The sequence below is a fragment of the Lotus japonicus genome, chromosome 2 (assembly GCF_012489685.1).
Source record: "Lotus japonicus ecotype B-129 chromosome 2, LjGifu_v1.2".
Classification (NCBI taxonomy): domain Eukaryota; kingdom Viridiplantae; phylum Streptophyta; class Magnoliopsida; order Fabales; family Fabaceae; genus Lotus; species Lotus japonicus.
The window spans coordinates 67,735,882-67,807,139 of NC_080042.1; the positions used below are offsets into that span (position 1 = coordinate 67,735,882).

Here is a 71,258-nt window from a genome sequence, read left to right on the forward strand (position 1 = left end):
CTCTCCAAATTAGAGTACAAGAAGCTTGTAATTGCATCCATGGTTTGAATCTCTTGAGAATTCAGTCAATTCACCCAAGAAGAGCCTACCTATTATCAAATTTAGTCAAATGGAAAATTTGTATCCCTATAACATATCAGATAATAAAGACCCATCTAGCTACTACAGAAAATGAACCACAACTCACAGAATTGAACAATGTAAGTAGTAGTACCTAATCATGATTGATCTCATCATCTCATGCACTCTCTCTGGAGATGGTGCCCTGTTCCTGATTCTTCTTCCTGTTACTGGAATCAGTTACAAAGAAGCAAAACTGGTTGTTGACAGCATCCCACACAGAAGCAAAATCCCCATCCACGAAGCCATGACTCTCGCAGAAAGTGTCCCACGCGCCACCCTTCTTCCAATCACGCACCACTCTGTAACTCTTACCATCTCTGTCGTACACCGTCACTACTGGAGGAGCCGCCGCATTCTCATCATCATCGTCAACGGGATTTGAATCTTTGTCTTCTTCTAGCATGAGGTTTTGGAGATTCTGAAGAATATCTGCTACTTCTTGTTCATTGGTAGTGGGGTTGTTCAGAGGTGATGATGGTGGTGGTGGTGGTGGTGGTGCGGCGAGTGATACCTGATCTTTGATGGCTTCGCTGCTGCAAGATTGATCATCCATTCGGCGGTGACTACTTGCAGCGTGGTGCTTTTTCTTTGCATGTGAGTTCTTCTTCACCATTGTGTTCTCTGCTAGGTAATGGCAAATCGGCAATATGTATGTATATTTTTTGGGTAATTTCTTTGGTATGATTTTAAAATAGAAGAGTTCCATACCCTTTCTTTTGATTTTCCATACTTGTAAAATTGCAACTTAATCTTTGATAAATTATTTGGGACACTTTTTTTCTCTTTGATTAAAAAAAAAAAAACTATTTGTCAAACTTCTAGACTTTGAGATATTTCTTCAACGTAATTAACAACTTAATCAATTGCCTTCAATCACTACCAACTATGCCAACCATGGTCGTCTGTATCATCGAGGTTGCCATCCTCAGCTAAGAAATTTTGACATTTATTTTGTGAACCTTGAAGAGGGATGTTGCTTGACTACTGACTGAGAGGATGATGGAAGACTCTAAAGGAAGGATGACCAAGAGTCCAAGACGGTGGTGCCATAGGTGGAAGGGGGTAGTTAAGTGAGCTAAATAGGCGTGAGGAGATGGTGGTGGGTAGGGTAGCTTGTAAACATTTCCTTCACTCAAACCACTAAGCAGGGACACCCCCGTGCTCTAACCCTTCACCTTGAGACAACAAGAAAAAAAATCGATAGACACATGATTAGTTTTGCACAATTGAGAAACATAAATTAAATTTTATGTAATACCATGAGCATATAAATTCTTGACATATAACAACCACACAAATTACTTTCAATAAGTCGTCACTGTCTAGTTCTAGTCCTTTAGAAATTGTGCCCTCGGATGTTTAGAGACCAGATCGTTTATTTCAATTGACAACTTTCATCACTATGTGCTTTTTATTTATCATTACTCGAAATATGTTTGATTGTTTTAAATAAAAGGCTTAATACATCAGAAGGCCCCTGAAATTGTAAAGGGAATCAATTCCAGGGCTTGAAAAATTTTCGCATCAAATTGGGTTCCTAAGAATTTTTTTTAATTCAATTAAGGACAAAGTGTGTCTGATGCTGAAGTGACTTCAATTTTAGCCTACTCAGCAATTCCACGTGGCATTTTGATTTTTTTTAAATTGAAAAATTCTAATACTTAATTTTTTAAATCCAACTCATTTATTAAAGCATAAATAAAAATAAAAAACTTTTTCAATCATCTTTTTTAATCTCCGTCAAAAAAATCTTCATAAATCAAAACTATTTTTTTATCCAACCAATCTAATCTTTCCACACCCTTCGGCCTTCACCACTAACTCAACAAACTAGATGAAGAATAAGAGAAAGAACAAGAGCACTTTCCCTCTCCGCAACGCCATCCACACCCACGTCCTCAGCGACTTCGTCTCCCTTCTTCATCCTTCTCGATTTTCCTTTTCCCTCCACCGAACTATTTCTAGGGTTTCGAGGTTTGCTTTAGCAGCGGCCTATTTCAGAAATGGGATCTCATGGACTGGGTTGTTGTGTTTTTCTGGTTTCGTCAAATTGAATTGGGGCAAATCTGCGACCACCGCCGGCGCTGCCATTGTCGTCTTCTCCGGCGAGTTCCAACCCTGTGATGATGATTTGAGACCAGATTCTTTGAAAATGAGGAAGAATAAGAAGCAGCAACAGTGTGTGCGAGAATAAGGGCAGAAAACACTCAGATTCATCACACCCATCTCTCTCTTTTTTCTTTCTTTCTTTCTCTAGCTTCTTCTCCTTCTTCATTCCCCACCGGCGGCCACCACCCATACCCTCTCCCTCCATAACTTCCCCTCCGCTGCCGTCGCCGCCTCTTCTTCTTCACCATGGCTTCCTGGTCAAAACCCCTAAATCCCCCCACCACACCTTCTCCTCCATCACCTCACACAGTCAAAACCTCTCCATCGCCCCTCCTCTTCTTCACCAAGGCCACCTTGCTTGAAATCCCTAAAACACCATCATCCACCTTCGCTTCTCTCCTTCACTATCGTTGTGTTTTTTCTAATATTCAGATTTAGGGCTCAATTTGGGGCTGAATAGGTTAATTAGGTTTTTAGATTAAATTAGGGATTATTAGTGATTAGTTTAGGTTTTGCATTAAGATTTTATTAAGTCTTTGTTTTTAATTTATGACTTGGAATTAAAAAAAATTAAGTATTAAAATTTTTCAATTTAAAAGAAAATCAAAATGACACGTGGAATTGCTGAGTAGGCTAAAATTGAAGCCACTTTAGCATTAGACACACTTTAGCCTTAATTGAATTAAAAAAAATTTCTAGGGACCCAATTTGATGCAAAAATTTTCTAGGCTCTGGATTTGATTCCCTTTACAATTACAGGGGCCTTCTGATGTATTAAGCCTAAATAAAATACAAATTGGATCGTTACTATGTGCATATGAGCAAAGGTTCATTAAAGGTGGAACGACCTACCACCATCTTCTTTATGCGCATTTCACACCCAAATGAGAGATGGCCAACTATCTCTTGCATATCTCTTTCCACACTCTCTTCGTCTTCCCTAAATATACTCTGATCGATAGAGTATAAGTGAACCCTAAGTGAGAGATATGCTTCTCTCTTCAAATTCTTTCTATAAATTTTGTTTTTCTAGTTGCGAGAATTTGTATAAAATGGAGAAAAAATAAATGAAGGGAATGACGACGGTTATTTGCTTATTGAAAATAATTTATTCATGAGAATCAAAGTTATCAACTTATAACATAGAACAACTTCTGTGTTCTCAGAAAGAATGTGTTTCCACGACTTAAAAATGACACCCACATAATTTTCTAAAAACACTTTTATAGATGTATATATTAATCTAATACACATGTGCGGAAGGAAAGCCATACTTATTAAAAATAAATTTTAAAAGAAAAATGATTCTTGAACCCCGCCACAATAACAATATTAAAGATATCCTCAGTTTGTGGGTTTTTATCGCGCTACAAGTTGCAAAATTTTAAGAAACAAATACAATTATTGTAGTCTGAAATCATCACAACTCCGGTACCTTACGCTATTTGTGGTGGTTAAAATCGCCTACACACAAATGTAATTAGACATCCAAGAGTTGAAGATCCAAATCTCTTTTAAGTGTAAATTCTCTCACAACCTCATTTTTTAAAGTGAACAACCAAAATGTAAAATAACTTTTTATATGCAAAAGGATACAAGTACATAAAACCAAATGTGTTGATTAAAGTGAGACTTCTTTGATCTTTCTCTATAAAGTTGTTTAGTTACTTTAATTAAATGCCCGAGATTAACAAACAAGACTCATGCACGAACTTGAAAAGACAAATGTTGACACATGCAAGAAATTATGGAGGAAAAATAGGACAATGACCCGGCAAATCTAAAAGCGGTAAAGAAAACCAATTGTTTAGGCAAGGACTTAGTCAATTTTTTTATAATATTTTTCAGTAATTTATGTCCTGTTAACTATTGCTACACTCAGGCCTTCTTTCTTGTACTTGAGCGGCTTGCACACCAGAATTGTTAATAACCTTCCAATTCCATTACCTAAATCAAGAAAATGTTAGGACTCAAAAAGAGAAAACATAGCACTTGGTATTAACTTTCTCATCTGCTGAATCCATGCAGATTAACTAACTGACATATTGTTTCTGAAAGAGTTGGCACTTGTAACTTTTCTCTTGTGTTCATACTCTAATTATATAACTCACCAAGACAGTGATCAATTTTCTCAGTAGATTGATTAATAGGGACATAACAAAAAGTGAGGCAAAAATGGCAGGTGGAGCATTTTCAGATGCTAGTACCCTCAAGAGGGCCCATCTTTACGAGCACAGGATTACTGGATTTTTCATCTTTTCTTGCATTGTTGGAGCTCTTGGTGGCTCTCTGTTTGGCTATGATCTTGGTGTTTCAGGTGAGTTCAATTCTAGCATCTTGACGCATCTCATGAAAATTCAACCATTGGTACGGTGTTGAGTAGTCCCATATTAATTAGGAGTGCAATCAAATAGCTGAATCCACTTATATGATGAGTTCCTTGATCACTTCTAAATTCTAATTATGAGGGTCTGAAAATATTTTGCTTGATAATTACAGGTGGAGTTACCTCCATGGATGATTTTCTCATAGAGTTCTTCCCACATGTGTATGAGAGGAAGCATGCACATCTTGCAGAAACAGATTATTGTAAATATGATGATCAGATATTGACACTCTTTACTTCATCTCTGTACTTTGCTGCCCTTATTTCCACATTTGGTGCTTCCAGTCTAACCAAAAACAAAGGTAGGAAAGCCAGTATCTTAGCTGGTTCTATAAGCTTCTTTGTAGGAGCTGTTCTCAATGCAGCTGCCAAGAACATTGCAATGCTGATCATTGGGCGTATCCTTCTAGGAGTAGGCATTGGATTTGGTAACCAAGTAAGTTCAACTTTAACCAGATCCTCAAAATGGAAAATGAAAACTCTTATTCAGCCTTTACCTCCACAAAAGACTAAAGGGTGTTACCAAATTTTGGTTAATAATGGTCACAACAAAATTAGAATGTATAACCTCATTCTAACTGTTAAATGTATAACATAAAATCATTCATGCTTCTTTATATAATAGCTTAGCTTAAGCTTTGTGATGGTTGATCCATGACTTATCAGAGAGCATCTATGACTAAGTGGTTAGAATTTGGATAACCTAAATTCACGCAGTCAAGAAATTTGAGTCGTGATCAAAGAATACATGGCTCAAGTTATAAGTCTATCTTCACAGTTCGATCTTGATGAAATGTATGAGCCGGCTAATCTCGATTGAATGGTTCAAATTCCTTGACTATGTGAATGTATAATTGACCTGACTAGAGGGAACTCAAATCCAAGTAATTTAGAGTTCGGCCTTTATTCCCCTATTATTCTAAAAAAGTTGAATTTCAGCAAAGAAACCTGGACAGATCCATTTTCCATGCCTCAAGCCCCATGGGCTCTTGTGTAAGGGGGCATGTTAGCATGTATCTTCACCCAACATATTAGACTTTGGGGATAATTAGTTCATGAGACTCACTACTCAATCTTTTCACCACTAGCTAAATCCTATTGAGAAGTGGCAAAGGGGGTATTACCAATTTTACTTACAACATGATTTTCTAATCCTCATGCAGGCTGTTCCTCTGTATCTTTCAGAAATGGCTCCTGCAAAAATCAGAGGAGCAGTGAACCAGCTCTTCCAATTAACAACATGTTTGGGAATCTTGATTGCTAACCTTGTGAACTATGGCACTGAGAGGCTTCATCCTTGGGGGTGGAGATTGTCCCTTGGTTTGGCTACAGTTCCTGCAACTCTAATGTTTATTGGAGGTTGTTTATGTCCTGAGACACCCAACAGTCTTGTGGAACAAGGAAGAATTCAGGAAGGAAGATTGGTGTTGGAGAAAGTTAGAGGAACCCGCAATGTTGATGCTGAATTTGATGATATGATTGAAGCAAGCAGAGAAGCAGAATCTATCAAGAACCCATTCCAGAACCTGTTCATTAGAAAGAACAGGCCACAGTTAATAATTGGTGCCTTGGCTATTCCAGCATTCCAGCAGCTAACTGGAAACAACTCCATCCTCTTTTATGCTCCTGTCATTTTCCAAACTTTGGGATTTGGTTCCGAGGCATCTCTTTATTCTTCTACTATTACCAGTGTAGCACTTGTTCTTGCCACACTGATCTCAATGGCTTTTGTTGACAAGTTTGGCAGGAGAGCTTTCTTTTTGGAAGCTGGTGCTGAAATGATATTCTGCATGGTAATTATAAATCTTCCTTTCATAACTTGAGTTTTGTCTGAAAGAGGAAATCTAAATCTATTAGTCTATCTCCTTGCACTAGATCTTTGAGTTCAGTAGTCTTCTGTGTGAAAAAAACATTTGCTAGAAGAGCTAGCCCCATAAAAATATTGATGTTCACTGCTTGAGTTGGCTTTATGTGGAGGATACTTATGTTAGACAAAAAAATTAAAAAGAGAAATCTATTTATGGAATAGGCTATAATACTTCAATGAGCACTAGTTTTCATTTGAAAAATTAGCCACTCACACCCTAATTTGAGCTGCACCTCCAGAGAAATAGGAAGAGAAATGAGAAATATGATAGACAATTAACAGGGAGTAGCTCATTATGAGTTACTTACTATCAGTGATCTGATAGGATAAAGAAAGAGACAAAAGAGAAAGTATGTGTGAAAATAATTTCATTTTACTCATATTCCTCACCTAATCGTCCTAATCTATTTTTATAAATGTGGAACTTGTTCACTGACATTTGAAATGAAAAACATAACATGATGTGCACTGCTAACTAATGTTGTAATTTGAGCATTTCTTTTTTTTTTTGAAAGTGCAGGTTGCTATGGCTATAGTTTTGGCTGTTGAATTTGGAAAAGGAAAACAGCTTTCAGTGGGAGTTAGTGTCTTCATGGTCATAGTGATTTTCTTATTTGTTTTGGCATATGGAAGATCTTGGGGTCCTTTAGGGTGGTTGGTTCCTAGTGAATTGTTCCCATTAGAGATGAGATCAGCAGGACAGAGTATTGTGGTGTGTGTCAACATGTTGTTCACTGCAATTGTAGCACAATTCTTCCTTGTCTCACTTTGCCACCTCAGATATGGAATCTTCTTGTTGTTTGGGGCCTTGATTGCACTCATGAGTTGCTTTGTCTATTACCTTCTGCCAGAAACCAAACAAGTCCCAATTGAGGAGATTTATCTTCTGTTTGAGAAGCACTGGTTTTGGAAGAAAGTGGTAGCACCAGAGAACAATGGGTCTGGGACACACGTATAATAATTAGTATAAGGCAAAATCTAGTCTTGTTTGTTGTGATTTAGGTACAATAATTTGATTGTTCTCACCTTGTAGTGATGCTCTTTTCATTGCCAAGGACATGAACAACTTTTATTTTTGTAGTAAAGCTAGAACATTAGCATAGATTACTTGTTCTTCATTATATTCTTTGCGTCTTGCAAATCTCATTGTAATGATTAATGATGGCATGTGATGATTTCATTTGCTATCTTCTGCGTTGTCCCAAGGTTGAAACGGATAAAAGAGGATAAAGTTCCATTCACACCCAAAACCCATCCCCTGACTCACACCAAAAAGTAATTTTATGAGAAAAGTTAATCATGAATGATTAAGATTAAAACAAATTAGCAGTTGAAATGACGTAGTTGGTTGTAAAAAATTGATTGATCTAGTTAAGTACATCTGCCCCATACTAAATCAAAATCACCTCACCTTCTATTTTGACCCCTTTAATAGTCTAAAATGAAATAATACTTAAGAATATTAATCATTCATTCCATCTCGGCATCAAAGTTGAAAATTCACATGGGATTTACTTCTCCGTTCAGAGAACATAACGCATTAGGTATTTACCTAAAAAATGATTATTTTTTTTCGTACACCGCCCCTTCTAATGAGATTCGAATAAAAACTATCAAGAAAGTGTGGTGCTAAAATACTCACTTGTTTAGGTAATAGCAATGAGATTTCCTAACAAAAATGGTAGTGATATAACTGTGTGAAAATAAAATGAAATAAAAAAAACATTTATAATTTAACCTCAAATACATAATGCTGCTATATAAAATTAGAGGTAAAAAACGAACTCCTCACTACCGCATCAACTTATTCTGTTGGAGTATTTGGTCATGCAACTTTTGAATTCTCTGGGTGATCTGCTGCTTCTTGGCATCATCTTCTGAGATATGTTCGAGTCATTTTTTTAAATCTGCTACAACTTTTTCCATATCACGCTCCACCTTTTCCAGCCTTCTTTCAAAATCTGCTTCTTTCAATTCACGTTTAGTGGCGAAAATTCCCGAAAATTCCATGAAACACCAAACCAAGACAGCAGCAGCGACCATTGTGATGAGGGACTGCAAAACAGCCCAGGCAGCAGCTGAGCATAGATCTCCGGCGGCGGAAGAGGATGAATCCCCACCCAAAACAGCCAGCAAATAAGCGCAGACTACCTTCATGTTTGCTGAATTTCAACCTTGGTATTCACGGTAGGGTTTTTGCGGAGTGAGTGTGTATTTAACTATTTATAATATCATAATTAATTAGTTGATAGAATATTTAAATCAGGAGTGCAATATTTATAAACTAGAACAAAATATAAATCATAAAATATTATCTTGTCATAATATATCATTGCAAAATAATATATTTTATCCTAAAAATATATCTTATTTTAATCTATCATGATAAAATAAAATATTATAAAATCATTTTTTTGAAAGTAAAAATATTAAAAAATCTAATCCTAACAAAGAAGAGTATAATTATAAATTATCTCAATAAACTTATCCTAAATCTCAAATGATACAATTAATTATATATACTATTAATAAACTAATACTTATAAGCACCCTAAAAAAACTTATATTTATAAGTGAGTCTATTTTACCGTTAATGGATAATTAGTCTAAGAAATAGCAGCAATTAGCCATCAATAAAAAATAAAGTTACCAACAGGTAGTTGGTTCAAGTGATACATGTTTGATTTCCCTTAAGCAAGGTATTGAGTTCGAGTCTTGTGGATGGAAAAAACATCCGCTGGGAGAGTTAGCCACATCATGATGTGATATTTCTTACTCGAACAGAATTGCATCTGAATGAGAACACATGTCTTAAACCAAAAAAATAAAAAATAAAGTCAACAAATTATTAATAGTAGCAATTATATATCCCCGTAAAAAAATAGTGGCAATTGGCAATCAATAAAAAATAAATTTAATATATTATTAAAATTAATATTTTTCATTTATAAATTAACATATTATAAATTATAAAAATATAAATATTAAAATAATTTTAATTTGGGGTGAGATGAAATGAGGAATATAACTTTTTTTATCATATTCGTGATTGGTTCTAATCCAACTCTCAATTTATGATAATTTTTACACGTGAAAGACATATAATTGCATCACAATAGGATGATTATGTTATCCTATCTTGTCTTTTTATCTTGCCCGCCAAACGATCTCAAAACAAAAACATGAATGAAGGGAGTATTTACTTGTAAATATTGATAATCTCTATCATTGATTTATGTAATTGTATGCTTAACGTTTTAGAAACACTTGAGAGACAATAGTGTCATTTTAATCCGTCTTGTTTTTAATATTTTTAGTTTTTCTTTTGATGTGATTACTAGTGTTTTTTTCCGTGCAAATCTATTGTATTTGATACATTAGTTAATCATGAACGCGATTATGCGAGTTCGTTTTCAATTATTATTTTTTAAATTCTAAGTTATCTATGTTTTAATTTGCTCCCAATATGTGCTCTCATCTTTCCCCATTAATTCCCCATTAATTGTCTTTTTTTCTCCCCCAATTTCGTTCCTCTCTCTTTTCTCTCATCTGACATTTTCAATTTTCAATTTCTCCATATTTTTTTCCTCTTTGTCCATTAATTGTCCTTCTCCCCCCTCCCCCCCTAATTCGCAAATTTGGGAAAATCTTAGATATGTAGTATATTAGATAATTAGGGAAAAAATTAAAATTTTAATGGATTATAATCTCAGCACTACAAATTTTATTTTTATATTGTAGATCATGAGAAAGAATAAAAGGTGAAATCAGGGAATGCTTGAAACTTTTCCTAATTTAAAGAGATAATGAAAACAGTTTCGAGATTTGTTTTGAAAATAAATTTAGTAAGGGGTAATCTAGGTAAATCTTAGATAATTAGGACAAATCTTTTAAAATTCGGTTTCAAGATAAAATAACACAACAGAAGAGAAGCTCTCTAACAAATTGACACGTTTAAACTCTTGTATCTGTTCATTATCTCCAGGTTCCCGTGCTCGAAACTGATTACATGGGAATGCTAGAAGTTCAAGACCTGAATAAAGAAGACCAAGGTTTTTAGATAGACAAAGAGACCCCACAGTTTGTGAGTTGTTTGAACCTTGAAAACATTTGAAGCTTATTGCTATGTGGTATATATAGGCAAAATCTCGAATCAATCCATAATTAATAATGGTCATTTACTAAGGATGTCAAAACTCAAACTAATGTTAAAAATTAGTAGCAGACATTGTGTCTTATTAGTGATATACAATTCAGAACTTGAGTTGTTAGAAAACTGAAGAAGAAGAAGAAGAAGATAACTCAGCAATGAAAGTGACACCAACAAAGCAACATATGAGAAGGAAAACAATGACAACACCATAAGGACACGAAACAGAAAACAAACCTTTTGATTTGTATTTCCATTACAACGACTCAATTCTGTGTAATTTGAATTAGTGAACCCACTGTAGAGACATCATCAGTTTTGAAACTTAGTGTAAGAGAATTGACCATCGCAAGTTTCAGGTAAATGAACAACGAAAGAAACTAAAAGAGCAAATTGACAACAAGAGAAAAGATGATTTAGGATGAGAGTTTGATGGGTATATATTTTTTTTTTAAGAACAGCGCAAGTAGGGATATATTTTCCTTAGCCATAGCTATAAGAATAGAAAATCATTCTAACAAATATATCAAAAGAGGATGAGGAAAATAATCTAATTACTCAACAACATTTCTGTCAAACACTTACACATTTATCAACTTACACAATTATCAGCACCACATGAAGCAAGTTGCATACTCGGGTGATCTTCCTCATTTTTCCTCCATGCCAACCGGTTCACAGTAGAGGCATATTGGAGAGGAGATGGCTGATGCAGTATTAGTAAGGAGTAATCTAGGTAAATCTCAGATAATTAAGGCAAATCTTTTAAAATTTTAATATTTTATGAAAAATGTTTCTCAGATTTAAAATTACCTTTAAAAAATCGGTTTCAAGATTTGTTATGGAAATAAATTTTAGGTGAAGAAAAATTTTATTTTTAGAGTATTAATTAAATTTTATGTTATTTTTATTGAATTTTCAGATTTTTATTTAATTAAGGATTTTATGAGTTTTTATTGTGATTTGGTAGTTTTTATTAATTATTTTTTATTGAATTTTTAGTTTTTTATTTAATCTAGGTAAATCTTAGATAATTAGGGCAAATCTTTTAAAATTTTATGAAAAAATTTCTCAGATTTAAAATTACCTTTAAAAAATCGGTTTCAAGATTTTTTATGGAAATAAATTTTAGGTGAAGAAAAAGTTTATTTTTAGAGTATTAATTAAATTTTATGTTATTTTTTTTTTGAATTTTCAGATTTTTATTTAATTAAGGATTTTATGAGTTTTTATTTTGATTTTGTAGTTTTTATTAATTAATTTTTATTAAATTTTTAGTTTTTTATTTAATCTAGGTAAATCTTAGATAATTAGGGAAAATCTTTTAAAACTGTAATATTTTATGAAAATATTTCTCAGATTTAAAATTACCTTTAAAATATCGGTTTCAAGATTTCTTATGAAAATAAATTTTAGGTGAAGAAAAAATTTATTTTTAGAGTATTAATTAAATATTATGGTATTTTTATTGAATTTTCAGATTTTTATTTAATTCAGAATTTTATGGGTTTTTATTGTGAGTTGGTAGATTTTGATAGTTTTTATTAATTAATTTTTATGATGTTTTTATTGAATTTTTTGGTTTTTTATTCAATCTAGGTAAATCTTAGATAATTAGGGCAAATCTTTTAATATTTTATGAAAAAGTTTATCAGATTTTAAACATCAAAAGTTATCTAACAAATTGAAAGCTATCTAACAAATTGACACCTGAAATTTGCTATTTAACAAATTGACATGTGAAATTATTTTTATGAGAATTAATCTGGTGCTGCCACGTCACTAAATGAGCCTGATAGAAGTTTTTCTTTTCTAATATACTAGTGTTTTTGACCTGCGCGTTACACGGGGAATATGTCTATTATATTTGATACATCAATTAATCATGAACGTGATTATGAAAGTTCGTTTTCCGTTATTATTTTTTAAATTCTAACTTATCTATGTTTTTTTTAAATTGTTCCCAATATGTGATCTCCTATTTCCCTATTAATTCTCCCTTAATTGTCTCTTTTTCTCCTGCAATTTCGTTCCTCTCTCTTTTCTCTCTTCTGACATGTTAAATTTTCGGTTTCCCTATATCTTTTTCCTATTTCCCTATTAATTGTCCTTCTCCCCCACCCTCTCTCCCCTCATCCCTTCTTTCAAATTCCCATTTCCCCCATTTATTTTTCTATAATAATTTCTTACTTCTGGAATGATTATTAAAACCTTTCATTTTCTTAAACATTTGAAAACCAATCAAATTAAATATTGTAATCTTCCATGTATCCATCAAATAATAACTGTTTTATTTCCCCAAAATAATTAAACAACCGAAATCAATAAATTTCCCTACCCCTATAATTCAACATATTTTCATTACAAAGAATGCCTCGAAAATTCAGTGAATCCATTTATTTTTCTTTAATAATTTCTTACTTCTGGAATGATTATTAAAACCTTTCATTTTCTTAAACATTTGGAAACCAATCAAATCAAATATTGTAATCTTCCCCATATCCATCAAATAATAACTGTTTTATTTCCCCAAAATAATTAAACAACCTAAATCAATAAATTTTTCTACGCCTATAATTCAACATATTTTCATTACAAAGAATGCCTCGAAAATCCAGTGAATCATAATTCTCCACAAATCCTGGCCAAGTCAATGTTTGTACATTTACCAAATCTACAGACAATGACAAACCAAAATATATCATCTGAGATGCTAAATTTTACTTCCACTTATATTAAAAAAAGAACTATTTCCCCACAACATTCTCACTTCTTGTCTCATCTCAATCATATCTCTACTTGCTCTCTTTCACCTCAACATGCTTCTTTACCGCCAGATGTAAGATAGAATGCAACATGGCCAACTCCTCGCTAGCATTGGGGAATGGTGTGCTTCTCCTTTGGTTAATGCAAGTTTTCTTTTATGCTTCTTCCACTTTGTCCTTTGACCTTCTTCAAAGAAATAAATATTCTTAGTGTTTGCTCTTAAGATGGGCAAGTTCTAAAAGATAGAAAATATGAGGAGATTTTAGATATCCGTAGAAGTAAAAAAAACTTGAACAAAGCAGATCCCACCAAATCTACAGAAACAAACAACTATTGCATTTGAGTTTCTACCACATCTAGCGGACATCTAGACCAGCTGATAGAGTCTTTGCAACAAAACCAGCATTGGAATCATCTCCCAAATAAACTAAGAATATTTCTTCAAGTCTGCAAATCCAGAGTAGTTGGACTAAACAAAAACTAAAATCAAATTTAGTTTTTAATATGCTTTTCTCAAACAAAATGTGAATCAAATTCATATGGTTCCATCCTATCTTTTCTTGTAAAAAAAAACCCGAGCAAACCCACTCAGAAAATACAAAAAAAATCCAACAAAATCTATTTTCTCATACAATTAGAAGAGGGAAGAATTGAATCTCTAAAGAACTTCTGCAAATCACAGCGAGTAGAGGTCATCAAAAGAGAAATACAGAGGGAGAACCACATATTGCATCCGTCCTCACTTTCTACAACTTGTTCAAAGATGCAAGACTTCTTCGTGAGAAAAATCACACATTACAAAACCACAGGTAAAGAGACCCCTTGTTTTAAAGTAAAAGAGACATACCAAAAAAACGTACTTCAGTCAGGTGTTCATGGCCAGCGCCACCACCCACATACTCAAATCCTTGTATCAAGCTCTTTAAACTGCAACAGAAAACAAATAGAAAATTCAGGCCTGGGCGCACTTTTCACAGTAGATTACAATAACAAAAAACTCAAAGCAAACTAACTAATATAGAAATAAAAAAAACATAACACTAAAGATTCGAATAATCAATTCACAAAAACCCTTAAATTAAGAAAAATTCACCGTTAGACAAAAACCTCAATCTCCAATTCATGAACTGTGTCTAATCTACGTAGTTTTCACCACTCCTGACATCAGCAACTGCATGGGTTGTATGAGAGTAGTTTCTCAAGCATTCCTTCTCACACTGTTCGAAGAAGTGTCTCTCGGAACTCGGAAGAGACTCTAATACAGAGATTTCTGATATGAACCCAGCATGAAACGCAAAAATAAGAAAATGCTCAAGCTTTTACTTAGCACATGTACAAGAATGATAAGAAATAAGAAGTAAGACTGCATTTGGCACCAAATTTTGACGGGGCCTATCAGCATAAAACACTTCTGATATTTGCTCTGATGTGTGATAATCAACACTGGAGTACAATTGTGCTACTAATCAAATCGAGTGAATCAGATTCACATCATAAGTTACAAAAATTAAAGGCACATTTCAGTCAAGTGAAACAAAAAAATGATGTAATGCCCCTCATGTGAACACCCCAAAAAATTATCCATATATGTGAGAAAAGAACAAAATAATTCTCCCAGCGAAACTCATAATTCCTCCATCGAAAATAATTCTATCCATAGGATCAACTATCAAGTATCAAGACAGGTTAATTCATAAGTTATGTAATGCCAAAAGTAATTGTGATTACTTCACCAATGAACTTATACTAAAATTAATTTAAATTGAACTTAAGAAAATATATAGAGCAAAGTAAGATATGTCACCCAATTGACATAGTAAAACATGATTGATTATATGTAAAGCTGATGAGATTCAGGGAACGATGAACCAACCTTAAGAATGGGCTAGACATGCTCATGAAGATTAAATATGAGCTCTTCATATGCTTTCATCGATTTGAGTGACATGTGCATCATAAAAAAAATCATCAACCTTGCTTCTTCGCAAGAATCAAAACTGGAACCGGATCAGGAATATTGGCTACGTTTCAGACCCTAAGGAAGTTTTAAAGAAAAAAAACTGAATCAATTTTTGAAATCAAAGAAACGTAATCACAATTTGCACAAAAATCTTGGATGAAGGAAGGCGCAATCTTAGATAATTAGGGCAAATCTTTTAAAATTTTAATATTTTATGAAAAAGTTTCTCAGATTTAAAATTACCTTTAAAAAATCGGTTTCAAGATTTGTTATGAAAATAAATTTAGGTTTTAATATTTTATGAAAAAAAATCTCAGATTTAAAATTACCTTTAAAAAATCGGTTTCAAGATTTGTTATGAAAATAAATTTTAGGTGAAGAAAAAGTTTATTTTTAGAGTATTAATTAAATTTTATGGTATTTTTATTGAATTTTCGGATTTTTATTTAATTCAGAATTTTATGAGTTTTTATTGTGATTTGGTAGATTTTGATAGTGTTTACTATTAATTAATTTTTATGGTATTTTTTTTGTTTTTTACTTTATCTAGGTAAATCTTAGATAATTAGGGAAAATCTTTAAAATTTTAATATTTTATGAAAAAGTTTCTCAGATTTAAATCAAAATAGGTCAAGATTGATTTGATTTCTAAATAAAAGAGAAGCTCAAATGAGAATTAATCTGGGAGTGACACCTCATTAGATTGATTTGATTTTGAAATAAAATATGTCAAGATTTTATTTAGTAATTAAGTGTGACATGTGTCAAAAGAAGAGAAGCTCAAATGAGAATTAATCTGTGAGTGACATCTCATTAAATTGGCTTGAGAATTAATCTGGGAGTGACACCTCATCAAATTTGCCTGATGGAAGTTCTTCTTTTCTAATATATATTGATATTGATATTGATTGATTGATATTGATATTGATATTGATTATTATTGTTGTTATTATTATTTTATCTTTATAAAAAAAATTAAAAAAGGGGTAAAAACAAAAGAAATGGTTTGGTTTGTTTCGGTTGTTTGCAAAAAGAATTTCAAAACCAAATCAAACAAAACTGATGCTGAACGGTTTGAATCGGTTCAGTTCATCGTTTTCACAACTTTTTTAAGACAACTTCAAATAATGGTTCAAAAAAAACTTTCAAATAAGCCTCAAAGTTAGTAACAAACTTACAGTTCAAACAAAATCACATTATGCAAACTGAATCAGATCAAACCGTGGATTCACTTACCAAACTAGTGAAATAGAAGAATGGGAACAAGCGATGTTGGATGATGAGTGAAGCTAGATTATCCTAAACTGGCAAATATGAAAATAAATGATGAAGTGAGACTGTAAGAGTAGAGACGACAAGAACGATGATAACAAACAATGAAAATGAACAATGATGTGGGTGGAGGACGGAGGTTATGACTTACCAGTTACAAGGAAACAACAACGATGTGGAGGTGTGGTGGTGGAACAACAATTGCAATGTGAAGGCGTGTGTGGTGGTCGAACCGCGAGGCGTAGTAGTGGACCATGGAATCGCGACGAAGGAAGATTGTGATCTGTGTTCTGTAGGAAGGAGACCGAGAGTAGAGAAAATGAACACGACTAGGATTTTTAGTTCGACTTAACATAAGTATTTATACATGTCATATTTTTTTTTTAATAAATATATCATCAGTTCTGTTCTTCAGTTTTTCAATTTTTAATTCTTCAAACCATGAATAGAACCAATCTTCATTAGTTTTCATCGGTTTTAAATTAAATACCAAAACAGCCGATCCAAGTTAATTGGTTTGATTTGATTCGTTGGTTTCATCAAATCGATCAAATCCGATTAGCACTCCTATCTCTTAGTCCTAGGGGTAGCTAAGCTCTCAAATGTCCCCTCCTAGCAAAGTAGATGCAAGGCTCTAGGGAAGGTGGAAGTGACATAAAATGATCGGTAATAAATGCAAAGGAAAGAAAAGAGAAAAAAATGAGGGATGTGTCAATAAAAGGGGGAATGAAAAGGAAGAAGAGGAGACTTCATTTGGTGGAGAGTGTTGTCTTATTGTGAAAAAAAAGATTGAGATAACAAACACTTACACTTGGTAGATAAGAGATAGATAGTGAAGAGAGAGTAGAGAATAGAGAAATTAATTAGAGCTAGAGATAAATGAGAGAGATGGGAATTAATGGGGTGGAAGAGAGAGAAAGCAACTAACTTTTGATTAAAGAAATATTTATTAAAACAAAAAAGTCAAGAATAGAGATATTGGCTCTAAACCGAATAATGTTATGTTCACACCTTTAATACGAGGTGGAGAGAGGTGGAGGAAGAGAGAGATAAAAATAAAAGAGAAAGTAAGAGAGAGAAAGTATGAGATGTGATAAATGATAAGAGGAGAGAGATATAAATAAAAATGAGTAAAAATTAAGTGTTTAAAAAATGAAGTGTGTATATATAATTGTTGCTCTAAACCGCCACTAACTTCCAAGAAAAGGTAAAAAAAAAGGGGGCAATTTATCATCGCCACTAGCTACACTTAAATAAAAAAAAGCACCATTGCCTGAATCTCTTCGCAAAACGCGAAGAGGTTAAGAAGTGAGATTTTTCCACCCTCTATCTCTCTCTCACCCACGGTAATTCACAACCAAATACTCATACACACTCTATCTCTCTCCTATTTTTCTCTCTTCCTTGAATCTCTTCTTCATCTCTACGCTACCAAACAAAGTGTTAAGCTTTGTGTGGTTTGGATGAGAATGAGTGAAGAGAGAGTGAGAGAAGAAAAAAGACAAATTGAGAAAAAGATGTGAAAAATATAGTAAATTTTATAAGTTGTTTATATAATAAAAAGAGAAAAAAATATAAAAGAAAGAATGACATGTACATTTTCACCTCTCAATTAGTTGAGTAGAGATCGAAAAGCGTGAAAAATACATTTATAGCAAAATGACATTTTTACCTAAAAATATACTATAAATTAATTGCATAATGATAAAGAGACAAAATAATAAAGTGAGAATTCACGATTTTCCAAGTGCAAAATGTGATCTTTTTTCACCTCTATCTCTCTCTCTCTCTCTCATGTCTCACCCTCCACCAAACACATTTGCAAACCCATCTTCCTTCTAACTCTCTCAATAAACTCTCTTCAAACCAACAATGTCTTAGTAAACCAACGTTTGAATCAGAGGCAAAGAAGGGGTCATCAAGTGAGCATTTTAAAGTGAATTATGGACTAGAATTTCAGCTTCTTCAATCAGGTAAGTTTTCTAACTCTCTGAATATTTGATTCCACTGCCATTTTCTTTGCAAATAATTCAATGAACAAAAAGGGATAAGGGTAGCTTAGACAGAGCTTGAAATCCTTCAGAGACTCAATACATGCAGAATCTCCCCAGAACCCACTCCCAGAACCACCATCACCTTGTCGGAAACCTCCCAGAACCACCACGGACACAAAACCCTTAGGTGTGTCTGTGTTTGTTGGGCTGAAAAGCCCAAATATGCATAATGTGGGTATTGCCTATTAGGTGTTTTGTGTCTTCTCTTTTATTCTGTTGATAATGAACCAGTTTGTTATTGTGATTAGTTGATAGATATATTATTTTGTATGATTTTGTTTAAAAGGTGTATGATTCTGTTTTAGACTCTCAGGTTCGTGTTATTAAAGGGAAAAAATCAATTTGATATTTCCTCTATTATTTATGCTAAATGTCAATATTTTCAAAAATCCAAAAAAAGAAAAAATCTCATAAAATACAAAAAATACCTTTCAGGAAAATTAAAAATATTATAATCAATTTCTCTCATTAATTGTTAGAACTACGTAGCCTTAACGCCTAGGCCGGGAATTAATTCCTGATATGCATCCTAAAATAAAAGAATCCTTTATGATTCCATTATAAATAATTCTTTTTCTTTCTCTTGTAAATATTTTAATCATAAAATATTTTCCTTGTGGGGTAAAATGATCCTTTTTTTTAAGTTATTAATTTTGAAATCGTAAGTTTTTTAATAAGGGTAATCTAGGATAGTAAATAATTATTTTCATAAATTTGTTGAAGAATTAGGTAAAGTTACTTATAAATAGAAACGGATTAAGTATCAAAGATTTTAATAGATTTTATAAAATCAAATACCAAATAAAATATATATTTGTTTTGATTCAACAATATAAAAGCCCAAGATTGCTTAGATTTTCCCCAAATCATGGACTCACATGGCTTCATAAAATAAAAATCTCCTTATTTCATATTGTGCCTTCTTCAAGTATAAGCTCAGATTCAAGAATCTTCTCCATTGTGCTTCAAATGTTACTGGTGAAGTGGTGAGTTCTCACTACTCCTTACCCATCTATACACAATCATTATTTCTTCTGAACTCTCTTTAACGCTTTTGTTTTTTATTTGCTATTATGGTTTCATCTCTTCAATATATTGTTTTGTTCAACATTGGTTATTGGAGAATTCAATCTGTTTTATCTCTTTATGATTTTTTCTCTTTCTCTTTTTTCTTTTTAGTTACAACATTATTCAGATCCTTGTAATCAAGAAATTGAAATTTATGTTAATTCAATTTTTATATGATTAGAATCTCATGAAATGTTAATCCAGGGTTGATTGGTGCCTAACAAAATTTTGAACAGGTCCAGGGAACAAGTCCTTTGCAACTTTTTACGCCTTCACTGCCTCAGTTCTCTAATTTTGCCCTAAATTAAATCTTCTCTGTTACCATTCCTCTTTCCTTCCTTCCTTCCCTCCCATGGCGCCAAGACGCAAGAAGGGAAACACGCGAATGGACGCTGCTCTCGACGCCATGTCCCCTCTCGGGTTCCCCAGAAAAGTCGTCCGTCGAACCGTTGATAAACTCCTCAAAGTTTATGGTGGCAATGAAGGCTGGAACTTCATCGAAGACTCCGCGTACCGTACTCTCATCGAGAAACTTGTCGAGCTGCCTCAGGCAACGGATCAGTCCGCTGAAACCATATCAGCATCCAGTGAAACTGGTAATAATCAAATTGCCATTGATGCTGTGGACATTTCATCGTTAACTAGTGAACCTGGTAATCAACTTCCCACCAAAACTACAGACATTGTATCAGCAGACAATGAATATGATTGTAAGCCTGCAGCACTATCTCCTTTGACAAAGTCCTCACAACCTGTGGGGAAGCTTTGTCACAAGAAGCGTAGACCTTGCTTTGGCTGGATTTCTGATGATAACGAGGAAGAGGAAGAGGAAGAGGACCTGGTAGAACAACCTCCAGTTCCAATGTCCAAGGTATTGTTTTATATGCAAGCAAGTAAATGATGGGTCAATTAGTATAAACAAGGGCAGGGTATTACTTTTTTTTTATAAGCCAAATATATTACATAGAAGTACCCTACAAGGGTACTTCAACCCAATACAAGCTAAGAATGAATAACACAGGATCCAAATCACAGTATAGTGCAAATAAACTAACAGCCCCTCATTTATATGCCAACACAGACATAACAATTCAGTACATTCCTAACAGGATCAAGAAATGCAATTTTCAATTGCCCTGTGTCGCAGTGCAGGCGAGATTTGCCTTGTGCATCCCCTGCATCGTGAGATACCACATATCTTTGGGTGAGAACCAATAGATTCTAGGGTATTACTTAAAAGCAGCGGAAGCTAGGGAACTATCAGATATTCAGATTAGCTCCAAGGGATGAAATTTGAGGAGGAAGTGATCAAATCCTGGTAATCAGCATGCATGTTACAATTTTGAAGAACACAACTTACAGAATTACCTCCAAAAAAATCATAACCCAGGCCACCACAATATCTGCAAACATCAACTTCTAGGTCTTTGTCCCTTGGATAGCTACCATTAAACCACCTTATCCCCATTGATCCATCACTAATCCCCTTGGAACCATAGAAGATAAAGAAATCTGACAGCGAGAGTAATTGTTTGAGCTTTTATCCATTAGATTTAAATAGAATGAATGAATATGACCATATAGTGTCAAATTTTATTTTAACACCTATGTCACTTGATCCGATCGTTATGGTGAAAAGGAGATAATTAGGAGGTTTCATCAACCTATATATTATGTAACATACATGTGTTCTACGTAGAATGTTGAGTTGGTAAAGTGTTGAGATTTTTTATTTTATTTTCTCCTTTATTTATCTTAGACCACCTTTCATTTTCTTTATCATAACCCCATGTGCTTCATGGTTTTATTATTATTATTATTTTTATAATATCCATATTGTTAAATTACTTTTCTTTGAATTAAAAGCAGGTGTCACTTTCTTCTATGACCAAAATGGAGATAATAAAGAGCTGCGAAAACGTGGTTGATGTACACCACAGTGAAGTTTTATCAAATGAAACAGAGAGTACCAACAAGCTTAAGAGGCCTTTTGATGGTAGTGACAAAAGAGAGTTAATGAGTGGTGGTGATGATGGAAACCACTCTATTAAGAAGAGGACCAGACACAACCTCATTATGCAACAACAAGCATGTGAGAAAGTAAATGAAAGATGTGTAAGCAACACACTCTCTCACTCAAGTGGTTGTGGAGTGACGTCAATGGCTGGCGGAGATAATGATGCTCCAACATTGATAGATACAAGTTTACTGAATTTTGATGAACTAGATTTCAGGGGAATCCTAACAATGAAAGAGTCATTGAGGCTTGCCAACATATCAAGACTTGAATCTTATGAGGTGAAAAACCTAACAATTACATTTTTGTTGTGAGATTATTTTCTCACTTACTTTTTCACACTTGCATAATGTAAAACAAGGGATCCATATTCTGTCTCAAGGTCATTGCACTTAAGCATCCAAAGCCATTTAGTAACATGAGTCATCTAGTACTTCCACATTCCAGGTTAATATATCAATTTCTTTTGATTTGGTTGAATATGAATTGAAAATTTATTTGAATTGTTGTTCGGAATGTTGGAACTTAGCATTTTGGTTGATGTTATTATTTTTCCCATTCTAGTAATGTCTATGTGTTTGTATTTTCACTTCTGCATTTTACTTATCTAGAAACAAGAAATTTTCTACACAAACACACGCTAACAAGTTCATTTCTAACGAGTTTTTCTAATACTTTCTCACAGGAAGAGCAGAATATATGCAAGCGAGGGAAAAGTAAAAATCGGAAAGCTGTCAAATCTTCAAGGACTAAAAAGGTGAGTCCTTACTTTAAAATTTTGAAATTTTGAAAAATTAAATTAATGTAGTTTAATTAATGTTACTGATAAAATATATTATTTTGATAAATTATGTAAACCCAAGGTTTAGTGAAAGCATTTTTTAGAGAAGAGAGTTTCATGAGGGTTTCAAAACTTGATGTAATAGGATTGATTTGAAATCATTTATGTTGTGTTAAAAAATAACCATATAAAAATGTCTTGTATATTTTTTAATTCTTTTCTTTGATTATTAAACTTCTATTTTCATGAGTATTAAGTAATAGTTTGATGTTGACATGGTGCTTGTTAAACTCTAATAAATAAAAACAGACTGTCTTATTACTTTGCTAATCCTTTGAAATGTACTTCCTTTGTTATTGCAATGAAAACATACCTAGAAAGAAAGTTCCTCATTTCATCACTAATTTTTATGATATAAAGGATATCGAAGCTTCAATTTTGGAGAGTGTATTTGGATTTATGCATATATCACCAAGGTTGAGCTCTGTCTCAAAGTGCTTGTGAAACTGAAAATGATAGGAAGATAGTTCAATAACCTCGTTGGGAAGACAAACCCCCTCCTCCATTCTCAATGTTTAAATTTTAAGCATTTGTATTTTTCCCCTTATTTTTGTCTTGCATGTCGAATCAAAACAGAGAGGGTAGAGGATTTTAAAAATTTCTAGTAACTTGCCACTAACCAAATCATCCTACATTTATTTCTAGCAATTCATTAATAATTTACTAAACTTATAGTAATCTTTAAACCTTTGCAAATAATGAAAATAGAGAAATTAAGATCTCCTAAAAAATCATAAAAAATATAACTATCGACTTCAATAAATCTTACTTGAATACAGAGTATATATACATCTTTTATAAAATTTTGATTATAGTCATATTTAATCTCTGTAAATGAAATATTTCAATGTTACATATAATGTTGTTTTCTTATAGATTCATTCATTTTTCATTTTCTACCAGGTCGATAAAAGTGTGGATGTTGAGAAACGTCCTCCTAGCATTACGTCATCGAAGTATTTCTTAAAGAAGCTACATAGACTAGCTGAATTGCGTACTGATAAGGTGCATATTCTTTTTTCAGTTTCATCTTAGTCTATACTAGTAGCAATTTTCACTCCAATGGTTGACAATTGTGCTTTTAATATGGTTTGACCTCTTATTTAGGTTCATTGTGCACTAGAGGAAATATCGATAGCTTCTTTTGATTCTCCAAGGTATGCTATCTTTGAACCTCTCAAGAAATACAGTTTGAACTATTTTATGTGCATTAAATTTGTAATTGAAGTCAAAAGGATATGTTTCTTTTATTAGTTTGGTTTGTATGGACCTCAGCGGTGGACAAGAAGCTATTCCCATTCCTGTTACCAATATGTATGATGATCCTCCCGTGGAACCAACTAGTAAGTTCAATAATTAACTTGTTGTACCAATGTTCAATAGCAACTAGGTTCTGCTTATAGGAGGAAATAAGTAATTAAATTATATTAAGAAAATAAAGGAAAACAAAGAATATTAACATAATCTACTGGGTGTAATCTTATCGTAATCCTAAGACTAATATATCATACTTTGACAATAAATTTTATCTGAATCTATCATACCATAATTGTAATAATATAAAATGTAATCCTTAATAATTTTATCCTAATAGAATTATCTTACCAAACTATATCCTAACAAATAGCTCATCAGGTACTTTGAGTTCAATATCTAAAATATGTAAATAATTTTCTGACTTGAGTAATTAGGAGTTCGTCTCTAATTAAATTTCGAAGATAATCTTTATAATTTTATGTGGCTTCATATTGTGTGTGGTTCTATTATTCCCATTTTTCTTTTATTCACTGTTTTATTTGGGGAAATTTTGTTAGTCTAGTTTGATTTGGGGAATTGGTGCTTGTGAATAATATTTGAAATTTGTAGGTTTCAAATATATCAAATCTATTCAAGTTGCAAGCAATGTGAAAGTCTCATCCCATACTGGTGGATGCAAGTGCAAAGGAAAAGGAAGTTGTAGGAGGTGTTCTTGTGCTCGCCTTAATGGCACCGAGTTTCCATATGCTCGTCATAATCATATTGATAGGTGAGTACTTTAGTTTTCAGTTTGATTTTCTTCTACGTAGTGTAGAGTTCTCCTACCTATGAAGACATAGAAGTTCAGAGACCTATTTGATGTAATTAATAATCATAACTAGATAATATGGCCAAGTAATTTTTAAATGATCTAAAGTTCATTTAACACACCATATTATCTTATTCATTCTTAGGTTGATTGAGCCTAGAGATATCGTGTTTGAATGTGGACCAAGTTGTGGTTGCGGACCTGATTGTGGCAATAGAGTTTCTCAGAAGGATTTACAGTACCGGCTTGAGGTTATACATCCAAACTTCTAAACATGCTTTCAATCAATAATGTGCGGATTTGTGTCAAGATCCTAAATACCATGTTGTTATGCACAGGTTTTTCGTACAGTCAATAAAGGATGGGCTGTTAAAACATGGGACTTCATTCCTTCTGGCGCACCCGTTTTGGAATATATCGGTGTGCTTCGCAAAAATGAAGAGTTGGATACTGTATCTGTAAATGAATATATTTTTGAAATTGATTGTTTGCAAACAATCAATGAGGTAGAGGGGCGAGAGGTAAGAATACAACTGTTTTTCAATTTGAACAAGTTTTTTGAATGATGCAAGGTTGAGATTGAAAGGGTGATATTAACAAAAAAAGTTCATTGATATTTTTCAGAGACGGTTGCATAATGTATCATTACCTGCAACCACTTGTGTTGAAAAAAGGAATGATGATGATGAGACAATGGAAAATGTTCCTGAGTTTTGCATAGATGCTCAGTCTTTGGGTAATGTTTCTAGGTTTATCAACCACAGTTGTGAGCCAAACCTTTTTGTGCAGTGTGTTCTGAGCTCCTACAATGATATCAGACTAGCTCGGGTGGTACTATTTGCTGGAGATGACATATACCCTTACCAGGTAACTAAAGGATCTTACTCTTCTATACAGTTTTGCGCATTTGGGGTTTTTCTTTGATAGGACTGTTGTGATCCTGGCATAGGTTACTTTTCGTTGTTTTCGCTGCTTTCATTGTTGGTGTTGTACTTCATCCTTTGTCAGGAGGACTTATTCTCGACATCATTGTTCGTTCAATAAAACTTCTGCTTTCGAAAAAAGAAAAGAAAAGGGGATCTTACTCTTGTGCCTTTTGTCATTTACAATTTCTCTCATTTACGTTATGATTTAGTGTAGTATATAGCATGACTCTTTTCATAATTGTTCTAGCTAACTTTTTTCAGGGAGGGTATATTTATTGGGATGATGATTAAAAGGTTATTTGTTTTGACAGGAACTCACATATGACTATAATTACAAACTTGATAGCGTTATTGGTCCAGATAAAAAAATCAAGCAGTTACCGTGTCATTGTGGTGAGACTACATGTCGTAAGCGCTTGTACTAATTTGGTGTACACAACAGAAGACATTTGCTTGATTTGAGAGTGAGCTTCTTCAAATTTTGGTTGCATGTCCTCCTTCTCGTTTGCTTGTTAAATATGTTGTATTGTCATTTTCATTGAGAATTTGGGGGGTTCTCCACCTTGTACAAATTGTGTACAATTATTTATTAATATGAAGATAACAGTGTTAATTGCATGAATTTGTATGATATTATATTCGCATATAGCTAGAATGGTCCTCACACAAGAATTCACCTATCCTTGCCAACTCATGTCACGGAAGGACACTATTGAGCCCAACACTTCAAGATACTCTTAACTCTTAAAGAGGCATTTCATATCTCCTGTGAGTACTGAAACTTACAAACTACCTCCACCATGCTTCGTGCCTACGACATTTTCGTCGGGCGGTATTTGCCAGTAGTGTCATCCGGTCATGGAATAGATGAAATAAACAATTTTTTTCAAGAATGACATCTTATTGGAACAATTTGTGGTACTTAACTTTATTCAATCAGAATTTTAGAAGTAGAATTCATTTCCCAATTAAGTTATTTGAATAGCTTTGGTACTTAACCTCTAAGTCATTTCCCAATTACTATCACGATGAATCCAAGACAAAGTAGTCCTCCAATTTTAACAAATAGCTCGCTCATGTCATTGAGCACACGAGCATGAACGTGAAATCTGGCTCTCTCGACATCTTTCAGAATATCTACGAGGTTTGTACCAAGACTTGCACAAATCATGTAGCTGTATAACTTGTGTTTTTTACAACTTGTTCAGCCTCAAAGGCCTCTTGTACAACGACACTTGCTACTTTTGTCAACAAAAAAATGACACTCACTACTGAATAATATCATCAGAGAATGAACTTCCCATATATTTTTCAGGCTGAGTGACTTCCATGGATGATTTCCTAAAGGCATTTAAGTTGTACAGAAGGAAGTGTATGCATCTATAGAGACAGACCACTGTAAACAACCAAGTGAATAACACTTCTACATCATCAGCACTGGTTATGACATTTCCTAATTCCTACTTAACAAGAAAGAAGGGCAGAAACACCATTTTCTTGTAGTTGGGAGCCCTTAGCTTCCTGGCAGGAGTAGCTCTCGATCCAAGTGCCAAGAACATTGCCATGTTAATCCTTGCCGAGACCTGCTGCGGATCTGGAAACCAAGTGAAAATTCTCCAATATAGAAAAGAAAGAATAACAAAATAAGCCAAGAAAAACAAAAAAAGAGAAAGGAAAGTACTTCGTTAAGTTGTGCAGGGTTGTTCCTTTGTATCTTACAGAAATGGCTCCAGCCAAAAAACAGAAATTGTTTGAGAGTCTTCAACAAAATATATTTAACTCATTAGATCTGCATTTCTCAAAATTATCATATTTCAATTATCAATTTGTATTATAAGCCTAACGTTTCTTTCAAATATTGTTGCTTAGTAATTTAAGTTCTTTCTTCTGAATGAGATTTTTCTTCGATAGAGAAGATAACCTAGAGCCAGAGGAGGACGCCAACAATTTAATAACGAAACCGTATTAAGATAACATGGGAATTATTAATGCAGAAAATAACATAAATAATGCAAAGGGCAGAGAGAGAAGAAGAAAACAAAAATAATTTTATTCCCTTCAATATGAAAACAATAATTCCATTGGTAAAAAGTAGAAACTGTACCAACTTTGAGTATGCCTGCTAGTATCATGTCAGAAGCCTTGCAAGTTTATCAACTCCTCTTACCACATTCCGACATCTCTCCCCAAAATCCTCTTTTCTCCTAATTTTAGAGCTGGTCTCCATTTTTTCACCTTTCATCATAACAGTGGTAATTCCTTTTGTCTCCAATGTTGAACCTTCTTGGTTGTCACATTTTTGCACCACAACCTTTCTAGGTAGCTTAAAAACAGGCTCGGGCGGAGCTGATTTTGCAAAAGCCATGGTGGTTTGATAAATATGGTCAGCATCCAAAGATTCTTCATCTAAAACAAGTGCAACGCCTTTCTTAACAGCTTGCTCCAACAGTAATAGAGTTGCAGAACTAGATGGCTGACTGACTTCTGCTGCTCTGAAACCATCTTGCAACTTATCAATATGAGGATCTCCCATCCCGTCAATAGAATTGCCACTAGTTACAGACACACTTGAACTGGTGCTACCGCAGGACTGCAGTGTACCAGAAGAGGTCAACACATCTTCTGTGGTATCAACTTCATGGGTTAACACAGGAATTAAAGTAGCGTCAGTAACCACAGAAACAGGTAGATTGCTATTTTCCGAGGGTGAGGGACAAGGCACCATAACCTTGCATATACTCGCATCATCTGAACTAGAGGGAATGCTAATGTCATGAGATTCATTTATTAGATGCTCTACTGAATTCAGTACTGACAGTTCTTGTTCATCTGAAGGGAGTGTATTGGAATGTTCACTGTCAACATTAATTTTGTTGACTTCTTCGCCATCATTGCTAAGAAATGTGGACCTCCAATTTAGCCCTCTCCATATAAGTATGTGCTTATTTTCAAAAGAAAGCAAAACACATGGAACAAGATCCTAAAGTAAAAAACAATATGGAAGAAAATATGTTACTAAACTTCATGTAGACATAAACAGATATACACACAAATGAATAAATAGATAAATCTCGTGTCATATAATATTATCTTCAATATTGGAATTTGGATGCAAAACTGAGGTGAAATAGTATATACCTTTAGTTTTGCTCCAATCCTTCGGTAGTCACTTGCAGTTAGTCCTTCACAATTTATTCGCACCAGATCACACACTTCAAATGCCTCTCTGACATTTTTCACAAGGTCACAGTAAACCCCATTTTTACCTGTTACCATGTACAGATACAAACATCAGTTTGCCAGAGGAAAGAACAATAGTTATCCTTTCTCGTTAAATTGTAAAGAACAATGCTATATAGCACGACACTCTTTGCATGAAAGTTTTTTCAGTCTTTAACAATAATACATCAGATATTTAAAGATTTAAAATAATAAGGATGTCTTTTTGGATTGCACTTATCGTGCGGTCGTGCCTCAAAATCTGTTGTGCATAGCATTATTGAATTGTAATGAACATCAGAAAGAATCTACCTAGCTTGCATATGGGTATCAAGTTGCTTCCTTTTTGACGCATTTCAGTTGCTTTTTCTAGTGTTAGACCTTCAGGGACTTGCTTTACCAGCCTGGGATACACCGGAGACACAGGTTTCCACAACATCAGAGGAAAACGCGGGCGTGTTCTATAGTCGTAGTTTCTACCTCGGAAAAGGTACACTGTACCACCCTTTCTATAAATGATTTTCCCCCCAGTCCTTTCCTGGAAAACCAGGCAAGAAGGATACAAATAATAAAACACAATAAAATCCTTTTTATCGAATCGAATAAAGTACAATAGGATAAAAATTCAACACATCAAAATAAGGACAGGTAAACGCATTTTAAAGAAAAGAAAACGAAGTTACAGTTTTGGATCACTGAGATCTAAGAGAAGCCAAAGGAGTTGTCATTGGGAAAAAGCAGTCTCTTTTATCTTCTAAGAAAGGCTCCAAACAGCACTAAAAAGCATGACTTAATCCAAGATGGTATGGCTTCCTATATTTCTTTCTGTTTGCATTTAACTGCATTACAAAGCCAGAGTAGAAGAAGAACTAATAAAATCCAGAATGCAAGTTGAGATTTCTTTTTTTTCCCCCAAAACTTTTAAAAGCATAAGCAAAAAGCAAATATTTAAAGACGTGATGAATTAGCAACTGAGCAAGATGCGAAAGATCAGAGTTTAAAAACAGACCTCTAACTGGTGGCACACATTATCCATATCAACAGTGCACACCCCTCTGCACTTTATCTGGCACACCCTCTGCCGCATCCAATGGGTATGTACGTTCTCCAACATGTTATGTGTCAAACCGTCTCTCCCTAAAACAGATAAATTGAGTGCCTAACATAAGTAAACACTCGATTCCCAAAAACCAGAAAAGTTGATACAAGTAATTTCCCCACTCTTATTGAACCATGCACTATTTAGCTCTCTTCATATAATGTTAAAACAACATTGCCCTCAAGGTTTCACAAACCCCCTACATTCAAAATAAAGCAACATAACTGTATATTGTATAATAACTAAAACAAACACACATACTGATTGCAGTTACCTCCTTAAGAACACACCTAGAGCAATCACATTATCCTATTTATAACAAAAGTAGAGAACATTAACACGTCATATTAGTGTGTGTTTGGTTTTCAGTTCACACGCATTCCAAGACAGTTTCAACTGAAAAACACGAATTCCAATGTGCAAATGTGAAAGTAACTCGTAGGTTCCATTGAGTTGAAAGTGTTTTCGAGTTGATCTCAGCTGAAATCCAAACACAGCCTTAGTCTTTTTTATAGCTAATATATATGAGTGTTTAAGCAAAAATATGATCTACATTTTTTCTATCCTTCTACTACTTCAATTCATGTGTGATTTTGATCCTTTATTTATGAAATTACAAACCAATAACAAGTAGAAAACATGCAACAAGAAAAGGAAATACCAATACTGAGATGGCTGGGAGATTTCCTGGTTCTCATAACCAAGTCATTGATCTCATCCTGCGTCAATGGCTCCCCCATTACCTCCTCCCTGTACTCCACGTACCGCGAACCCAACTCTTCCAAACACCGACCGGGCGACTGAACTGGCTCAGTCCCCTTCTTATCCGCTGGCGGCAGAACCAACTTACCAAAAACCTTAAACTTCTTCAACTTCCCCGGCGGCAGCGGGTTCCGACCGGTCCACGGCCGCGGTACCGTATCCGGTCCAAATGGCGCTACCGGTTCACGTATCTCAACCGGCTTCTCAGCCGGGGTCTCAGTATAGCTATACCTGAACTCAAACGGAGCACCGTCGACGACGTAGGAGACTCCATCTTCGCCGATTCTCACGTCGGAAGGTCCTGGTAGGAAGCGGTTAAAGCGGAAGCTCGAAACCCTAGGCGGTTTGGGTTTCGGCGGGGATTTGGAGTATTTTGATTTTTTCCCCGGGATGGATGGGCGCGAGGGTGTGGAGGGTGTTCCGACGGACTTGAATGATGCGGAGGTGGAGGTGGTGGTGGATGATTCTGTGGCGGTGTTGGCTATGTTTTCGGCGGAGTCGAAGCGGCGAGTGCGGCGGATTTCGTCCTCGATTTCCTGGATGGGTCGGCGGCGCTCTTGGAGTTTGACGGCGAGGGCGTTGTTCCAGCGGGAGAAATGGACCTCCGTGGAGGGTCTCTGGCGGGTCGGGTTCGGGTCGGTGATGGGGAATGGGAATGGTACCTTCACAGTCGCACCCATTTCTTATGTCAAAGTCTGAACTACATGACTGTGAAGGAGCATATTTTGATATTTTCGGGGACTGATTCAGCGACGTCGTTTTGTGTGCTCCGTTTCGCGGGAAAACAACAAACGCAGTTTTTACGGTAAACTTTCAAGTTTCAACGCAATTGTGGGGCAGTCAATTTTAACTACCCTAACCGACAATTATTGAAGTGTTTTTCTCATTCATAATTCTCATGAAATTTCTAGAGTTATCATATTCTAGAAAAAAATTGTGAAGGAAAAATACTTAATATATTTCGAATCCCACCTTTTGGCTTTTTGACATGTTATTTGTAAGAGATCAGTTGTCAAATGAAACAACATAATAGTTTTGATGAAATTTCGAACGTTAAATATATAACGTATCTGACAGTTGTATCTCCAAGAGATATTTCTCTTTATTAAGAGTCCATTTTTATTATTTTCTCAGGGCCTCCAAAATATCGGGACCGGCCCTGATAAACGTAATGTATTGTATAAGTTTATATATCTAATATCGTGTACCAAACGAGAACTAGTCGGTAAGTGGTAGGTAATAAAGTAATTGTGAGCCAAGCTTATATTTTATTGTGCTCGGTTGAGTGAACCTAAAGTCCCCTAAAGTCCAACGGAGGAGAAGCTATGAAGTAGCAAGGTTGCTCGCTGGAGGAAAGTTATGAAGGTAATGTTCTTCATTTCCTTTCTTTCTTTTTCTGGGTCAATTTTATCTTCTCTGTGCTTTTTGGTGAAGCGGTGTTAGTTCTATTGCTAAGTTAAAGTCATTCCTGGTAGCACAGTAGATTTATTTCTTCAAAATTAAATATCGTACTGTCTATGCACTCACTGACTTGCGTTTAGTTTAGTTCGTGGGAAAGTTGATTCATTTCCTTCTATTAATCAGTAATGTTTTCTTTGTTGGGCTTGCATATAACTTGCTACCTTTTCATGTTTTGATTCAGGGTTTTAAGGTAACTGTAATAATGATGTGTATTTTAGTTTGAAGTAATCAAAGTGAGTTATGAATGAAATGGGTGTTTCTCCCGCCCGGAGATTACATCATGTCGCGATTTGGCGGCTCTTAATTGTTGGTGTGTTCGTTGCTGTGATAGTTTCTTTCCAATGTTATTGGACAAAATATTCTCTGTTGGATGCTGATAGGAGCTCAATAGCTCTGCCTATTGAAGTTTCCATTGCTGCAAAGGATGTGTCCAAAGAACATGCTTATGAGAAAGGATCAGATTTGGACCATGAATTGGAATCTGATGGAGGCGAAAATTCAAGAAAGGGAGAAATTCTCAGTAAGAAATTTCAAGTGGAAAATCATGAAGATGCAAGTTACAGTTCCACTCAGAAAAGACCCAAGTTTGAGCATGATCCCACACAGAAGGATAGAGAAAAGGTTAACAGACACAATATACAATACCCTTTAAATAGCATACAATTTACATCACAAGGGGTTTCTTCAAAGGGCATACAAATTCTGGATTCAGATTTGAGCAATTCTGATCTGCTACTTGCTGTGAAAAAAACTTCAAATGGCAGTGGAATACAAAGTGCCGCAGTAGAACCTCAAAATGAGAAACCACAGCTGTTGAAAGCTCCCTTGTCCATACTGAATAATGAATCTGAGATGGGTACTTCATCCGTGAGGAATAAGTTGGTGCGGCCAGCTTCAATAACAAGGATGAACTCTTTGCTGCTTCACAGTTTTAATTCTTCTTCTTCTTCTATGGTATAGAGTTCAGTTCAGCTTTGTGGTTCCAATTAAACCGTTGTGGATTGTGTCTGGACTCCTAATTTTCACATATTCTGTATTGATGACAGAGGCCGAGATGGTCTTCCCGACGTGACAGTGAACTCTTATCTGCCAAAGCGGAGATTGAAAATTCCCGAGTCATATCGAATTCTTCAGGACTTTATGCACCTATTTTCCGGGATGTTTCCAAATTTTCAAGGTATGTGTAGCATTGAGTTGTAACTTTTTCTTTTTGATTCTTGTACTCTCAGATCCCACTTGAAAGTTGTCCTGTATTTTCTTGGTTAGTGTGTTACCGCTGTTGATTGGCCCAATTTCGGAATTGCTAAAATAAATTTCAAGAAATCATTTGCATTTTGTAATTTAATCCTACAAATACAAAAAATTCACATTGTTAACTAGATTTCACCTACACCAGCAATGATATTGACATTATTCTTAACCATTTTATATGCATTTGTTTTTTCAATATGTAACTGAAGCATGTCTCTACATTTGTTCTCCAGGAGTTATGGACTGATGGAGCGCAAGCTCAAAGTTTATATTTATAGAGAAGGAGAAAAACCTATATTTCATCAACCAAAGATGAGAGGACTTTATGCCTCAGAAGGGTGGTTTATGAAATTGATGGAGGGAAATAAAAGGTTCATTGTGAAGGATCCCCGAAAAGCTCATTTGTTTTACCTGCCATTCAGTTCACAAATATTAAGAGTCGCTCTTTCTGATAATAAGCTGATGGAGCAATACCTTGAGAGATATGTGAACCTAATTGCAGGAAGATATCGTTTCTGGAACAGAACCGGTGGAGCAGACCATTTTCTTGTTGCCTGTCACGATTGGGTGCGCCTTCAATGCATCACTTTAATTCATATTTATATAATTCTTTTTCAGGATGATGGAATATCCTTTTGAAATTTGATCAGATCATAAATCAACTACCATTTAGTTGGATTGATCATACTAAAAGCAAGATGGATCACACACCACTCAACAGGTTTATAAGTCCTTCTGACCAAAGGACCCTCTTTGTAGAATGATGAAGCAAAGTTTTACCATTGGTCCAGCTGTTTTACTCAATAGAACTTGAACCAAATTCTAAGATAAACTGTCCTTTTGAATTTTTTTTGCATAGTGCTATTATACTTCATACTGTTGAACCTGGATCGAAGGAAACTTCAATTTTCTGCTATATTAGCATAATGTGATGTATGAAATTGCAGGCCGACCGAATTACAAGGCAACCAATGAAAAGTTGTATTAGGTCTCTCTGCAATGCCAATGTTGCCAAAGGCTTCCAAATAGGCAAGGACACTACTCTACCAACAACATATATACACTCCGCGATGGATCCACTAACAACAATTGCAAGGAAACCTCCTGCAGAAAGGTCTATTCTGGCCTTCTTCGCAGGAGGCATGCACGGTTATCTCCGCCCAGTCCTGCTAAAACACTGGGAGAATAAAGAACCTGACATGAAAATTTTCGGTCAAATGCCCCGTGATGTGGAAGGTAAAAAATTTTACATGGAATACATGAATAGCAGCAGGTATTGCATATGTGCTAGAGGCTATGAGGTTCACAGCCCAAGAATAGTTGAGGCCATTTTTTCTGAGTGTGTGCCAGTCATCATATCAGATAACTATGTGCCTCCTTTTTTTGAGGTACTGAAGTGGGAAGCATTTTCTGTTATTGTTCGGGAGAGGGATATCCCTAGCCTTAGAAGCATACTCCTCTCAATCCCAGAAGAGAAGTACTTGGAACTGCATTTGGGAGTAAAGAACGTTCGGCAGCATTTCCTGTGGAACAAAGTTGCTGTTAAGTATGACTTATTTCATATGATTCTTCATGCTGTATGGAACAATAGACTTTCTCAGATTAGACCCAGATGATGATATCATTGTTGCCAATAAGATCAAGTTGTTGGTGTGGGATCAAAACTAGTAAAACTCAGCTACATGGACAGAACAGAACAACTGGAAAGTAAAATCCCCTTCTCTTATACCAGTATGTTAAAGACTTGTAAACATGAGCTATATGGTGGATTACCCTGGTGAACTTGACCCTCTCTTGTATCATCATTCTGATCTAACTGTACTTTGATATTTGTAAACTAGTCAAGATTAGTCCAAGAGTAATAATAGATGGTCTTTTGAACTCTTGTGTAGATAAAAAAAAATCTGAAGACATTTGAGGTGAACCTTCATTCTCAGAGTTTTAAGCATTCATGAGGAAAACTGTATAGTAATTTGTTACAAAATGATTTTTTATTTATTCTCATTACCATTGAGTGTTTTTTTTACAAAGTGTAAAGCAAAAAATATAGAATTATGAAAGCGAAAGTTATAAAAGATAAGGAGATCACCTTGCTCGGTTAACAGTTAACACAACACAATGTTAACAATATATAACAGTCGTTTTGAACTTTAAAACACAAGGTTCTTAATAATCTCTAAAGTAGCTATTTCTAAATTTTAAAAGTATATAATATATACAAAAATGGAAAACATTTATTTGGTTTTGACTTTCTCCCTACTAATATGTAAAGCTTTGGAGTCTTAACACTTGAGCAATGTGGGACTGAAAACTTTTGGATTAGTCTCTGGCTCATTACATCTCTACTCTCACTCTAACAAGAGCTGTAAATGAAGAAAACTGTATAGCTATAAGAGGCTTTGATTGGGAAGGTAATGCAAATAGATAGGGTGTACTTACTGAAATTTGCATTGAAGTGAGAATGATGCCCCTAAAAAAGAAACTACTTCCTGGTAATCATATATAGAATAAAATAATTTTAAGGTTGAAAGTAGTCTACATTTGGATGTGCCTTAAAATTTCTAAAATATACTATGAATATCATATAAAGGAAAATGTTTCTTGTACAGACATGTAGAAATTGGATACCGCGACACAGACCAAACTGGTGTTGCTAACTTTGAATACCAGAATAATGAACGTTAGGTTCTTCTATAATCTGCTTCCACGCTAATACTTCAGAATCCAAATGAAGTAGGTTAGATTTGAAAGCAACACTAGCCAACAAGGATGAAGCATTGATTTTATAGGATATAACACTTGCTAGCCAGACATGGGGTCTTAATTTCTTTGTTCAATGCAAACATTCTTCTTCTTCCATTGGGATGAAAGGGACATGAGGAAAAACTATGCATTCCTAGAGGGGGAATGCTAGATTTACGGATAGATTGTTAAGGTAGTATACATAACAGAGTAGAAAAGAGAATGGCTAATGATAACAAAGCCCACATCGGGTATCTTCCAAGTGATAGTGGACTGTCTATGTTATAAAATCAATGAGCTTTCCAGATGAAATTTTTGAGAATGAGCTCATTGATTCTTCACCTGCATCTTTCTAATCGTTTTCTGAATCTATAATGTTGTCCAAGGGATCGGATCCTCATTAAAGGAAACAATTGGAAATATGTGGTTGAAGAGTTAAGTTGCATGTTAATTGCAGTTTCCTTAGCTTTATTCTAATTTTATATAATTTTGTTTAATTAGAATTTAGGGTTAAGCATCATATTGGTCCATGTCTTTGTGTTGCCGTCTGAACTAGGTCCCTCGTCGGAAAAATTATTGGAAAAGGTCCTCTTCATTATAAAACGTTTGGAGCAAGTCCTCGTCGGAGCTCTGACGAGTGATGATTTGGATCGCTGACTGTGTTAATTAAGCTAACATGGAATTAAAAAATAATTAAAAATTAAAAATTAATTACATGTCACTTTTATAATCTAATTAACAAATTATTAAAAAATCCTTAATTTGTAATTTCATAAATATTAATATCTAAATAAACACAAAAAAAAAATTCATGAGTATTATCAATGTTCTTCAAATTTGCTTCAACCAAACTTGAACCCAGAAAAACAAATCATTACCAAGAACATTGATTTACAGAATAAAACTAACAACAACGGAACAACATACCCCAGCAACATCACCCAATTTCCAGAGCACAATATCAACCCAGAATATCAAAATCAAATTACCCTAATCCCCAATTTACAACCCAGCAACATCACCCAATTTCCTAAATTCTTGCAGATCCCCCAAGCCTCCTAATTGATTCACCATCCCTTTAAACCAAGCCAATATGAATGAATTGAATAAACCAGTTGACTACGAACCAGTTGAATAGGCACCCTTCAAACCATAGTTTTAAAACTCGGCTCGGACCGGCCGGTCCGACCGGTTGGACCGGGACTCGGTCACCTGACCGGTCCGAGCCTCTTAACAGATCGGTTAAGCAATCAGCTCGTTGTGAACCGGTTTGACTCGGCCGGTTCGCCGATTGAACTATTGACTCGGTCAATTTTCGGTCAGACCGGCCAGTCACTCTTTTTAATTTTTTTTTTTAAATTAGTTGCTAATGGGTCAGCACGTGAGGCCCAGTATAATTTTTTTGAAATAAGGCCCAATAATTAGACTAGAGCTGGCTAATTATTATATAATATAGTGGGCCTTTCATTATTGTTTTTTAAATTCTGTTAACAACAGGTTTTTGTTACAGTGGGCCTTTGTTTTTTAAATTATTCTGACAACAGTTTTTTTTTTTGTTGATAAAAGTAGAAAAAACGTGAAATATGTTTAAAATGTGTTGCAAGGAGGATTCGAGCACGGGACCAGAAGGGAAAAAAGGAAATCCTTTACCACTAGACCATGATATTGTTTGATTATATCACGCGTTTTTTAAAATTTATACCTTAACTTCAAATTGCAATGGATATTTTTTAGAATATTTGAATATAGACCGAGTCAAGCAGTCCACCCGTTGACCCAGTGGTCCGACCAGTGACTCATTGACTCAGTACCTCGACCGAGTCGACCACCGAACCGAGTCTTAAAACACTGCTTCAAACAATAGCATCAACACCAGGTAACCAAGCCAATTTAAAACGAAGTGCCACAACATTGAAATAAGCAAATCCACCTAAATTTAGAACTGACACACAGATTTCAGGCACACACCACTGTTAGAAGAAACTAGATGGTTTTGCAATGTAAACGGGTTGTTTGTCGTTCCCTCAGGTTCCATGGTTGTGGGTTTCAGTATCTAGTTCTTGGGTCTTCTACCATCCTCTCCTTCCTCAACTGGTTCTTGGAACCAGATCGAAATCCTCCCCTATCTCAGGAACAGATCGAAGCCTCCCCTCAAGCTTTCTCGTCGTCGTCAACAAACTGAGCCCAGATCGAGACTATGCAAACACGAATCGGAAAACCATGGCTTTGTTTTGAGCTTTTAAGGTTGCCAAGGGAGTGGTTCCGCCAGCGGTGGCTTGGCTGACGGTGGTGAAGGCTTTGGTTTGGTGTTAGAGAGAGATATATATGATGGGTTGATAAATGTTTTTTCCTCGTTGTTTGTACTGCTTTTGGCTTAAACCTTTAAGATTCAATCATAGTAAAGCAGATACGGGTTTATCGTCCTCAGGGATTGTGTGACGCTTCCTCCACCGGCTTATACCTCTTCTTCTTCATATTCTTCTTCAACTTGCGATTCCTCGCCGCTCTTATCGTGTTGGCCGAACACCATTTCGCGGCGGCGGTGTCGACGTTGTAAGTGTTAACGTTGAATGAGACACGGTGGTGATGAGTGTGGAGCTTCATTGTGTAGGTGGCGGTGAATGAAACACGGTGGTGATTACTTAGAAGCTGCTTCATTCCGACTACAATGCGGTGACCGGTGAGTGAACTAACACGGTGGTGCTAATTTCTAGCGGCTGCCGGCGGCGAATTCAAGTTTTATAAAACTCCACCATGATGGGCTTAAGGCCACCAAGCCCAACCCAACATCAGAAAAAAGAAAAAGGCTTCACTCAAATTAATGTAGGGTAGAGAACATAAGGCAAATATGATTTAAAAAGTGTCCTTCCCCTCGGTGTTGTGTCGCGCCTTAGTCGCGAACCTCTTTGCATATGCCACCACCATCCTCTTCTCCCTCTTTGTTTTGTATTGTTATTGGGTAGATCTGGAGATTCCCTTTTTTCTATGGTGCAAGTGTTGTCGGCTTGACTCTCGTCGGTGTCGCTGAAGCTATAACGTAGGACTCGTTGAAGGCTATCGCACTTCCTTGTTTGAGGTCAAGACTAGTCTTATTGGAAAACGTACTGTAGCAGTTCTTTGTGATAGATGATTTTTATTAAGATTCAAACTTGTGTTTTTAGCATAATAATAAGAGAAAGGCTTAAAAGCATTTTTGGTCCCCCACAAATGCTATGTGTGCAAACATGGTCCCTAAATTTTAAAAATAGCATAATGCATCCCCGACGTTACCTTCCGTCAACACTTTTGGTCCCTCTTCAATTTTCCATCCAAAAACTAACGTTTTCTCATCCCCTTCTTCATCTTCTTCACACATCCTTCCATCATCTTCATCATATTCTTCAATTTTTTTTTCCAGAAAATCCAATTTCTTCAAAAACAAAAAAAAAATCAAATTCTTTGAATCAAATAGTGAGACAGATTTTCAAATCAAAAGTCCATTAACACCAAAGATAAAGTCCCAGTTGTTAATCTTGACAAAAGCCACCTAATAAATTAAGACCCCTTCTTAAACCTTCCTCAAAATCCTTCTCACTTCCTACTTCACCAGCAAGCATTTACATTGAACAAGGGAACCAATAATCTTCACCTAGGATATCCTCCTAGCATATAATGAAAAAACGCTCCATGTCAGCAACCCCAGAATTTCCCCGAGCAACAACACTTTCTTTTACAATTCCAAAAGTTCTTTCATGAACGCCAAAACACCATCACCCCAAATCCTTTCAATTTCTCCTCTCACTCAAAGGATTGAAATTGAAGTACCTCTTTGTGGATCCGAGTTCAGATCTGAGGCTGAGAAGAAAATAATGAGAATGAGGACCAAATTAAAGAGATTAGTGCAGTAATACAGAGGACAGAGAAAGCAAAGCAACCAGATCTGAAGGGAATGACGCGAGTTCCAGATTAGAGAGAACGACCAGCCACACAACCAGATCGAACCAAATTGAAGAGAATGACAACGAGTTCCAGATCTGCTTTCTTCTTCATCTTCTTTGTTATGATCGAAAATGACAACAGCTAGATCGAACATTGGTGGGTATGTAGAAGAAGATGAAGAAGTGTTGCTGCGAGGTCATTGATGGAGGAGGTAACAATGCAAATGGGTTCGATGGTTGAGGAACCTGGGGTTTGACAAAGGATAGAAGAGGTTGAGCTTTTTATTTTCCTCTGTTGTGGAATTTCTGGTTTGAGTTTGAGAAATTTCAGAGAGGGTGGTTTGATTGAATGTTAGCTGTTAGGGTTTCTGAAAATCTGGAAAAAAAAATGAATTTTTTGGTTTTGAAGAAATTGAATTTTATGGGAATTTTTTTTTGAAGAATATGATGAAGATGATGGAAGGATGCATGAAGAAGATGAAGAAGGGGATGCGTTTTATGGAAAATCCAGAAAACCGTTAGTTTTTGGATGGAAAAGTGATAAGGGACCAAAAGTGTTGACGGAAGGTAACGTCACGGATGCATTATGCTATTTTTAAAGTTTAGGGACCATGTTTGCACACATAGCATTTGTGGGGGACCAAAAATGCTTTTTAAGCCTAAGAGAAATGAATTAAGGTCAATTGAAAACAAGTCACATTTTATGGGTAGAGAGAGATGAGATTCTAAGTCCTTAATCATTCGCATAATACTCAAATCAAGCAGTATTTATAAATCATTTTCCAAGAGTCATCGTCACATCTCTTTTATTCAATAATTACCTCTATTTATTTAATATCAAACAATGTTTTAGTATTGTACAATAGTACAATAGTACAATGTACAATTCATCTTCGAAAGTAGCATCTTATGTTTCTTGTCTGTAGTAATTTTGGGGTGCTAGCTTTCTATATTATTGTGCGGCTAGCTTTAAGTTGGGACTTAGGTATCCATTTGCTGTTTCGATTCTGGTTTAGAGGATAGTCTCTAGTCTCTACTTCTTTTTCTTAGCTTTTTTCTCTCCTCTTTGTATTTGGGTTGGGCACCCATTGTGCTCCCTTAATATATTTCTTTGGCTTATAAAAAAAAACAATTCATCTTCGAAAAAAGAAGCCCTAGAATCCTGGGTTCTTATAATTTATGAGACAAATAGGTTTCTCAACTTCGGGGGTCTTTTAATTAAGTAATCTAACTACATTTTCACTTGTACATCTAATTATGATGCCAGCAAACCTTATATATAAGCATTCAGTGCTAACATTCAAATAAGAGAACCTAAGTACATAGTACTGCTTATAAGTTTTAAGTGTCGTGGTGAGTTTATACCCAACCATATGCAAACTGAAGCTAGCGTACTTATCTTTTATTTTAATCACATGTTTCAATCATATGTATCTTGCACATGAAATAATTTTTTTCGAGTTGTGAATTAACATTCACATTTTGATAAGGTTAATTAGCTCTTCTTATCAAATTTATTTTAATAGACAAGACTCAAAACTAAAACATTACTTAAGCAGAAGAATTAAATATGTATCATGTAAACTAACCACTTGTTGATAGGTAGCCACTTATTAATACATTAGTATATCTACAAAGCATTTGTTCTGTTCGGTCCAAAAAGCTACTAGTCATTTAATTTATTCAATTGAACGTGCTAGTATTTAGTCAGTTCTCGTGGAATTATAACTTTTTATTACTTCGATATTGCCTTGCCCTTGCGGTGCTACCAGGGCCGGTCCCGACATTTTGGAGGCCCTGGGTTAATAATAAAAATGGACCCCTAAATTTTTTTTTGGAGAAAGTTTAATAGGTACACTAAACCAAAAAAAGGCCTTTTACAGCGCTTTGGACCTCTAGCCGCTGTAAAATAGTATACAGCGGTACGAAGCGCTGTAAATAAAAGATGGACTAATTACAGCGCTTTTTTAAGGAAAAACGCTGTAAAAAGTATTCGAATTTTTTTTTGAGACCCCTTCTTTTTGGAGGCCCTGGGCTGTGGGCCTGCTTGCACAGGCCCAGGCCCGGCCCTGGGTGCTACGATTAATTTTGTTTCTAATTAATTCATAAATTGAATTAAGCTAATCAAAGAATTGAGTTGGATAGTTACTTTAAAACCTAATTGCAATGATTAAACTCCATACTGTTTGGCCGTAGCGCTTGATGTCGCAGTTGCGGTGAGTGAGAGAAGGAGGAGGAGACGACACATATGATTTACGTATAGAGAGGATGACAGTTGCCATTACACGCGGAGGAAGCGACTACGCGTGGAGGCGAGTTGTGACGCATGAGCTCACGCACAGTGGTCGTTGATTCCAGTGAGTAAATTGTAAACAAAATAGAGTTCTCAACAACAGAATAGTGATAACATAGGTCAAAGATCGAAACTGCTTTGATACCATGTAGAAGCATAAGTCAAAGAGAAGCAATTTAAAGAAAAGAAGAAGAGGGTAAAGAGAGAAGATAAGCAGAATGACTAGGGGTTACATTCTCAATAATTGACTTGATTCTAACATATAATACTAACTCATACTTATAGTAATAGCTAGACTCTTACTTCTAATTAAATAAGGAATAATCTAATTTATGGTGTTTTTATTTTTCATTTTAATTAAATTCATAATCTAACTAGTGTTCTTTACCCGTGCGTTGCACGACGATTAAACTTATTGTAAAGATAAATTAGTAGTAATGTGTTTTAACTTAATTTAGGCTCTTTTCAGTAAGTATAACAGATATGGAACCGAACATATGCTACAAACATGTAGATGAATGAACCACAGTAACTATATTAATTTGATGAAAGATTTGTAACAACAATATTATTCCTTGGTCGTATTAATTTTTTCTTAAATTTTGAACTTGATTATTTCAGAATTAGTTTTTATTACAATATACAATTAAGAGCATTTATAATTTCACACATAATACTAATACTATCCCACTGATATCGGTGGCACATCATGTTATGAAACTATGTTTTTAACGTGATAGGTAGGTAGCAAACTTTTTTTTTAACTTGACACATTGATTTTCCTGAGTGAAGCTCTATTTTTAAGAATTTTTCCGTTTTATTTTTAAATTTGAACTAAATCAAGCAGAGATCAGATTTTGAAAAAAAAAACTTTAATTCAATTTTTTATAAAATATTAAAAAAACGAAAATTTATGCCAAATCAATTTATTAAAACAAAAAAAGTTTTTTAGTCTAATTTGTTAGAGTCCACGGCCCTGCATAATGAGTAATTATAGGAAATGAGTAAGTATTTCGTATTTTTTTGAAAAATGATAATCAATGATATATGTATTCAAATTTTATGTTAACAATTAATGAGGGGCTCAAAAACAATAAAAATAAAATCAACATTCAAATTTGATGAAGTTGTAGATACGTCACAATGTCAACACTTGAATAGTAATAAAAACCAAGTTTTTAAGTAATGCATTACATTGAAATTGAAATAAGATAAACTTAACAATGACAGCAACATAAACCCTTATTAGAATTTGTAGTCCATGTTTAATGATAACGTAACAATGACAGAAATATGAACCCTTATTAGAAGTTGTAGTCCATGATTAATGATAAAAACTTCATAACCGATCTTGTTGTCAATCAAGCATATTTGAGCTATAGAACCTACAAAGGAAAAAAAATTATAAGTGTAATAATCAGTAACCAATACAAATATAAACTGTGTATAATTTAAAAATGTTAAACTAACCTTATAGAAACGTCAATAAACCTTCAAATTAGATGATCAATAAACTGCTTGATATTTTTTATGCTGTCAACAATAAAGAGAAGAACCATATCAATTTTCCTATTACTAAAAACTAATGGAGTTTTGTCAATAATGATGGATCCTACAACAACAAAATTATAAAATTAAATGATTCATACTGGAATGTAAACCAAAGATATGGATTATAACCACTCTAAAAAACAAAACAAAAAAACCATATACATTACCAATGATGGGAGAATTTTCATCGTATGAATGAGATTGACATGCTTTAGCCCTTGGTTTTTTTGCACTGCTATTGATTACTTGTTGGGAGTGGTGTTTTGAATAGCTCTTTGCAGGAGTTGAGAATAATTTTCTTGAAATTGAAGCAGGTGTATGTAGAGCTTGAGTATTGATATCTAAGGTAGAACAATTGGGGTTGGATGAACTTGATGAGGTACCACAACTTCTTCTATTTGATAATATTGTCTTTCTCTTTGCTCTGACCTCACCAGAATCCCTCTCCTTGCTTGATTCCATGGAGTAGGCGAATGCAGAATGATGCTTACCACCGTGTATTTTATATATTTTTTTGGACGAAATTTCTAATTGATTCCTAAACGCTTTTTCCTTTCGTAATTGATTCTTTACGTAAATGCATTTATTTGTTTCCATAATTAAAAACTAATAAAACCGAAATTATGGAGTAAATCTTGTTACACTAATTGTGGCTATAACTTATGAGAGACGAAAATTTGAAATTAATGACTTTTAAAATTGTTTCCAAAATAAAGTTATTAATGAAAGATTTGTAACAACAATATTACTAGATATTACACCCGTGCGATGCACGGGCTTACATACAATATTTTTTAAAATTATATATAAACTATTATAATTAAATTAAAATTGTTTTTCATTAAAAATATAGTAAATTTGTGTTAAGAAATTTCAATAAATATAATTATAGTTTTTTTGTGTGAAAATAATTAATAATACTCAAATCTAATTATTGATATTTTATTATTAGTATAAAAACAATTTATAAATTTATAATATGAAAAATTATTTAAATTAATTTGAAATTTTTAAATTTAGGAAAAAAGGTTAAGTAATAAGTGTTTAATATCATAAAATTGTAACAAAAAAATATCATTAAAATAAGTTTTTTTCGTTGTTCTTTGGGTTAGTAATCTTAGGCTTTGGGGATGGTTACTATCTGGCTTTGCCATTTTTTTTATCTCTTTGAGAGTTGTGTATCTTGTTAATTCCCTCACTTATAATGAATATATTTTTACTTTCTAAAAAATCAGGAAATAAGTTTTAATATTATTTTTTATACTTTTAACCGGAAAAGTCAATATTTGTTGGGACCTGTCAAGACCAAGAATAAAAATTAATTTAAACTTTTTGAATTATTATAATTTATAACTTAAATAATGTAAAATATTATCTAGTGAATTTAAATTTATCCAACTTATTTGGTTTCTAAATGTTTCCTCACAAATGATAGCCAAGAGAGTCATCCTTCGAGGCTCTACGATCACATTAAGTGGATAGCTCTTCCACAACAAAAATTTACACAACTTTGGACATTATTATTTTTCTTATATGCTTCATCGAGTAATTTTTACTCATGATATATTTTAATATTTTTTTCGATAATTCACATATATGTTATATTTAATATTAAATAGCTTTTAGTGGCATTTTTAATTTTGTAAAACTTTATCTAAAATTATTTATTTAAAAATATTATTTGATTATTAACTCATTTTAACTTTTAATATTTGTCAAATGAAAAACTTAAGGCAATTTCAGTTTTTTTAAAGTCAATTTTAAGTTGATGAATGTTGTTATTAATGTAAGAAGTTGAATAGTTTTTGACAATAATTTTTTTTCTTCAATTTTTAATATATTTTTTACAAAGAAAAATTATTGTTTCTTAATGTATTTTAATACAAATGTATGAGAGTTTTATGGTCTCATGGATTTAATGTATACTGAAGACTCATTTACATATAAATAGAAATATTTTAATTTTAAAACTATTTTACCTAAATTATTTTTTAATAAATATTATTTTATCATTAACTTTTTGTTGAAAGTATTTTATATTATAATTTAGTTTTTAATATTTTAGAAATGTAAAATTCAAGCAAATTTGAAGTTTTTGAATGTTATTATTTAATGTAAGTAGTTGAATAGTTTTTGATAATATGATTTTTTCAGTTTTTTATTTTATTGTTTAATATATTTATTATAAAGAAAATTTGATTATTTAATACTATGCTTTTAATACAATGCAACACTTGTGTTTTGCTTATGTATTTAATGCAAAACTCAAGTGTGCTTTACATATATATATATAGATTCCCTGGTCGTATTAATTTTTCTGATTATTTCAGAATTAGTTTTTATTACAATATACAATTAAGAGCATTTATAATTTCACACATAATACTAATACTATCCCACTGATATCGGTGACACATCATGTTATGAAACTATGTTTTTAACGTGATATGCTGGTAGCAAACTATTTTTTAACTTGACACATTGATTTTCCTTAGTGAAGTTCTATTTTTAAGAATTTTTCCATTTTTTTTTAATTTGAAACAAATCAAGCAGAGATCAGATTTGAAAAAAAATGCTTTAATTCAATTTTTTATAAAATATTAAAAAAAACGAAAATTTATGCCAAATCAATTTATTAAAACAAGAAAAGTTCTTTAGTCTAATCTGTTAGAGTCCATGACCCTGCATAATGAGTAATTATAGGAAATGAGTAAGTATTTCGAATTTTTTTGAAAAATGATAATCAATGATATATGTATTCAAATTTTATGTTAACAATTAATGAGGGGCTCAAAAACAATAAAAATAAAATCAGCATTCAAAAGACTTTCAATAATGGGTCTCAATTAAAAACTAAAATCAAAATGAGCTTCTATTATTTTGGTCCAAATCAATAAGAAGGTGACACTTGTCAGGCAAAGAGGGAGTTGGGTGAGAGTTATTCTTGGAGTGACAAATCATGTAGGTGAGACTCACAACCTTCCTCTTTTCTAAAGTATATAAATAGATTAAATAAAGAATAATCTAAGATATAAAAAAAATATTATAACAACTCATTATTAACAAGGGCTGTTTTCCATCCCCTCTAAAATGAAGTGGTGTGTATAATTTTTATGAGAAAGAGGTGAAGTGTTAAATAAACCTTGCTGTAGGTTAATGTATTTTTGCCTAATTACAAAGTTAGAAAAAATCGGGTCAATGGACCAGTCAAGCCCATTATAAACTGGCCCACACTAGTTCAGTAACATTTCAAACTAAGCTTAAAGAAACTGATTGACCAAAAACAAAGCTTAAAGAAACTGAACAAAAATATTCTGATTTGAATTTTAACCTCCCAATAAAGGTCGGTATAATCAAACCTGCCCAACAAACCTAACATATTTTGAAACATCTAACTTTAGGTTATAATGCAATATACTTCTCTGTAAATTGACTAAATTCTACCATATCATCGTCAATGTCTTACCTTAATTAGAACACACAACAGGATATAAGTTAGCTAATTGAGATATATGCAACCTTACCCAAACACACTTAAAAATTTATAGATAACTTTCCATTAAATTCTTTTTTTAATAATACAAAGTTATGTATTACCTAATTTTCAACGTTTCTCTTGTTTGGAAAATAGATTTAGATTGATTAAAAAAATGATAATAAATGTCTTCCTCCCCAACCAAATAAATTAATTTGGACTTTAGCAAGTATTAATTAAATTTGAGAGATGTCTTACTTCCGATTCCAGTCAATACACACACGACCACCACATCTAAGGAACTTTGCTCAATTTAATGCCCAAATCATAAATAATCGAGAAAAAAAACCAGTGGCACAACAGATGTCATTTGATTGCAGCGGGAGCAAATGAAAGTCTCAATCTATGGCACCAAAGAATAGGCCATATGAATTAAAAAAAATATGAAGATGATACACTCTATTAGAAATTGTGAGGCTATACTTAATCACAAAAGTTAGCTCAAGAGTTGAGGTTTGCACAGCTCTTATAAAGGCTATCTATGCTCTATCTCTAGATAATGTGGGACTTCTAACACACCCCCTCACGTCCAGGACTGAACAACCTGGAACGTGGGAACAACAACAACGGGTGTCCCAAATATGGGAAGTCTCCACAACAAACAACAAATGAATTTAGGATAGACTCTGATACCATATTAGAAATTGGGAGATCTATACTCAACCACAAAAACTAGCTCAAGAGTTGAGGTTTGCACAACCCTTATAAAGGTTATCTATGCTCTATCTCTAGCCAATGTGAGACTTCTAACCCTCTTAAAAAAGAAAACTAACAAGTCTTCCTTCAACAAAAATTAACATGTGTGAAGACTGTATGCTTAAAAAATAAAAACGGGTCAATTTTTCAGATAAGTGAGACAACCCAAAAAAAATAAAAGTTTCAAGCTTGTTCCCTTGATGTTTGGGGTCTAACTACCTTACTACCATCTCATCTATTCCGTGGAAAGAAATATTTGATGACTTTTATCGATCATCATTTCATAAAGGTATTGGTATGAAATATAAGTATGAAGAATTTGAAGCTTTCAAGATGTGAAACACCATGGTAGAAAATGAGACAATATTGAAGGTAAAAAAACTCATAATACATATGTAGACACCAGATTCAAAAAGTTGTGCTATGAGAACGGAATCGGAATGCATAGGATCGTTCTAGTTGTGCCTCAACACAATGGTGTAATTGAGCGCATGGATCAAACATTGACTGAAAGAGCTAAAGCTTGCATGTGCATTCAGGATTTCCGAAGCTGTTTTGGGCGTACGTAGAGGAAGTCAACATGTCATCTTAATTGGTCAACTAAGGTCCATCGATACCAGTGGAGCACAAAATACTAGAAGAAGTATTGAGTGGAAAAGAGGTTAATCTTTCACATCTTAGAGTTTTTTGGTTGTATAGATGTGCACATTAATGGTTATGCAGGAATAAGCTTAACCTAAGTGCATTTTAATCGGTTATGGTGAGGATGAGTTTGACTAACACCTATGGAATAATGAAAAAAAAAAGATGATCAACAACACAGATGTAATTTGCAATGAAAGAGTGATGTACAAGGACAAGTATAACACACACGCCAACAATTCAAACATATTGGGTTATAATATGCAGATGTGGACAATGTTCAAGAAAGTCCTATAGTTGAGGATCTTCAGTAAGAGAAATTAGTTGAACAACAGTGAGCAACAAACTGGCTCATCAGAAGCTCCTACTGTCCTATTTAACTCCTATAGTTGAGAATTTTCATATGCCTAACAGGAAATGCATGGACTACATGTTGTTGACTGATGAATTGGAGCCTAATAAATATTATGTCGAAGCATGTCAGATCACATATGCTAGTCAAGTGAGTGCTTGCTATAAAAGACGAGATGAAGTCTTTAATCTCGATTCAGGCTTGGGAACTAGCTAGTTGATATACCTATAAGAAAGGAGACACTTCACAACAAAGGAGTGTATCAGGTAAAGGATAATCATGATGGCTCAAGAGCAAAGTAACAAAAACTAAAACAATCAAGCCGGTGAAAGTTAGAAAATGAGAGAAATTTAGAAAGAAAATAGTTTCTGTAGAGGATTCAAACACCTCGATTGCACGAAGTAGTAGAGCGATGAATCACAGATAAAGCACACAGCATCTTTGGTCACGCAGTTCGGCCAAATTGCCTACCTCTGCGACTATAGAGTAGCTATAGCTCCTTTGTATTACTTGTGGCATGAAGCATGTGGTACCAAGTACAACTTTTAGGGTTACAGACTTTACATATTTATAGGATACTACTAACCCTAGTAAAACATCATAAAATCTTTTTAAACCCATACACAATCCCCTTAAATCAAATCCTAATAAACTGAACAGATTTAACCCAAAATAAAACCGAAAAAAATCTGAAACAAATCTTTCTGATTTTTTCTCTTTCTATGAGCCAAAAACCCAACAATCTCCACCTTGGCGAATTCTCAAACCCTGTGAAGATATCTGCCTCAGTCTTCAGAATTTCGATTCCTTGGGATTGTACTCCTCCTCATGCTTAACACCGAGAACTTTGTAACAAGTCCAAGCCCGGCTCGAACCTATCACTGGTGACTGGCATGGTCAATAGTCGCACTACCTTGCAACTGAACTCCACCTTGCTCAACACCTTGTTGCTTCTCCTTCCCTGGTGTGGTCATCGCCTCTTGAAAGTAGACAGATCTCCACCTTGTTCCGTGTCTTTCAGATCCGTCTATTTCTCCTCTCACAACGACTTCTATAATCCTTGTTGACCTCCCTTCGCAGCGGAAGATATCAGCCGTCACTATGGTTACTAACCATCGGCCCCTCCGCAGAAGTTACCCGGTCATTACCATGGTTACTAACTATCGGCCCATCTGCGAAAGTTGTCCAGCCGTTACCATGGTCCAACGAACCATGGGCTCCTCTGATATCACTTGTAGGGGATTCAAGCACCTTGACTTTTTCAATGTGAGACTTGACTCCAACACTTGATTCCAACAATCTCCCCTCAAGTGTGAGTCCCTCAACCACATCACTCATGGTCCTCCCGTCTGCGGAAGCTATCCACCTTGCACCGTCGTTCGCTGCCAACGGAACCCGCCGTCTAGCCACACTGCTAGAAGGACTTTCGACACAAGGAGCCGTTACCATGGCCCCACGAACCATCGGCTCTGATACCACTTGTAGGGGATTCAAGCCCCTCAATTGCACGGAGTAGTAGAGCGAGAAATTACATATAAAGCACACAACATCTTTGGTCACGTAGTTCAGCCAAATTGCCTACCTCTGCGGCTATAGAGTAGCTATAGCTCCTTTGTATTACTTGTGACATGAAGCATGTGATACCAAGTACAACTTATAGGGTTACAAACTTTACATATTTATAGGATACTACTAACCCTAGTAAAACATCATAAAATCTTTTTAAACCCATACACAATCCCCTTAAATCAAATCCTAATAAACTGAACAAATTTAACCCAAAATAAAACATAAACAAATCTGAAACAAATCTTTCTGATTTTTTCTCTTTCTAATGAGCCAAAAATCCAACAGTTTATGACTGTAATTGAGATGTGAATTGTTAGCGGTTCAACAGACGGGAGATACAAACATTATTAATCGAACTTCATTATCAATTGGTGAGTACAATTATTCCTCAATTGGGTCGTTGTGATTATGGGTTAGATGTCTAGTTGTCTATTTTCTCTTACACAAATATAACATTATAGAAAAATTCGGCTGACTATTATTCTTAATAGTGATAATCTAATCAGATGCCTGGGGTTGAGTCATCGATTGATGATGGTGGTCAAGAAGAAATGTAAGAACTATAGTGTAAGAATTGTTTAAATCACTCTAAATAAATATAAATTAAATCATTATAACTCTAAATGTATAATTTAATATTTTTTTAATTGGTGACATACCGTTAGACAGGGCAAGACTATGCCACAATTTGTCCCTTATCTTTTTACTGGTGCTATCTCTGAAATAGCCGGAAAAAAGGCCACACCTTTTACTTAAGAAATAGTTATCTCTAGTTGTCTTCTTTTGTAACTTTTAACGGAATGATTGAGGTACTTTATATATGCATATGTGAAGGCCCTTCACATATGGAATACACATGTATATTATACAATAAAATAATAATGCCGACTTAATTTACACACATTTCTTGATGGCATTTATCTTGATAATTTAATTGATATATCTGAATTGCTGTACATCATTCTGAAATGTGGAGGGGGAAAACGAGTGCATGACTTCAAATGAACGCTTTCGCATATGGTCATCTGCGCAAGGTGTCGAAAGAACATGAACATGCAGGACAGGGGTGGCAAATTGGTCATGTTGATTGACAGTCAAAAGCCATAAAACAAGCGAGAGTGGAAGAGCAAGAATAGTACTTTAATTTTACTGCCCAAATCATTTATCCACAGCAACCACAAAGGGAACATCTGAAAAGAGGGAAAGAAGGGCTTTTCTAAATCATTCCAAATGAATATGATAAAATCATCTGGGGTGATCTAGTAATATTATAACACATAAATTGTGCGAGATAGACATTAAACACACTTAGGCGACCTTTTTAAAGTAATTTTATCTCACATTTATTTTACTTTGAGTGATTGATTTTGAAGCATAGAAACATATATCTTACATTATGACTCGTTCCATATTTCACTAATGAAATTATGTTATATAAATTAAAAATCACTTACATAAAGTTATAAAAGTCATATTCAAACATTTTTATTTAGCACATAATAATTTCATTAATTAGAATTGCATATGAAATATTATTTAAAGGAAAAAACTTAAAACAAATTCTTTATGTCCATTTTATCAAGTTTTCCAGTTATATAATGACACATGTATAATTTTTTAAATCCAACAATAAATCTTTTTTTTCTTTCTTCTTTTTTGATCGACCAAATTTCTCCTTCAGAAATTAAACTTTGAATCATCCCATTCTCAACTCATATGTCTCCCGGCTCTCTCTACTTGAGTTATCCTCTAAAGACTCAACAATAAATTCTTATTGAATCTCATTTATTTTTAAATATAAAATTCACTTGGCATTTTAAAAAAATGAACTTTTTTTTTTTTGAAAAAACAAATGAAGAACTTAATGAAATAGTAGATATATAAAGAATTTGAGAATCTCGATTTTGACAATCGCACGAAAGAAAGGTCAATGAATGTTTAATATTCAACCCCATTGTTGAGTATCTTATTGACTAAACAGTCATTTTGGTCCTTGATTGTGTTCACTTATGACGGACTGGTCCTCATATTTTCAAAATGGTTGTTTTTCATCCCTGAATGTGTTGTCGTCGGTCAAGTTCGTCCTTGGTTGAGTTTTTCGTTAGTCCCTAAGACGGAAAATGTCAAATGTCACGTTTTTTACACGTAAGCGTCCTACGTGGCACGTTTTCATTTTCCCTCCCAAAAAATAATGTCAAATTCGTCCCTCATTGGTACCAAAATAGTCCCTCAAGCTTCCGCACTCTCTCTCTCCCTCTTCCTTCTTCTTCTCCATCATCCCATCCCAGAAAATAATGTCAAGTTCGTCCTTATTCCTCATCTTCAAATATATTCATCATTATGGAGTTCTTCATCTTCAACCATCTTCATCATCTTCTTCAACAAAATCCAGAAAAAACCCAAATAGATTGGTCATTGATGAAGAAGAACATACTAAAGTAAAAATCCTAAATTTACCCACTTTCAATCCTTCAATTCAACACCATCTCCATCCAACACTCCTCACCTCCAATCCACTTCTCCCTCCAATAATTCATGACAGTGTCATTCCCACTTCCCCTGCCACTAAACCACCAACTCACCAAGCAACAACCAACCTCACCGTCCTTGAGCCATCGACCACCACCATCGCTTCTTCCTCACAAGAAATTGGTCCCTGCCACATTAACCACAAAGCCTCAACCAAGCCCTTCACCCAGCCACAAGATGATGAATAATCGAACCAGGATAAACCCCAACACCAACACTTGAATAAATCGAACCCAGAAGCCTCCGTCGATGCTGTCGTTCGACCCGGCCACTACCGTGAGTTCTCCACGCCTCGCCGCACCTTACCACTTCAAGCTCCGCCGTGAACCCAGAGAGAGGAGCCTTCGTCGGCGCACCAGATCTGACCACCGCGCCATGCGTCGTCGCTTTTCTTCGATGGATCTGTGATGTTGGATTTTTGATCGAGAAGGGGAAATAATTAGCTGGGTTATACAGTATGTGGGGGTGGGATTTACTATTTCATTCTATATGGGTAAGGCTGCTGCATAATCACTAAAGTGGTAGCCTTGTGGGTGGGTATTCATTATATTAAATCTGGTGTTGTATGGTGAAATTTTTGTGAGTTTGAGCTCAGATTCATCACTGAAATTGAGTTCTATAGAGAAGTTTTTGGTTTGTGAATTTTGATTACTTTCTTTATTTACGGGTTGGTGTTTGTGAACAAAGGGGCTTATTTTGATGGCACATGTTCATGTATTTAGGTGGAAGATGCGAGTGGTTGGTGCGGTGAAGATGATGAAAGATGAGGAGGATAAAGAAGATGAAGGATGATGAAGATGAACACATAATGAAGAAGAAGAGCAGGAGGAAGAAGAAGCATAAACTAGGGATTAGTTTGACATTATTTTCTAGGAGGGAAAAAGAGAAGGTGCCACGTAGGACACTTGCGTGGAAAAAAATTCTTGTCATTTGGACATTTCCGTCTAAGGGACCAACGGAAAATTGAACTGAGGACTAACTTGACCGACGGCAACACATTAAGGGATGAAAAAAGACCATTTTCAACAGCTGAGGACCACTTCGTCATAAGTGAACACAACCAAGGACCAGAATGACTGTTTACTCGTATCTTATTGGAGTGCTTATAGTACTAGAGTGTGTGAATAGAAAAAAACTGGTTGGCACAAAAAAAATCTCTTATGTATATTTTTTTGTTCCAAGTATTATTATTATTAGGTGATCATCCCACTATGGAAAAATCTCCAGAGACGGCCGTGTCTGCCAGCCTGTTTGTGAGCTATTTAGGTCCCTTGTCACCTTCCTCCATCCTTCGCCACCTCCACCCCCATCTTCACACACAACACAATCATGAAATAAACAACATTACAAGTTTGCACATGTACCATATTAGTCTTCTATTTTTTTTTATTAAATCCATACTAGCTAATTGTATATGTGCATAATAATATATAACTTATAACAAATACATCAACACTCACTTAAACATTCTATTTTCAAGGCTCTTGGTCACATTTATTCGTTGAAATTCATGTATGCAGGGGCGGATCTACTTGTAAGTGAGGGGGTTCAATTGAACCCCCTGAATAAATTTTTTTTGCACTTATACCCCTATATAATATATTTTTTGAACCTCTTAAATTTTTTAAATTGCACTAGTAGACTAAGTTTTGCACCTATTTGCACTAAAGACTTACTCCTCTCACTCTCTCACACACACGCGCACTCAGCCACTCATCCTCTTTCTCTCGCTACCCTAAGTCCCACCCAACTGAGATGCGAGAACTGCAATCAGAATCATCGTATGCAAAATAGTTCAATCTCAAATTATGCTTCCTTTGTTCAATTTTTCTGTTTCGAGTTAGTTATTTAATTCTTGAAGACAATCGAATTATTCATTTATCTGATCTTTACTGAATTGGAAACGTTCAATGAGAATAATATATTTTTCTGATGTTTTCAGTTTAGATTTCTCACCTCAGTTGGTCAATTTAAACTAAGATATTTTGCATGTGCATATATACATAAATATTAATGAATCATACATACATATACATGTGCATATATACATAAATATTTGCAGATACAAAATTTTAAGTGACAGGTACTTTTTCCTCTGTTTTTACTTATTTGGGCTGCTATTTTCGTTAGTAAGTAAAATAATAAGAGAAAGTTGCTTTTATATATTTCTGCAAGTTTTATGTAAGATTTAACTTTATTTAGTTTTCCTTCGATTGAGAGGAGAAAAGAATCGCTACTGTTAGTGTAAATTGTTCAACGATTTCATAATATGAAATCACGTAGAGGACAACTATGACTTGTATAATTTCTGATGTATAAACATATTAAAGTTGTTTTTAATTATATTTTTACCGATGTGTTCATGTGAAAAATTTGACCCCCTGGCCGGGGGGTCCTGGATCTGCCACTGCATGTATGTCTCGTTAAATTGAAAGCAAAACCTTTATTTTTGGTGAACTCTTTATAATTTCAACCAATTCAGTGTTAAAAGAGAGGGTTGATAGCATTTTTTCAATAATTAATTATTATATGTTATATAAGATTATTATGGTCAAAATAATATATGATCTAAACCACCCCATGATGTAGTTTTGAAACGAGAGCCATTCGTGTGGGACTTGTGGAGGGTCCTTATAAAGCCCCACGTTTCCTTCCATTTCTTTCGCCCTTCTCTCCCTCCTCTACTAAAACCCCCCTCCTACTTCCACTTCCTCATTCAAGACACACACATTACCCTTCTCTCTCACAAAATCTACCCACACTAACACACACCGTGTCACTTTCATTGCCACACACAACCACACTCTTCTCTTCCTCATATATAGTGTACTCATAAAACATCAAATTTAACCACAACTTTCTTCCTATTCAATGGGGGATTCACCACCACCAAACTCAGATACAGAGACAATAACTAGCAGCACAAACTGCGCTTCACCATGTTCACCATTGAGTTCAAGCTCAAGCAGCAAAACTGAAGAGAAGAGAGGGAACAAGAGAGGAAGAGATACCAGTACCAATACCAATAGCAAGCATCCAGTTTACAGAGGAGTCAGAATGCGCACGTGGGGAAAATGGGTATCCGAAATCCGGGAGCCACGCAAGAAGAACCGAATCTGGCTCGGCACCTTCGCCACCGCCGAGATGGCGGCGCGTGCACACGACGCGGCGGCGCTCACCATCAAAGGCTCATCTGCCATCCTCAACTTCCCTGAACTCGCCGCCTCCCTGCCCCGGCCCGCCTCCAGCTCACCGCGTGACGTCCAGGCTGCCGCCGCCAAAGCGGCCTCCATGGTCACCATCTCCCCTCCATCTCCGGCGTCGTCGTCTGCTGCGTCGACGCCGGATGATGAGGACTTAGGGGAGATCGTGGAGCTGCCGTCGCTCGGGTCGAGCTTCGACTCGCCCGACCCCAGCGGCGGCGAGTTTGTGTTTTTTGACTCGGTTGATGGGTGGCCCTATCAATGGGATCATGGCATTTATGGTGAGGAACAAGGTGGGGGTGGGTACTTCAACACGATATCAATGCAAGACTCAGAGAGCATGGTCCTTTCATTGTGGTCTTGATGATGAACATATCAAAATCAATGGCTCTAGCTTCTTCTTCACTTCTTAATTTGTGCCAACAACAATGTTAATTACCCATCAATAATGTTTTTTGCCTTAGTTTGTGTGTATTGTTCACCACTAATCAACTAAAATTTTCAAAATACTAGTAGCATTTACATATCTTGATGTTTTTATTGTTTATTTTTAATTTAATGTATATTAGATTTTTTATTAGTTTTGCTCAATAGAAAGTGTGAAGGTATTGGTATCAAAATTACTTTGTCACTATTACTAAATGCTAGATAACTGAATTTGTTAAACATTTAATATAATATTCAATTTTTAAGTTGTATATATAAAAAAAAATTGTTGGAAGATGTTTACTCTCACTTAATATGATATTAGAATCCCGAGTTCATTCATCTCATAACGGTCAGATGTGGTCTCACAACGGTTAGCTGTGTTATACTTGCTGCAACGGTGCAACCCAAAAGAATTGCTTTCTGATCACTCATTGATGTGTGATTAATATCTAATACATTGTGATTATTACTTAACCTTTAATACGGGCCCATTGGCTATTTTTCTTTGAAGGGAATATATATGTACGATTTCTTTTGTTTCTCTAAAGTAGCTACTGTGTTTGTTTGCACATTCTCTGTCTCTTTCTCTATGTTAATATCTTTTTTGTTTTTTAACTTTTTGCTTGTGATCCTCAAATTTTTCTTATCATTTCCACACAATGCGGGTTGCAGAACTTGGGTGCTGCTGCCTCTGGTTTTTGGGATGCTATAACCGTTGCTACGGAATGGTCAAAATTAGAGTCTTCCAACGATGCATATGATGAAGTGAATTATACGTGTAGAAAGTGCTTCTCCTTTTTAATGACAAGAATAAAGGGTTAAAGGAAGATTCTCAAATGCACATTTAATTTTTTTACAGCTCATTCGCACTCTTTTGTTTTTGTTGCTTTTAACAAAAGACCCATCTTCATGGTGGTAACAAAACTAGCTCAATAAGAGCATCTCTAATGTTAGTTCTTATTTCTTAGTTCTTAACACTATTCATGTGGGTCTGTATTGTCACATGTGTTTAAGCAACTCTCAAGCAATTTTGCTCCAACCATGAGTTCTTAGGTAGTGTTTGGTGACGGAACGGAACATGACAGAACAGAACGGAACAAAACAGGGTGGAACATGACAATAATGTTATACGTGTTGTGTTTGGTAACTCCAAGTCAATAGAACAGAACCATGATTTTAATTACTTATATAACCCTGCTTGTTTAATATTTGATTGAGGAAAATAAATTGAACTCAATTGAACATTTTGCATAGAAACCATTTGTTATTGCTTACTTCATGAAATAATCACTTATTTCTTTAAAATAATCCCTTATATATTGTTTAAGTTGTTTCAGTATGCTATTGAAAAAAGCAGAAACCTAATTATCTATTTAAGCTATTTTAAGTGCGTTTATTTAGATTAAAAATATTGATTTTTAACTATAATGTTTTTAAGAGATTTTGAGAAAAGCATAAATTGATTCGTGTTCGACTACTCTAATTAAAATCACTTTTTTTATCTCCCCTCATCTATCATCATAGATTTTCATTATAAGCTATAGTTACTGTTTCAAATAATTTGTTTTTAGCTTCAGCTGAAACAAACACAAAAAGTGATTTTTTGATTAAAAAGTGATTTTTCCAAAATAAGTTGAATTAAACGCATTCTAATTGGCTCGTTTATCATTGCTTACAAAAACTGATTTTACTTTTGAAAAAATAATTGATTTTATTGTAATTAAGTTGATTCGTGTTTGATTACTCTAATTAAAATCACTTTTTTTTATCTCCTCTCATCTATCATCACAGGTTTTCATGATAAGCTAAAGTAACAGTTTCAAATAATCAAATAATTTGTTTTCAGCTTCAGCTGAAACAAACACAAAAAATGATATTTTATTAAAAAAAGTGATTTTTTTATTTTAAAACTGATTTTTGATTAAAAAAGTGATTTTTTGATTTTAAAAGTGATTTTTTGATTAAAAAGTGATTTTTCCAAAATAAGTCAAACGCACTCTAATTGGCTCGTTTATCATTGCTTACAAAAAGTGATTTTACTTTTGAAAAAATAATTGATTTTATTTTAAGTTATTTTTTTGAAAAAGTAGATTTTTATTTAACTTTGTCTACAAATATAATAAGTGCTTTCAATTTTATAAGTGATTTTAAACTGTTTAGATACATAAAATTTCAAATATAAATTAGGGATATTTTTGAACTTGCAAAAGTTTTAAGAGAGTGTTTCGTTCCGTTCTCTTCCGTTCCACCTTTTTCCAGGGAACCAAAGTGTCCCGTTCCTGGAGCCTTTTGTCTCGTTCCGTTCCATCTTAAAAACACGACAAACACAGAACGGAACCCATGTGTCATGTTCCGTTCCCTTCCCACTTGTCTACCAAACGCTACCTTAGTTCTTAGTTCTTACTATTCATTTGGTCCCACCAACCACATTATTTATACTTTTTATTTTCATAAAGTAAAAAACAAAACTAATAAAGTAATAAAGTAATTTGAATGAGAGAGAAATAATTAATATTTTAAGCTAAGAACTCAAAAAGTAAAACTCCTTATATAAGAACCGACTTCTTATTTTTAAGAACTAAGAGTTCCACGTCAGCACTTCCAACGGTGAAGTTCTCATTTCTTAGTTCTTAACTCAAAAATAAGAACTAAGAACCTTACATTGGAGATACTCTAACAAATTATAAGGTGAGCGTCGATAACAATGACTAATTTCATCATTAAAAATACTCATGTTGGGCGATAATGAGTGACTATGAAAATATGAGTTTCATTCACATAAGTGAGTATTAAACTCCCAACAAAAACGGGATAAACAATCATCACACCACACATCATGATTGTGAGTACATATATACAGCTAGGCAGCTAGCAATTAGCTATATTAGACACACTAACGCGGAAGTTCCTGTTTTCATTCATTTTCGTTGGATATATCATTTAGAGGAATTGGAAATTCAATTACAGTTATCAAACATTCTTATTTTTTTTTAAAGAAAAGTAACAAAAGTGCAAATCGCTTTTTGATTTTGTTAGTATTACGAAAATATAGAATGGCCTTGTAAGAAAATACAAGGCAGCTGCAACAACTTTCTTATATCAGAAAAATAGTGCATGCTCGGCTAGTTCTGCAAGTAATGAATGGAGTTGATATCAGAAAATGATGCATGCTTAGCTAGTTCTGGTAATTAAAATTAGGAAAATTAATTAATTTTAAAAATTTGGTAAGAAAATTATTTATATATTTAATTCCACCTCATGTTAGGCTATCTCATTTATATTTCAAATCTAACACTACTAGTACTAGCAGTTGCTGGTTACTTTGAGATGCAACTGTTGTAAGGCATGATACATGTGATTTTTTGTCACTAACAACTGGCACTCAACTTTATTAATCGTACTGATTCCTCTCATAAAACAAATAATGTAAGACTAAACATCATGAGGAAAAAGTGAAAATAGTACCTTTTCCCTTTTACTTTCGTTTTCAATACATACACATGACGTTTTAATGGTGCTCGCCTTTGTGAATAACATATCTCTTTGAGAGCGGAATTAGGAATTTTGTGAACCTAGATAAATTTTAGAACTGCAAAGCTACACGTAACATAATATATAAATAGTTATAAACCGAAATATAAAAAAAGACTTGTTATTTTGTCAATAAAAGTATAACTAACTTTAATAATGAGATAATTTGAAACAAAATAATAAGAGAATTGATATACCACACATATATACAAATAAAGATTTTTTTTAAATTCAATGAAGTATTATTAATAACTTGGTCAAAAAACCACATTACAAAAGAGGTAACAACTTTTCAACAACAGAATACACCCATTGCAGTGGCCTTTTGTTGAAAGATTTTTCTATACCGATACTACTTTTAAAATCCTCAAGATTCAATTGTAGTATAGCATAGGGTTTTGTCGTATCCGCAGGGAATTGCTAATACAAATGCCGTTCTCTAGTGAAATCACTCAAGCAATGGATTTCCAAAAGGGTTGATGATATTAGTGATCAAAAGCTAATGTAAATTAAACAAAGTGAGAATAAAAAGCGATTGGATATGATATCAAGATGAGAAAGCTGTTGGAATTGGAGTTCACCGTTTAACTACTAGTGTCATATGATTCTATATGCAAATTCATTCCTATCTATGATTCATCTACACCAGTTCTAACCTACATCATTGATTCCCCACATGAGTGGATATATATAACTCACTTTCCTAAACATTGATTCCTCACATGCATAGAAAAGCTAAGTTATCTTTAAGCTTAGGTGTTTAAATGACTAACAAGCCTAATTCCATTCCTAGACATTAGGTTTATTAGATGGTTAATCCTAAGTCGGACTCTAGACGTCGTAGCTTCCGCTCTTACGCCGAATCAAGCGATATGTTCTAGGTGCGCAAACTAAAACATAGCATTAAGAACAAGAGACAACCTTTGAATCATGTGATAGAAACTATATTACATATAGAAATCAAGAAGAACACATCATAGTTAAAGGTTACATCCAAAATCCAACAAGAGAAACTTAGAAACTCATGTTCATGGATTCCTTCAAGCTTACAAGAGAAGAACTAAGATGACAGTGATGATCTGTGACGTCCGTGAACCGTGTCCAGCTCGTCGGGGGGGGGTCAAGAATCCTTGTGCGCAACTTCCCTCTTCGTTCTCTCTGAAGTTTTTTCTCTAAGAAGTTCCAATCTGTCCAAAAAGTGGTGAGCTTTTGCTATTTAAATGAACCAGAGTAGTGGATTTTCGCTTAGCCAGGATTTGATCGCTAAGCGAAATCCTGAAAATCTCCTTTGAACCGCCTTAATTTCGCTTAACGAGCCTTATTCTCGCTAAGCGAAATCCTTTTCCTTCATGAGAAGGTTTGCTTCCTTTGCTAAGCGAGAGAGATCATGGCTAAGCGAAATTCTCCTCTTCAAAATACCATTTTCTTGGCTTGAATTTTCTCTAAGACTTTTCCTACATCAAAAGCTCACAGTTAAAACACTTATAAAGTATATTCTAACTAAATTAAACATATTACAACTAAAAACTATATATTTACCAAATCTAATCAAATGAGAGTCAGTTTGATAGAAATTTCTCATGATAAGTGCCTAAATTGCTATGGAAAATTAGGTAAATTATGCACTTATCACCTTCTACAACCTTTAGAATAACACTACCCACGAAAAACCAATGTTCTGAAAACTGGACCGGACCGGCCGGTTTGACCGGGAACCAGGCACAGTACCGGTCCGGAGCATAAGGGAAACCGACTGCATAGCCAACCGGTGAAACCGGTCTTGAACCGGACAAACCGGAAAAAACCGCGGTTTGATCGGTTATTCCCGGTTCAGTATGGAAACGCAAAAACAACGTCGTTTTGGAGCGAAACCGGGTCAACCAGGTTTAAAAAAAACAGAACGACGTCGTTTTGATTATTTTCAATTTTTTTTGAAACAAAATTAAAAAAAAAGGAAAATAGAAAGGCACGAAGGAAACGAAACAGTTACAGAAACTAGAGAAACAAAAACGTGAGAACGAGTGAACGACAGAAGAGTGAAGTTCTAAAACCTGCTGAAACCCTTCTTCTCTTGAGCGCGGGCCATGACCCTCCCTGCGGCGGCGGCGACCCTCAATCAGCAGGGCGTTTCAGAGTTCAAACAGAGGAAGTGAGGAACAAAGCAAGCCTGTTCAAACTCGGTTCAAACTCCTGACATGGCTACCACTCAACAGGTTCTTCTTCTTCCAAACTGATTTTTCTTTTCTCTTTTCAACCTTTTCTTTATTCGATTTCCATAGGGTTTGATTTCTCAATTCTCTCACTGTTTATGAATATGAATATGATGACTGTTTAATTGTAGAATGATGGAAGAAATACTGCTCCGGTTGATGCTTCTCCTAATGTTGTTGGGACACAAGAAGCGGCGGAAAACGCTGCTAATGTTCGTGGGAAAACAAATCCTGCTTGGGAGCATTTTGCATTTCAAAAGGAAGGAAGGTCCTGTACGTACACTTGCCTCTATTGTGGAACGTCATACAAAGGCGGGGGGATAAATAGAATTAAGCACCATCTTGCAGGCATACCAGGTCAAATATCTGCTTGCAAGAAAGTTCCTCCTGATGTTCGTCATAGAATGGTAGCTTTATTAGAAAGTATTGAACAAAAGAAAAATGAAGCCAAGAATAACCGCAATGAAGCATTTGGTGATGAAGCTATTGATGAAGTTGGTCATGAACTTAATGCTTGTCCAACTGTAACACCTGCATCTACTCAAAGCAAAGGAAAAAGGAAAGCTACTGGTGAAATTGACAATTACTTTGCTCCAAGAACGACTCCTGGATCCCAACCAACACTTAAAAGTGTTTTGTCTAGTAAAGAAGTCGTACACAAAGCTAAGATGGCAATTGCTAGATGGTTTTTTGATGCTTGCATTCCATTTAATGCATTACAATCACCATATTTTCAGCCAGCATTGGATGCAGTTGTTGCCATTGGCTCTGGTTTTAAAGGTCCATCTTATGATGAATTAAGGGTCAACTTGTTAGGAGATTGCAAGAAAGAGTGTCAATTACTTGTTGAAAGCCACCGAGCCAATTGGGCTAAGTATGGATGTACAATCATGGCTGATGGATGGAGTGATCAACGACAAAGAACTTTGATAAATTTTATGGTTTATTGTCATACAAGTATAATTTTTGCGAAAATTGTTGATTAATTGCTTGATATTGTTCATAATGTTGAAACTTTGTTTAATTCACTTGTTTATTGTGTGGTATAGGCATGTCATTTGTCAAATCTGTGGATGGATCCGATATTGTGAAAGATGCTTCAACATTGTACCACTTGTTTTCTGAAGTTATTGAGTGGGTTGGACCTCAAAACGTGGTTCATGTTGTCACAGATAATGCGGCTAACTATGTAGCTGCCGGTAAATTGCTTCATCAGAAATATGAGAACATTTTTTGGACTCCATGTGCTGCTCATTGCATAAATCTCATTTTGAAGGATATTGGTAGCTTGCCACATATTGCAGATCTTGCCTCAAAAGCTTCTAAGGTGACTATATTTATTTACAATCATATGATATTTTTATATTGGCTTAGAAAAAGAAGTAGTTGGAAAGAAATTGTTCGTCCAGGGGTGACTCGGTTTGCTACCACCTTTATCACATTGAAAAGTATTTCTGATCATAAGTCTGATTTGCAAGCTCTAGTTGTTAATCAACACTTTACTGGTCATAAGTTATCAACGGGTACAGCTGGGAAACTTGCTAGTGAAATCATTTTAGATAATAAATTTTGGAGGTATTCTGAGGTGGTGTCAAATATTGCAGCTCCCATTATCCGACTACTTAGAATTGTAGATGGGGATGAAAAACCCTCGATGGGCTATGTTTATGATGGCATGCAAAGGGCAAAGAACACAATCAAGCGGATGTTCAGGGATAAGAGTGAATTGTATAAGCCGTACACAGATATTATTTCAGCTCGATGGGATAAACACTTGAAGCGTACTCTTCATGCAGCAGCTTACTTACTAAATCCTGGATTCTTTTATGATCCAAGTTTTGTTAAAAAGGATAGAGTTGTGCAGTCACTTATTGATTTGTTGGAGGTGAAAAGTCTATGTGCTAGCTTACCCAAAGCCCTTCTAGAGATGAATGTCTATCGTGAGCGGGAAGGATCATTTAGTCGAGCAAGTGCTTTGCAAGCGGCAAGCCAAATTCAACCCGGTAAATATTTATCTAAATTGTATTGTGTAAATTTATTTTATGGCAATATATAATAGTTTTAATAATTTTATTTATTCCAGCTAATGGTGGTCAATATATGGGAGTAGTGCTCCATTGTTACAAAAGATTGCAATTCGTATTCTTAGCCAAACATCATCATCTTCAGGGTGTGAAAGAAATTAAAGTTTCTTTGAACGCATCCATACTAAAAAACGAAATAAACTTGAACACCAAAGGCTAAGTGATCGTGTTTATATTACTTATAACTTGCGTTTGAAGAAAAGGTATAAATTCTTTCTATGTAATATTAGTATATTAGCATATTACTATCACTTATGCTTTCATTTTTTTTGCAATATATCTTAGCTTTCTAACTTGAAATTTTATTTTTAATGTTCCATTTTAGGAGTGAATTGAAGAAGAGAACTTATGATCCTGTTGATTATGAATGCATCAATAATGTTGACTTTTGGGTAGTTGAGGAAGAAGCACCTCCTGAGTTTGATGACAATGAGGCTGAGTTTGAGAATAACATTTATGAAGATGATGCAAGAGATGTTGCAGGTAAAAAATTAATCATTTAATCTTATTGAGCTTGTTTCAAATTTAGAAGTATCATTTTAAAAGCTAAATTTAATTAAGTTTTTCACTTTCACGTTATGTAATTAGGTGGTGAAGAAGTTGACATTTCATAGGAGCCACTGATGGAGTCAGTTGATTTTCAAATTGGGGCAAATGTTGAATCATCGCCGTTTGATGGAATAGAGTTCAATCTTAATGATGTTAATGATTTCTGATTATATTTGTTGTGTTGTTATTCATACTTTGTTAAGTGTTGTTAAATTTAGACTTTTGTTATTGGTATTGATTTAAGGTTGTTGTTGAACCTAAATGTTATGAGTTATGACTTATGTAAGTTGGTGGTGTTTGCATCTAAAGAAACTATCATTTGGAGTCGTGGAGTTACGTTTGTTGGCTTATATATTTTAGCTCTTGTTATTTACTTATTTTACTTTACAACAATTAGATTTAGATGACTTAAAAAAATTATCAATCTCTATGAAAATTTTCTATTTGGTATTTATTTAGTATTCACAAAGATATCATATATTATCTATATATATTTTTATATGTATATAATATAAAATTATATTATTTAAATTGATACGGTTCAACCGAGATTCAACCCCGGTTCGACCTTTGAACCTTAAACCAGTGCCTTGACCGGTTCGATGACCGGTCCGGTTTTCAGAACATTGCAATAAACAAACCCAGTGTCTAAAATATACCAGAGCATAACAAAGACAAAGAGAATACAACGAATGTATACAAGGGGAGGCATAGCCAACAATCCTAATGTTAACTCAAGACCCATAATGATCATCTATGAGATCTTTGACAGTGATAATGCCTTGGACATGACTCTAAATCCATACTTCCCTTCAAAATAGATAGCTTTATCAAGGATCCACACACCATAGTCATATGATTCCTAGGGTTCAAAATTACAAGAATTTACTTGAAATTTACAACAATTCCTAGTCTGTAGGAGAAAACTGAGGGGAAACAGAAATATGAAAATCCCTACCTTTCCCACTTTCCAGTTCCCAGCGTCCAGCGATTGAAACAAAGGCAAGAGGCAACACGATTAATTCATCAAACAAGAACGTGAGAATGCGAGAAGAAGAGAACGACGACAACCACAAGCGCCACAGCGACGACAACACGATTCGGCAACAGGCGACCACAACCACTGAATATCCCGGGTGGAGAACAAGAACGTGAGAACACGAGAGGAAGAGAACGTGAGAAGTTTGGGTCACTGGTGGAGAACTGAGTCTCCCTCTTTCTTGGCCAGTTATTTTTGCCCAAATATTTTTAAAAAAATTTCCAAAAAATCCCTACAGCCAAACTAAAAAAAAAAATTGGCCTTGGAGCTTGGGCATGTGCCCAAGCTGGCCAGGCGGTAAATCTGCCACTGTCTCTTTCTCGTGACTGTTTATGTGTTTTTCTTTGACAGAAACATGACCTTCGTTAATGATCTTCTCACCCGATTAAAGATAAAATCAAGAGTTGGAATTTGTCGAGGTTAATCTTCTGGTACGAAACCGCCTTATAAAAGTCAAGAATAGAAGACACAACATTAACCTCTTCCACAATATCCCGACAAAGGATGACACTATCATCCGCAAAGAAAAGATGTGAGATCGGTGGAGCCCCAGAGAGACCCGCAAACCATGAAGAGCAGAGTCACTTACCGCCTTAGGAATCATAGCTGAGAAAACCTCCACACATAGAATAAACAAGTAAGGTGATTAAGGGTCCCCTTGACACATGTCTCGCTGGAGTACGAAAGTCAAAGTGCGTTGCCCATTAATTATGTAGAAAAAGAAACAGTGCGAACTCACTGCATAATTAAGTGAAACCTAGTGTGCCGGAAACCCCATCCTCTCGAGAGTCATTTGAATAAAACACATTCAACTCGATCATATGCCTTATTTATATCCAACTTGAGAGCCAACATCCCCTGATTGTCTGATACCTTCTTCTTCATGTAATGAAAACACTCAAATGCCACAAGAGCATTATCCGTAATCAAACGGTCTGGTACAAACAAGCTTTGAGTCTTAGAAACAATATCAGCTAAGATAAACTTCAACCTATTTGCAATAGTCGTCGTCACCTGTTTAAAGTAACATTACACTGGCAAATTGGGTGAAACTGGCTATAGCATGAAGCGGTTTCTTCACCTTCGGGATCAAAACAAGAAACGTCTGATTAATAGAAGCCGGAAATACAGCCGTTAAGATTCCTAAGAATAGAACATTAACACTCACTTTAGATACCCGTTTGCGGAGTTTCTAACAAATATTAACACTCACTTTAGAGCATAAAGTAAATAAAGTGGATTTAATTACAATTTATATTTAATTATGTTGAAAAACATTCTATTTAATTATTTACACTTTTTAGATCTTAGACCTAGATCAAATATTGTAACCTCACCCTTATAATTTAGCTTGCATACCATCAACTTATTATTTACCCATTTAATTATTATTATAGTACACATATAATGTTAAAATTATACTGATATTTAAAAAAATTAATTACTATGAATATACTTCGTAAAAAAGATTACACAATAATTCAATTGAAATACATAAACCTGCCACATCATAATTAAATTTAAAAATATTTGAAATTGAAAATGGAGAGATGTGGTTGGTTAGGCGTTTAAAACTTTTTACACCGTCAGTACATACAAATTAAGAGCTAGGGGACATAGGGCTTGAGGGAGAATGAAGGGCGAAGGGGTCAGGGTTCAAAACTTGGTCAATGAATTAATTTACTAACATTACTAACAATTAACATTTGCCTATAATAAATATACAAATTAAATTCATATATAAAATAAAAATTTAGAATAATTAATATAATTTTGGTATTGGATATTTTATTTAAAAAATCTTATTTTATATATTTAATTTTATTACTTAATTTATTACTAAAATATATTAGAGGCTAAAAAAGGAATTTAGTTCGCCCCATGTATTTTTTCTCTCCCCTTCCATTTCCTTGCCAATCATCTAAACACACAAAGGTCTATTTTCCATGCATAATTCGTTCCCCTCAAAATACAACCAACCAAACAAGTAATCACTACCCTTATTTATTTAATTTCATTTTTTCTTCTAAATTAAAAAAAAAAAATCATTTTTTTCCCATTTTATGTGCGGCTCTCTCAATGAGGCTGTCCCATGTAACAAAAAAAGTAGAATATTATCAGTACAAGTAACATTTTAACATTTATGAATATAAAATACCTAGAAAATTTATGATAATTGAGTCGTGTCGACGCTGAAAATTTAGGTTGGTTATCAAATTATCTAAAAGTCACCATAGATACACACGCCATATAGTGATATAGACCCCCTAGCTAGTCGACACATAGGCCATGTCTCCTTGCAGGTACGGACTACGGATTGAAGTGACTGACATCAAGACCGAAATGGTTAAAAACTTCCCCCCTATTTTTGTACCAAATCTATATATACATGTATATTATATTTTTGGGTTAAAAACTATAACCGTCTCCGAACTTTAAGCGAGTTTTGAAAATCGTTCCTCGCCGGTAAATTATCTGAGAACCATCTCAAACTTTTAAAAACAAATTGGACTCGTCCCTCCTGCAGCCTCGGGTCCGGCCAGCGCTTATGTGTCTGTCCACGTCAAGTAATGAGAGTGCGACGTGACTTTTTTTAATAATAAATATATCATATTTATATGAATTAACCCTAAATCCCCAAATTATTCCTAAATCTCTAATTAATTCTAAACCAAAAATTTCCTAAATTTCAAAGATGTGAAAGAAAAAAAAAAGAAATGTGTATTATCTTCATCTGGGTTCCTTCATCTCGCTCTAAAAAATTGAATCTTTCAATCTGGTCATTGAGTTTTATTAGCCAACAACGGAGCAGCGTTCTCAGGCGGAAACTCTCTTCAATCTATGCAAGAAAACTCACCCCGATTCCCTCATCCTATGTCTCTGTTTCAACGGAGACACTTTTATCCAAATTGGGGATTTAGGGTTTTTTTTTGTTCTTCAATCGGTGATGGGAAAGCGAGATTTCGACAACATGGCTGAGCACAACGAACATGGCAAACTTAAGGTTGAGTCTTTGCTGGACAAGATTCTAGGGAAGATCCAAGACCATGACTCGTCTTCTTCGTCCGATTCTGACAACGGGAAAGAGAAAGAGAAAAGCAACTCCTCTCCTTCCTTGTCTTTGTTGATTTGTGTTCTAGGTTAATCTGTGATTTCTTCTCCATTTCTATTTTATTTCATGCCTTGTAACCCTTTCTCTTTCTGGGTATCTTAGGGTTCATAGTTTTGTGCCAGTTTACTGGGTTTTCATTCAAAATAGCTAATTTTGGCTGCTGAGCTTCAATTTTTGCGTGGTGGTTCACTGGATTTTTTTTTTCACTTGGTCGATGTAAAGTTTCAATCTTTTCTATTCCCTATTCACTCGTCATATGGGACAGATGAAGCTTCAGAACTTGGAATAGGAATTTGAAATTTTGAATACATTTGGTACTGTTGCTGTAGGATGTAAGGGAATTTAGAAGTTATAAATGAATTAGAGGGAGGTGAAGGAATTACATTATCACATTTTGAGTTCTATTGGTCGGGAAAGGTTCTATTGGTCGGGAAAGGTGCAGTATTGATGCCCCAATTTTATGGCAGAAGGATGAGCTTAACACACTTTTCATTATTTGTAATGATTTTAATTTATTTTTGGTTTGTTTGGGTTTATTTAGGGTTAGTTAGGAAATATAAATTATTCAAAAAAAAATCCACGTCAGGACTCATTAATTGACGTGGACGGACAAGTCAGCGCTGGCCGGACCCGAGGCTGCCGGAGGGACGGGTCCAATTTGTTTTTGAAAGTCTGAGGATGGTTCTCAAATAATTTTCCGACGAGGGACGATTTTCAAAACTCGCTCAAAATTCAGGGACGGTTATAGTTTTTAACCCTATACTTTTTTACTAAAAGTAATTTTATTTTTTTACAGTAAAAGTTTTATTAGACGGAATGATTGATGGTACTTACATAACTCAGTAAAGTGAGCAAAATCACCTCCATGTATTACAAAAAAAACCTAAAAATCAAATTGCTTAGGTGTGTCCAAAGATATAACTTTTTAAATCAAGCATCTAATTAATGAACACCTACCCCGCACAAAATGCAGGAAAAACCGCGAATGACATTAACAATGTCCAAAATCGGATCAAACACAATACGACCAATGAGAAAAAACATTTGTCGGGGATCGAGATATGACAAAGAAATACCACATATCCCAAAAAAACAGAGATAATGAGTCATTCATTAATATAATTTTCAATAATGTTCCGTAGACATAAACCGACCATCGCAAACATACGCGGATTGTTGCGGTTTATGTTAAATATCTAAAAATAGAAAAAAAAAAGTTTTAGTAGTTTAGCACTAACAGCATAAATTGTTATAAATATTTATTTTCGAAAGTAATTGTTATAAAATTACGTGTTTATTTATTTTACGAGGTTTTAAATCTTATTGAATCCTTTTTATAACTGTCATTATATAATTATCTCAGAAATACGTAGCTAGAACCTCGGATATGTGTATCATTACTCTATAATTTTATAAAAATAAATTTTAGGACTTATTTGATTTTATTTCATTATTCGTTTTTTTCTTTGAACGATAAATTTTTTGACTTCTTTTAATTTATTTTCTTCCCATGTTTTTTAATGGTTTACACCTCAAGTATTTATTTACTTAGTAATAAAAGAAAACTAAAAATAAGGAATACAAATTTTTTTTATAAGCCATACGAATTCCTGCTAAATGTCGAATGTCGTATGTTCGTACCAGTTAAATTTATTGATCAACACGATTCTCATTTTTGCAAATTAATTTCTTCATCCCAATATAAATGGATATTGATCGCATTGGATTGGAGTGCATAATCAGTCAAGCACGCCATTAATACAAAAAAGAAATTTACCATATAAGAATGAGTTGCACTTAACACAATATACTAATAATAAAAATTTAGCTTAATTAAAAATTATCCAAATCTTTTAAAAAAGTTAGCTTAATACGTTTC

At 34.5% G+C, this 71,258-nt stretch overlaps 6 protein-coding genes across 19 annotated transcripts; 5 read left to right on the forward strand and 1 right to left on the reverse strand.

Moving 5' to 3' along the window:
* Positions 1-4,214: 4,214 nt before the first annotated feature.
* Positions 4,215-7,704, forward strand: LOC130735583 (sugar transport protein 14-like). Its single transcript, XM_057587519.1, has 4 exons — positions 4,215-4,549; positions 4,732-5,054; positions 5,782-6,411; positions 7,006-7,704. The coding sequence occupies exons 1-4, from the start codon at positions 4,408-4,410 to the stop codon at positions 7,441-7,443; spliced, it is 1,533 nt and encodes a 510-aa protein (XP_057443502.1). The 5' UTR covers positions 4,215-4,407; the 3' UTR covers positions 7,444-7,704.
* Positions 7,705-18,375: 10,671 nt separating this feature from the next.
* Positions 18,376-26,222, forward strand: LOC130739004 (histone-lysine N-methyltransferase, H3 lysine-9 specific SUVH4-like). Of its 4 annotated transcripts, none has more exons than XM_057591205.1 (12): positions 18,376-19,673; positions 19,992-20,626; positions 21,622-22,053; positions 22,458-22,529; positions 23,517-23,618; positions 23,721-23,770; positions 23,868-23,956; positions 24,480-24,639; positions 24,824-24,929; positions 25,017-25,199; positions 25,303-25,545; positions 25,916-26,222. In XM_057591205.1, exons 2-12 carry the CDS (start codon positions 20,108-20,110, stop codon positions 26,027-26,029), a joined length of 2,070 nt encoding a protein of 689 aa, XP_057447188.1. In that variant the 5' UTR covers positions 18,376-19,673; positions 19,992-20,107; the 3' UTR covers positions 26,030-26,222. The 4 variants fall into 4 exon arrangements, with proteins under 4 accessions (XP_057447188.1, XP_057447187.1, XP_057447186.1 ...); XM_057591204.1 differs by having other exon boundaries at positions 18,376-18,606; XM_057591203.1 differs by having other exon boundaries at positions 18,376-20,626.
* Positions 26,223-26,710: 488 nt separating this feature from the next.
* On the reverse strand, positions 26,711-31,396 carry LOC130739006 (CRS2-associated factor 1, chloroplastic-like). Of its 10 annotated transcripts, none has more exons than XR_009019740.1 (7): positions 30,584-31,396; positions 29,833-29,960; positions 29,136-29,361; positions 28,743-28,870; positions 27,713-28,584; positions 27,286-27,363; positions 26,712-27,198 (listed from the first exon to the last, which is right to left on the reverse strand). XR_009019740.1 is itself a non-coding variant. In XM_057591209.1 (6 exons), exons 1-5 carry the CDS (start codon positions 31,362-31,364, stop codon positions 27,733-27,735), a joined length of 2,115 nt encoding a protein of 704 aa, XP_057447192.1. In that variant the 5' UTR covers positions 31,365-31,396; the 3' UTR covers positions 26,711-27,393; positions 27,713-27,732. The 10 variants fall into 10 exon arrangements, 7 of the variants coding, with proteins under 7 accessions (XP_057447192.1, XP_057447194.1, XP_057447191.1 ...); XR_009019739.1 differs by having other exon boundaries at positions 27,709-28,584; XR_009019738.1 differs by having other exon boundaries at positions 27,286-27,393; positions 27,709-28,584.
* A 559-nt stretch (positions 31,397-31,955) lies between these two features.
* Positions 31,956-35,406, forward strand: LOC130739007 (probable glycosyltransferase At3g07620). 2 transcript variants are annotated; one of them, XM_057591215.1, is made up of 5 exons: positions 31,956-32,049; positions 32,327-33,099; positions 33,192-33,322; positions 33,630-33,963; positions 34,344-35,406. In XM_057591215.1, the coding sequence occupies exons 2-5, from the start codon at positions 32,386-32,388 to the stop codon at positions 35,010-35,012; spliced, it is 1,848 nt and encodes a 615-aa protein (XP_057447198.1). In that variant the 5' UTR covers positions 31,956-32,049; positions 32,327-32,385; the 3' UTR covers positions 35,013-35,406. The 2 variants fall into 2 exon arrangements, with proteins under 2 accessions (XP_057447198.1, XP_057447199.1); XM_057591216.1 differs by lacking the exon at positions 31,956-32,049 and having other exon boundaries at positions 32,059-33,099.
* Positions 35,407-55,872: 20,466 nt separating this feature from the next.
* LOC130739008 (ethylene-responsive transcription factor TINY-like) lies at positions 55,873-56,951 on the forward strand. Its single transcript, XM_057591217.1, has one exon. It carries the CDS (start codon positions 56,094-56,096, stop codon positions 56,787-56,789), a length of 696 nt encoding a protein of 231 aa, XP_057447200.1. The 5' UTR covers positions 55,873-56,093; the 3' UTR covers positions 56,790-56,951.
* Positions 56,952-62,580: 5,629 nt separating this feature from the next.
* On the forward strand, positions 62,581-65,293 carry LOC130736909 (uncharacterized). The gene is made up of 5 exons (XM_057588681.1): positions 62,581-62,598; positions 62,727-63,552; positions 63,645-64,617; positions 65,005-65,162; positions 65,268-65,293. The coding sequence occupies exons 1-5, from the start codon at positions 62,581-62,583 to the stop codon at positions 65,291-65,293; spliced, it is 2,001 nt and encodes a 666-aa protein (XP_057444664.1).
* The last annotated feature ends 5,965 nt before the right edge of the window (positions 65,294-71,258 follow it).

Excerpts from the sequence above, each read along its gene's own strand:
- LOC130735583 (XM_057587519.1), top strand. The coding sequence starts at position 4,408 with ATGGCAGGTGGAGCATTTTCAGATGCTAGTACCCTCAAGAGGGCCCAT. Across the intron at positions 5,055-5,781 it reads GCATTGGATTTGGTAACCAA|GCTGTTCCTCTGTATCTTTC; the intron begins GTAAGTTCAACT and ends ATCCTCATGCAG. Across the intron at positions 6,412-7,005 it reads CTGAAATGATATTCTGCATG|GTTGCTATGGCTATAGTTTT; the intron begins GTAATTATAAAT and ends TTGAAAGTGCAG.
- LOC130739004 (XM_057591203.1), top strand. The coding sequence starts at position 20,108 with ATGGCGCCAAGACGCAAGAAGGGAAACACGCGAATGGACGCTGCTCTC. Across the intron at positions 22,054-22,457 it reads CAAGACTTGAATCTTATGAG|GAAGAGCAGAATATATGCAA; the intron begins GTGAAAAACCTA and ends ACTTTCTCACAG. Across the intron at positions 22,530-23,516 it reads AATCTTCAAGGACTAAAAAG|GTCGATAAAAGTGTGGATGT; the intron begins GTGAGTCCTTAC and ends ATTTTCTACCAG.
- LOC130739006 (XM_057591209.1), bottom strand. The coding sequence starts at position 31,364 with ATGGGTGCGACTGTGAAGGTACCATTCCCATTCCCCATCACCGACCCG. Across the intron at positions 29,961-30,583 it reads TCCCAGCCATCTCAGTATTG|GGAGAGACGGTTTGACACAT; the intron begins GTATTTCCTTTT and ends TATCTGTTTTAG. Across the intron at positions 28,871-29,135 it reads GATACCCATATGCAAGCTAG|GTAAAAATGGGGTTTACTGT; the intron begins GTAGATTCTTTC and ends ACATGGTAACAG.
- LOC130739007 (XM_057591215.1), top strand. The coding sequence starts at position 32,386 with ATGAATGAAATGGGTGTTTCTCCCGCCCGGAGATTACATCATGTCGCG. Across the intron at positions 33,323-33,629 it reads GATGTTTCCAAATTTTCAAG|GAGTTATGGACTGATGGAGC; the intron begins GTATGTGTAGCA and ends TTTGTTCTCCAG. Across the intron at positions 33,964-34,343 it reads TTGTTGCCTGTCACGATTGG|GCCGACCGAATTACAAGGCA; the intron begins GTGCGCCTTCAA and ends ATGAAATTGCAG.
- LOC130739008 (XM_057591217.1), top strand. The coding sequence starts at position 56,094 with ATGGGGGATTCACCACCACCAAACTCAGATACAGAGACAATAACTAGC.
- LOC130736909 (XM_057588681.1), top strand. Across the intron at positions 64,618-65,004 it reads GGTAAATATTTATCTAAATT|GAGTGAATTGAAGAAGAGAA; the intron begins GTATTGTGTAAA and ends GTTCCATTTTAG. Across the intron at positions 65,163-65,267 it reads TGATGCAAGAGATGTTGCAG|GTGGTGAAGAAGTTGACATT; the intron begins GTAAAAAATTAA and ends TTATGTAATTAG.